The 55,294-nt window shown below is 55.5% G+C and overlaps 3 protein-coding genes across 8 annotated transcripts; 1 reads left to right on the top strand and 2 right to left on the bottom strand.

Moving 5' to 3' along the window:
- Positions 1–1,909: 1,909 nt before the first annotated feature.
- Positions 1,910–19,128, bottom strand: SGTA (small glutamine rich tetratricopeptide repeat co-chaperone alpha). Its single transcript, XM_074978240.1, has 12 exons — positions 19,090–19,128; positions 14,962–15,112; positions 12,016–12,119; positions 11,722–11,806; positions 10,309–10,408; positions 9,183–9,287; positions 8,835–8,973; positions 7,811–7,873; positions 7,387–7,424; positions 5,181–5,270; positions 4,661–4,784; positions 1,910–4,337 (listed from the first exon to the last, which is right to left on the bottom strand). The coding sequence occupies exons 2-11, from the start codon at positions 15,059–15,061 to the stop codon at positions 4,670–4,672; spliced, it is 939 nt and encodes a 312-aa protein (XP_074834341.1). The 5' UTR covers positions 15,062–15,112; positions 19,090–19,128; the 3' UTR covers positions 1,910–4,337; positions 4,661–4,669.
- Positions 19,129–19,757: 629 nt separating this feature from the next.
- Positions 19,758–33,947, top strand: THOP1 (thimet oligopeptidase 1). The gene is made up of 13 exons (XM_074978468.1): positions 19,758–19,996; positions 21,221–21,424; positions 22,942–23,090; positions 23,790–23,897; positions 24,381–24,483; positions 25,080–25,240; positions 26,278–26,413; positions 26,499–26,865; positions 27,532–27,733; positions 28,349–28,535; positions 28,964–29,092; positions 30,029–30,165; positions 30,384–33,947. Exons 1-13 carry the CDS (start codon positions 19,981–19,983, stop codon positions 30,540–30,542), a joined length of 2,058 nt encoding a protein of 685 aa, XP_074834569.1. The 5' UTR covers positions 19,758–19,980; the 3' UTR covers positions 30,543–33,947.
- Positions 33,948–37,813: 3,866 nt separating this feature from the next.
- PLK5 (polo like kinase 5 (inactive)) lies at positions 37,814–52,363 on the bottom strand. 6 transcript variants are annotated; one of them, XM_074978496.1, is made up of 14 exons: positions 52,218–52,363; positions 50,062–50,169; positions 48,611–48,727; positions 45,037–45,166; positions 43,378–43,465; positions 43,198–43,293; positions 42,748–42,946; positions 42,288–42,426; positions 41,950–42,201; positions 41,135–41,206; positions 40,765–40,816; positions 40,202–40,331; positions 39,832–39,942; positions 37,817–39,373 (listed from the first exon to the last, which is right to left on the bottom strand). In XM_074978496.1, the coding sequence occupies exons 1-14, from the start codon at positions 52,329–52,331 to the stop codon at positions 39,188–39,190; spliced, it is 1,794 nt and encodes a 597-aa protein (XP_074834597.1). In that variant the 5' UTR covers positions 52,332–52,363; the 3' UTR covers positions 37,817–39,187. The 6 variants fall into 6 exon arrangements, with proteins under 6 accessions (XP_074834598.1, XP_074834597.1, XP_074834596.1 ...); XM_074978495.1 differs by having other exon boundaries at positions 37,818–39,373; positions 39,832–39,936; positions 40,657–40,816; XM_074978494.1 differs by having other exon boundaries at positions 37,820–39,373; positions 40,657–40,816.
- Between the last annotated feature and the right edge of the window lie 2,931 nt (positions 52,364–55,294).

Here is a 55,294-nt window from a genome sequence, read left to right as displayed (position 1 = left end):
ACTTCACTGGCCTCAGAGGAAGGAGGAGGAGGATTTGGGGGCACTCACCAGTCCAGGAGCTTTTGTATCTTTTCTTCCTCTTTGCTCCATTCTTTGATTGCTGAACTTTAACTGCACGCTCTGAGTGTCTGCGAGCTCCGCTGTGGCTTTGCTGCCAGCCTGCTTTAGGGCCTCTCTGTCCTACCCTGCTGGATCCCATTCCCCCAGGGAGGGGATACAGTGCCAGAGTCCTGCTCTAATTGGAAAGCGAGGGGAGGGGCATTTACAAATTCCCTCTTTTCCCAGCACACACAGGACCCACTTTAAGACTTGGAGTGTACTTGTTGCTCTGCAAATCTCCCCTGTTCTTCTCGGGATTTACCCCCAGAATCTGGGGTCCTCCTTTGGAGCCCCTCCCTGCTTTGTTCAGACTCTTGGTCCACTTTCCCCTTATTGCAGACACATGACCCAGAACCTAATGGAATTAGGGAGGGAAGGCTGGGAGCAAGCTGAGCACAGCTGAGTCAGGAAAAAGCAGGCTCAAGATAGAACACGGTTTTTCAGCATATTTTAGGCTGCTCTGCTATGCTGGAGAGGGGCAGAGGAGCTGACACAGTCCCTGTATTGCAGGTTAAATCAACTGCCCTGTAAACCCCGCTGAAGAGATGGAAAAGGACAGAGAGAAATCCACTGCAACTCCAGTACAGCCAAAATAGGTGAGAGCAACAGAACTGCCGTACACATGCAACCGCCCAGGCAGAGAATCTGACGGCAAGCAGGAGCAAAGGAGGGGGTGGCAAGGAGCCATGACACTGAGCCACTTCTGTGAAACTCCAGCGAGCAGGGGAGCAGCCCAGACGTCCAGAACCACAGGTGACACTCGACTGCAGAAAAGCTGAAGCTTCAAGTGAACCGAGGCGGCATAGGCAGAAGACAAGCAAGACGGCAGAGGAGAAATACTTCAGACCTAGTGCAGGCAAGCCACTGCCACAAGACACTTTCAGGAGCAGGATTATCAATCATCAATCCAGGTTGCAAGCTACAAGACAGCATGTGTGTGACAGAAAGGGGACGGGCATAATGAATGAGAACAATCAAAGGGTAGCCTAAACCAGCTTTGCTGGCAGTACTTTGTATACACTCTGCTCATCCTGCTGCAGGAATGCAATGTTCCTTTGCTATTTCAAAAAACCTTTATATTGGAAGATTTAAAAAAAGACAACCTTCAGCATCTGTGAAACCATCTAAAACTTAACTGAGAGGACACCACTCAGCTTCGCTTTCTAGGCGTTTTAACTTTTGAATCTAGCTGGATATTTTTCTTTAAATAAATGCATTTAAATGCATTAGTTAATTCTAAATGTAGCACTGCAGGCGCGGTGTGTGAACTGCTAGCCACAGAAGATCCCTGGGGACATAAAGTGGAATACCAAAGCACTAAGTTCTCTGCAGGGGGCATATGCAGCCAGAGGATTTGCAGATAGCTTATGAGATGGACTGTAGGTGCAGGTATTCCAAGAGCTAAGCAGGACTGAATATTTCATTTTCCACATGCAACATTGGCTCACCCAATCACAGCCTTTTCCTAGAAAGCTGTCGCGTTGCCGGGAAGCTTGAACAATCCATAATATGAGATGGGATAAAGTGGGTGGGTGCTTTGACAAAACAATCCAAAATCCCCTATGGGTAACCCTCAAAAAGGACATAAGAAAATAAACATGGGGACAGGCCAACCCAGGTAGGAAAGGTGCACATGGAGCCAAAGCAGTACAATTATTCTAAACTAAAAAGCAAATGAAAGCAGAGAGCGTGCCCTTCGCCTCCAGGGGGGTTAGGCTCAAATTGTGATCTAACAGCAGCCTGGCAAAGGGATGAGTGACCATGATTATTGCTCTTGCAAAAAAACGCTGCAACATGTGCTGCATTGCTGTAGTGAGTTTTATTTAAAAATGTAAGAAAGTACCATAACATATTTTGCCCTGGTCAGGACACACGAAAGGGATGCAACAACCCTGAAACCTAGATGCTTAAAAATACTAAATTTAAAGTATTCTCTATCTCCACATTGTCCTCTCAGCTTTACGGCACTACAATCTCGTTTTCCTGATTTTGAAATGGTTTCTTCTCCCATTACTTTGGGAAAGACCCACCCAAACAAAGGATATGGACTATAAAAGGGATAACAAAACAGTCTTTATACAAGACTGTTCAATGCACAAAATGAACAGGAATAAGACATTGTTTGTCTCACTGACCTCTTGCATGTCTAGTAACCGTGGACATTGCCTGTATGTTTTCCAGGAGTTCAAATAATAATCACTTATTGAACATAAAGGAAGTGTAACTGACTATAGCTTATTTTCAGTGGCCCAGCTGAGCCAAATACAGCAATAAATAAGCATCATGAAGAGCAAATTAGGATATTTTGATACATAAATTGTATCAGTCTCAGGTGGGATTGATCACAAAACAAAAACAGATTTCTAAGTAGGTTGCGAGTTGTACCAAGAATCTCTCCCCATTGTACATTTTTAATTTAACTATAAAAAGGTCCAGTCAGGCTCCTCTCAGTCAAACTGATTAGGAACACATAGGAAGAGAGTGTCACACAAAGAAGCAAAACAAGTTGCAAAGAGGGGTAATGGGTGGGGGAAACCACATGTTAAGTTTTGTCCAGTTGTAACTGTTGTGAAGTGGAAGTCAGGCCTCGATCCTGCAACCCTTGGCACCAAAACGGGATTGCTAAAAATCTAGGCAGACCCCCAGTGAAGCAAGCAGAGCTCCGAACAGATGCAGTAATCCACTCCAAAAAAATCAATCCACCCCAGCACCAGAGGCCCAAATCACTTATTCCTAAGAAGAGTCTCAGCAAGCCAGTCACACCGTGTGGCTTATAGGCCTTGTTGTTTTGCTCACCTTTGGTCGAAAGAGATGACAAAGAGCATCGAAGTATTTTATTCTCCACACGTTACAGTGACCACAGTTAGATTATTAAAAGAAATGTTTACAGATGGATATCAAAACAACAAAAGCCCTACTGAGCTGGACACATCCCGACTCAGGCTTTTTAATCTCTTACACCTACTAAGCTTTAAACTGGATGATTTTCTTGCCCCTGGCGATAGGATCCTTCACACAGAACCCCTCCCGACTCTGAGTTTCTGTATTTTGAACCTCAGATTTACAAAGCTCCTCTCAGCTTGACTAGTGAAATCTCCAGTGGGTTGTCTTACACATTCTGAAGTCAGTCTGCTACTGGGCAACTATCAAATCATTCTGCCAATACTAGAGGTCCTGGTAGAGGCAGGATATTTATTGTCATAAATTACAAGGGTCCCTCCTCATCCTGCCCATAATACACCGGGGCACAAGATTGCCTTGCCAGTCCCACAGCTGAATCAGTGACCAGTCAGCATATTATGGAACAAACAGGAGTTTTATTTCACCAGCTCACATTCCCGCATATTTGGCAACTTGGCCCCCTCTGAGACAGGCATCTGCCAACTCCCATCTCTAGCACAGAAGCCTTGATTTCTGTGAGCACCCACATGCAAGAGACATGGAAAAAATATCACCTCTAAACACTTAAAAAGAGTCAAATCTTCTTTCCCTGCCCAGCCCTTGCTGAGAACTGCTGACAAAGATGTAACCGTGATTTTTTTTTAAACACTAGACAAATTGTGTCATTATTGGCAAAAAAGATCTGAAAAAAGTGTATCAAAAACACTCAACTTGAAGAAGTCACAGAAAATGGTCTTACTCCAGGCAGCCCTACCCCCAAAATACACTTACATTCACAAATGCCTTGAGGGATGTCCAGCGCCTTAGCCTCCTGTGTAGAAATGGCATCAGCAATTTTGTTATGTCCCTGAATGAGCAATACAGTGAACATAAGTGAGTTTTACCACCTGGCTGTAGGACGCAAGGGGAGTCAGTGACCTGCAATGGGTTAAGTGCGTTTAAACACTGATGTCTCTTAAACATGATGAAAAGACAGAGGAAAAATGGAGCGGTCCACTCCTTCTAAGGAGCAGGTTAGGAAGATAGAGGCTTCTTATTACGTCCTTGAAGATGAATTAAAATCCCCAACACAGCATGTAACAATGTGGTTGGTTTTCTGAGTTCTAGAAAGACAATTGATGCTGGCTTGTTTACTGCATCTTCCCGAGGGAAAAGAGGGATTTGGAGGTGGGCTCAGGGACTAGGGAACGAAGCTGAGAAACTGCCTTGAACATGCAGGTCATATAAAAGGTTGTTTTGTTTTCCTTTTTCTCTTTCGGACATTTCCAACTGGAGAAATGGCAACACACATGGCTTCCAGTTTGTAGAGTGAAGAATTCCCATGGCAACGATTCCCACTGCAAGACAGGAAGACAGGACATCTTTGTGACTGTCATTTGCTTAACTGCTCCTTTCCTAACTCCTCTGCACATAAGACTTACTTGTTCGACGGCCAGCGAGGGATACGTCAAGAGCAGTCTGAGCTTTTAAAGTATTGTTCAAAGCACTTCACAAATACTAATCTTGAGTCTCTCTCTGAGGTATGGTAACAACATACACATTTTACTAGCACGGAACTAGGCACAGAGAATGTGTGAGGCAAATTGTCCAAAGACACGAGTGGCCCAGCACAGAAGACTCTGCAGCTGACCACAGCCTAACGTAGGATTTACAAACTCACCTGGTATTCTCATTCCTGCTGATCTTCGTTGCTGGCACTGGGAGTTCGACTTCTAATCTGACTTCGCAATTGTTCTATTAGCTCTGGATTCTGCTGCTGCATCTGCTGAGCAAACTGTTGGCCTCTGAAGGAGAGAAAGTGACACCTCTAATCAACTTTTCTCAGCACATCGGGCAGTCCAATCACATGCCCCTATTTACAGGGACAGTCCCCATTATTTTGTGTCTTTGTCTTAGACAAGCACCTTGTATCTCCCCCACCTTCCTTTAGCCAGTGTGAAAGATTGGGACGTCTGATCACCCTAACATCAGGGCATTTTAGAGCGCTGTGACTAATGCTAAATTCTCCATTGCACAAAGCCAGACCTGTTGCGCTGAAGGACAGCAGCTGGGCTGCATTGCTGAAAGGCAAGGGACAAGACTGATGTTTTGTGGAAGAGGCTCAGTCGTGACTTTTGGTCAAGAAGACTGAAAGGCATCTACAGACTAGTCAACGAGGGAACAAGAGCCATCCTACTTACGCTTGGATAAGGCTGGCAAGGTCGTTCGGGGAGGGGCTGGCTCCTGCTGCTCCCATAGGGTTCTGGCCACCTGAAATCATCCCAGACATTCTAAAAATAGAAATATTTATGACTCAGAATAAAACGAGATGGAGATTTCACTGACTGCAAGTTCTTGAGCAGGGACAATCGCTACTGCAGTACAAAGCATGTCACTTTAACGATTATGGAGAAGAGACTGGACTTGCTAGGGATTAAATATAAATTGAGGAGTTCCTACAATAATGCGGCAAGCCAGAGTTTCTCCTGGGATGTAATGTAATCCTACTCCCCTTCCTCAGTCCTTCCACTGACCGCTTGGTCAGCCATTCAGGAAAATCTTGTTTAAACTCCTGCCCCTTGCCTTCTGATCTTTGAAGTCTGGTGACCTTCAAAAAGCTACAGCAGAACCCCTCTAATTCACAATTCATTCATTTCAACAGCTGCAGATTAAATTAAATTTAGGTTACTAACAGCATATTACAAAGTGTGCTGTAGTACAGGAAGGTCCCAGAGTACGCGAGGGTTCTATTCCAGGCATGCTCGCGTAAACCCAGATTTCACACAAGCTGGGGTCTGGCTTTTTCCCTGGCAGAACACGTTCTGTAGACAGCGAAGCAGCAGAAAGGTAAGTCTTGGGATGGGGGTGATAGTTGGGGAGGTTAAGCCTGGCGGTGGGTTGGGGCTGAGGGAGGCAGGTGGGGTGGGGGGAGGGGGGTTTGAGCTAAGCCTGAGGTGGGTTAGGGCTGGAGTTGAGCACGGGTGGTGAGCTGGGCTGAAGGGGTGGACGGGGAGCTGAGCGGGAACCAGAGCAGCGCCTGGGTGATGAGCCAGCAGGGGGGTTACACCAGAGCTGCAGGAGGTGGGCGGGCAGCTTGTGAGCTGGCAGGGGGGATCACACTGGAGCTGCGCTGGGCAGGTGGGCGGGCGGCTTGTGAGCTGGAAACCGGGTCGCACTGGAGCCACGCGGAGTGGGCAGCTTGTGAGCTGGAGGTCGGGGGGGGGGGGGGGGGGTTGCACCAGAGCCACGCACTGGGAGGGTGGCATTGTCGTCTTGTAAGCCAGTGGGGGGTGGGTCATGCTGGAGCCAAGCAGGGCGGGCGGACAGACAGACAGGCAGACAGCTTGTGAGCCAGCAGGGGGGTCGTGTGGGAGCTGTGTGGGGTGGGTGGGCAGGCAGCTTGTGAGCCGGCAGAGGGGTCGTGTGGGTGGGTGGGTTGTGCTGGAGCTGAGCGGGGCGACGGGTGAGGTGGTTTAAACCTGGCCGGGGTGTGGGATCAGGGTCAGGACGCGTAAGAGCAGGGTCGCGCACTGAGACCTTACTGTACAGCTGTTATAAAAGATCTTAGCAATAAAGTGCTAAATATCTGCTACTGTCATCTTGAGAGACGAGATGATTCTACCTTGTGTGTGCATGGCTCATAAAAGTGGTTTTTCTTTCTTAAAAAATACAGCCCTTCCCTGACAGATCTGCTCAGTGTGTCTTGAAGTCAGATCTGGTGACACGGGAAGGCCACAGAAGTTTCTACTTGTGTAAGACAGACTGCTAGAGCCTATCGTGCCTTTCACGCCGGCAACAAAATCATCAGTTGAGTTCCAACCAAGAGCCTCTGAATGACAATGGAAGAGGCAGAAAGGACTGGGTGGAAATGGTGACACCCGATCTTTGGCTAGTGAACCACGCCAATGGGATAAGGCAGTCAGAGTAATTATAGCATACCCAGAATTTCTGCAGTGCCCCATTCCTAACCACAATTTTGCTTTGAAGGGGATACACCGCAGAGCCCTCACTTTGTGCCCTCATAGTATCTGAGCAAACGTTAATGAGTTCATCCCCACAGCACCTCCTTGTGAGGCAGGGAAGCCTTCCCACTTTGCAGATGACTAACGAGAGGTGAAGTGACTCACCAGCAACGCAGGAAGTCTGTGACAGAGCCATGAATGAAACCCTGAGTTCCCTAGCCCTGGCACTGTTTGTTAACCCCAGGCCACCTTTTCTCCCTTACTACACAAGTCTCTAGCGTGTCCATCCATAATGCTCACAACAATGTGCTGCTTGAAATGCCTACATGCATATTTATGAGCCCTGTCACCAAGGCCCTCCCATCAGCCTTACCCCTCCAGCCAACCAATGCACAAAGACAAATGAGTGACCCAAAGAAGAAATAAAAGATGGCATCAAACTTACAGCTGTTGTACTTGTGGGTTGTTCATGAGGTTAGATGCCTATAAAAAAAAGAAAAGAAAAGGATGACACCCTCGTTAGTCGGAACTGCCTGCGTGGATATGTAGGTCTCATGCTATTCAATGCCACAAAGTGACGCAGCTCTAAGCTACATGAATAGGAAAAGCAGCCAGAAAAGAAACACAGTACAACACAAGAGAAGGCTGGTAATACAGAACAGGGAGTCTCTATCACGCCCTCAGTTCTGATGCTGAAAATCCCGTTAAGTAATCAGCTCTTTAGCTTTAATTCGGTCTCCTCAACGCCACTCTCTGACAAACAACATGAAAATGTAGCTGCTAATGAAACGTTTGATACATTTCATTCTGTACATCCAAATACACAGACAAGATGCAAGCTGGTTGGGATCTAATGTGTGCGACTTTACCATGCTCATGAAGCCCGGGTTATTCAGCAATCCGGCTAAATCAAATCCTCCTGTGCCTCCTGTCTGCAAGGAGAAAACCAAATATATGTTTAGTCAAGCACAAGGACAACATCTAACTGCTTCCAATATAGCTGACGGCATGGTGCAATTAACCTAAGGGCATATGTCTAAACAGAACCTCTCTGCAACTGTGATTCTGTACGCGGATGTGTGATTTAAAACCCAAACAAAATTAAGAATGTCTGTTGCTTAAAGCTTGGCATTTACGCTCTTACCATAAGGTTTAATTTTTATTTACACTCATGCCCAGCATAAAGGAATTTTAGTGGAAATGCAGATCAGGCAAGCCCTAAAATACTCACTTGAAAACTGAGTGAGATCAAGGATTTTTCCCCTTTAATTCTGTCCCTTTTAAAAAGGATATCAAGGTAAGAAAACACATTTCACAGAGCTCCTTCCCTCTTACCAGAAGAGCAAATGAACACAAAGACTTTCACAAAGTTCAATAAAAGAGGAAACATTGGGGCAATGAAACAAGCTTTTAGTTGCACTCTTTAAAGGCATTTTCTGGTAAGCCCAGTGCTGCTGTGTTTGGGTTCACAGTACTGCAGTGAAGTTAATGTAACTGTGTTTTAATTTGTTACTTGAAATGGGATCTATAAACTGCCTTTCCCCCTACTCCTCTCTATCATCACTTTATACATTACACCCATATTTTAGACTTAACCCAAGTTGACAACGTCCCTTTCAGATACTGAGACACGTTAGTAGAGCCCTGCCCAGATACAAAATTTGAATCCACATCTGCATCCAAATCTCCAGAAATGAGCTGCGGATATCCACATCCGTGGACGCAGATCTGTACGGATATAAAGCAGATCTCCGTGGATTTGCAGGGCTCTGGATATTGGCGTAGCATTCAAGCTGGTCAGCAACATTTTAAAGGAGCACAATGAAGACTCTCCACACACACACACACCCAGCACAATTCTTGGTTTGGCCCTCTGGGTGGGAAAGAACTTACTGGACTAGGAGTTTCTTTCATTTTCTGTTCGGCTATTTTAAGGTTTGATTTGTAAGTTTCATTGTCTGGATCCAACTCCAGGGCTTTTTTATAGTAAACAACAGCTTCTGAGTGCTTGTTTAAACTGGAAAGGGCTAAGCTATCAAGAGAAAAAATAAAACAAAAGGACTGTTATAGACAGTTACACATCTATTTGTGGATTTTTCAAAGACTCACAGACCATTAAGCAACGGAGATTAACTAATTTAGCATCCTAGGGTAGAAAACCGCTCCCAGCCACACTACTACAGGACTTGCCATTTGTTTAAAAATCAGCACCTTCATAAAAAAGCAGGGGTCAGTACCTACCCCATTCTGCCATAAGCTTTGCTGTAGTTAGGATCGATGCTTATAGCTCTTTCACAGTCTCTGACTGCTCCTGCATAGTTTCCTAATTTACTGTAAGCAGCAGCCCTAGAGAGAACGAAGAAAGCAAGCACAGAAAGTTTATGAGTCTAAATACGCCAAAGCCACCCTTCATGCTCCTTCTTTTCAGCCTCCAGGTGAAGGTTTAAACTTAAAACCTGATTTCAGCTCAGATTCTAATTTGGGTAACATCCTACTGCCATCCGAAGCAGCCCTGTAGTTTCAGGTGAATACACTTTCCTCTGACTTTATTTTCTGTCCCAAACATCATGGAGGATTAGCTCTACCACTGTTCCCTGTAAAATGAGTGCTTGGGTGGCTGCCCACGAGCAATATCAAATTTTGCCCAGCTGATTAGCAGAGCACCCACAGCCAGCAGCCTGTTTCTATGGTGGTGCACATCTTCCTATGCCTTGGTGCACATAAAATTTATTCCACACATGGATGGAAAAAGTTAGCAGGAATACTGGGCTCCACCCACATGCCTTTTCCGAGGTGGCTGATGAGTGACAGATGTGTTCACTAGTTTGTAGATCTGTTTAAACTGGTCTTTTTCAGAGTGGAAGTAGACATTTTATTACAAAATATCACAGTTCTATGCCTTGATTTCTCAGGTCATAATGTTTATGCTTCCCTTGTGTTCACCTCCTCCTTTCCACAACCCTCCCACCAAACACACACGCACAGGTTCAAAAACATAAATACCGGCATGTGTTTGTTCATGCTTCATTCCTGCAATTTCTACTGAAGGTGCTCTGTATCTCTTAGCTCAAGCCCTCAATAGTCACATGATATAGGCAAAATTCAGGAGGGTAAGACAGCTGAGACTTATGAAATAATTTTTCAAACACCTGGCCATGCACTTGCGCTAATAAGTTATTTGCATGGCCATTTGCACACAAAATAACAAGAGACAAAGGACGGTAAATTAAGAACAATCTGATAAAGTTTAAATCACAAGCCTGACCATGCAATGGGCCAATAAGCAGTGAAAAAATGTGGAAAAGCTCAAAATATATAAGAATAGGCATATAAAAACCTGCTGAGAGACAGCGTTAAGTGTCAGTACCTGTTGCAAAAGTACACTGCATTTGATGGATTTAATTCGATTGCTTTTGCGTAGAAAGACACAGCACCTTCAAAATTATCTGCCTTCATTTGTTCATTTCCTAAACAGAAAAACAAAGGTCTCAGTAACCAGTCAGACAGATAAAGTGACCTAAGCAACAGACTGGGAGGGGGCCTGAATTTTTGTGTCCGCTGCTTAAAAAAATAACACTGGAGAACTCTACCTTTTTGCAGATCCCTCAGAATGGTGATGGGCACCCCTGAACGGCGTGTGTGGCCCTACAGCCCCACGGTCTGCTCTCCTGCCCTACCAGGGCACTGGAACCCTGCACTCCTTTGCCCCATCCCCGCCAGCAATTTCGGGGCCATGAGAGAGTACTTTCTGTCACCCAAATACACTGCTGCAGCTTCTGCTGAATGTAGGAGTCTGCCCCTTCTGCTCCAGAGCCTCATGCAGCACTGCTGAGCTCTGCTGAAGAGCTATCACCTTCCCACATGGAGGGTGCTGCTGCTGTTAGATACAGAAACAACTTCCACTTCATACAGCTCAGCAACATTCCAACAGCTTCAGCTTCAACAGCACTCTCGGGGACTGGCGAAACGAAGGCGTGCTCTTTCACCTGAGCATACAAACTGGTGAACTGCCACACGGATGGAGCACTCTCGTACTCCCCATGGGAATACACAAAAATGAACTAGTTCTTAATTACACTTCACAGCTCCTAATAACATCACTCCGCACAATTCGACTCCCTTCTCACTGCATAGACTTTCAGATGCTTGCTGAGATAAGCCTGCCTGCCTCCCTTGTTGTTAGCTGCCTACGCTGTATAACAGTGTTTCTCAACCAGGAGTATGTGTAGCCTTGGGGGTACACTGAGGTCTTCCAAGGGACACAGCAACTCATCTAGATATTGGCCTAGTTTTACAAACAAGCTACATAAAAAACACTAGTAAAGTGAGTACAACCTAAAAAAGTTTACTCGGACAATGACTAGTTTCTACTGCTTTATATGCTTTATGCTGAAATGTAAGTACAATATGTCTGTTCTGACCCATTACTTGATAATATGATGATAGAAAGTCGGGAAATTTTCAGTAGGAGTCTTCTGTGATATTGTTTACATGTTTTCATAAGTAGTTTTTAGGTGAGGCATAACTTGGTGGTATGCAAAACAAATCTGACTCCTGCAAAGGGTACAGTAATCTGGAAAGGTTGAATAGCCCTTGTTTCAAGACCTTAGATTACTGTAGGACCATGTTTCTCAACTGGTGAGACACGTACCCCTAGGAGTACACAAGAGAAGTCTGTGAGTACTTATTTTTTTAAAAGGGGTACTTTATTAAAAAAAAAGGTTGAGAAGCACTGTTGTACAACCCTTCCTGTCGATACATAGGCCCAGTATGTGGTTACCTTCGGTTTTAAGTCTTTCAGCTTCAGCCATGTCGTCTTCTGAGGGGGTGACTGGCTCAGAATTTGTTTTGGCACAGTGAGGCTCCTTCAAAAAAAAATCAAAGGAGAAGAAGAAAGCTAGGCTCTATAATTGATACTTACTATAAACCAATGCTTCAGTTTCCATGAGACTGCATCTTTAGGTGGTAAATCCTCCCAACTTTTGACTCTCCCTGTTTTAGTTGAAGTCTCAGATCTACAATATTATACCATGCATTTAGACAAGCAGATCAGAGGTGTCTGTAGGACACAAACCTTTCCTGTAGCAGCTTCGAAAATTTCAGGAAGAGTCTGAGACACAACCAGATCTCGGTCTTCCATGGATACCCCAAAAGCAGTCTCCAGGCATTGGATTGCAACTGGGTGGGAAGGAAAACAGGCAATTAACATTCCCCACAACCTCGACACACCTGTTTGTGTCATTCCCCCCCTCCAGTGAAGTCTGAATTTATGAAGAAATCATAAATGTAAGTTTATGTGAAAGAGACTATATATTTGAGGGATAGCCTCAAATCTAGCTATGCAATGGTAGTGCCTAGGATTTATGAAGTTTTACTTGGAGATCTGTTATTAGGAGTGAGAGAGACCTAGAGCAAGTCATTTCACCTCTCTGCCTATCCGTAAAACAGGACCATTACATACCTTTCAAGGGGATTGCAAGGATTCATGTTTGCTAATGTGTTTAGGAACGGACCCTTCAACCAAAGGAGCTATGGAAGCAAAAGTATTATATTTAGAAGAGCAAAGTTATTTTAGGATAACATTGTCTCCTCCATCCCCCTGACACTGGAGTTGCTCTGACCACTTTATACACAGACTGAACCTTGTAATGACACTGCAAAGCAGGGGTCAGCAACCTTTCCAAGATGGAGTGACAAAATCTGACCTTTTGACCTCTAGGTATGGCCTGAGTGCCGGTGATACTTTTTAAAGTCACTAATAGTCCTACTTACAACAGCGTCATTCATAAGTAAATGAAGAGGCAGAGCTTTCCCGTTGGGGTGCTGGCTAGGAGCATTTGCTGGACTTTTGTTAATCCACAGGTGACCTGGCTTTGCGCAAGCAACCAGCTGCATGGGGGAGATGTGGTCAGGGGCTGAGCTCCTGCCTCGCGTGTCGATCACAATCGGCTCGCATGCTGCTCTTGGCACCCATGCCAGGGTTGCTGACCCTCTGCTGTAAAGTGTGTTAGTATCCCTACCCCACAGCTGGGGAGAGAGGGGCACATCAAAGCAATCTGCTCAAAGTCACACAGGCAGCAGCAGGAACAGCTTCCATCTCTTCCAGTGCTAGGCATCAACCAGGACATTGCCAATAAACAGAAACGTGGAACCCCAAGAGAAAAATTTCCAGTTGGAAATAAAGAGGATTGCAAAGACTGCAAGCTACATAAGCACAAAAGTAACCCTCAAGGAGTTAGTTATGTTAGCAAAACGCTTCTGTCTCGGTACGTATATGGCTCCAACCTCGTACCAGACACAAATGAGTTTATCATTACAATACCCCTGAAAGGATTTTCAGTTTTATGAATGGAGAAACTGAGGCACAGAGGTTTTTTTTGTTTTTGTTTCTTTTTTTTTTTTAAAAGTAACTTGTCCACAGTCACTTAGAGAGTCTGTGACAGGGCTAAGAATTAACTACAACCCTCCTGGATCCCAGGCCAGTTCCTTAGTCACAAAAGGCCATTTTCCTTACAGCAAGGATAACGCCCCTGTTGATTACAGCACCTGAATCCTCACACCCAAGCCACCTGATGTTGAGCACAACGCAGTTTCTAAATGATCAGAAGACTACCGCAGTCTCCGACTAGTGGCAAGCAGGTGCATGAATGAAGGTTATCACGCTGAAGGTGGAAACATATCTTACATGCCAGTGTTTTCCCAACACATTTCATAGAGCTGTGCAAGCCTCAGCTCCAAAGACAGAGCTTCTGGAATGAGCCACAAGGGCAACCTCCCCATAGTCACAGATGATTTTTTTTAGCGGGGTGGGGGAGAGGGAATCAGTATAGCTGACAGATGGCAAACCTGGGAGCAAGCACAGCATGTGAAGTGCTGAATTATCATTTGCATTTTTTTTAAACTTCAGCGCAACGGGGTTATTACTCCTGATTTGCACCTCCCTGACTACACACTAGCAACACCAGAGAAGCACCAGCATGGGCAATTGTTCTAATTCTGGCTCCTGCCCCTTCTCTGCCACATATTGTTACCAACCAACGTTCCCAGTCCTGGGCCAAGGATGGTGTATTAATGACACACCTAATGGCATGCTGGGAGAGTTATCAACTTAACAGAGTCCCTCTATCTCGTACCTTTGTACACACAGCCCTCTGCACTGGAAATGACTTTTCCATGCTCCAAGCAACCTCCTTTACTTCTCCTTTGCCTACAAAGGTCACTCCCTCTCCTGGCTGTGCATTTGGGTGAAGGACCATATGCTCTCTTTGCTGGCACAGCTTTCCTGTAAGGTCTGTAACACCTGCCAGGGTTCCTCTCTGGGAAGGTTCTTAACAGTGGGGTTGGAAAGCTTCCAACAAGTATAAGATAATCATTTCCAGCGCTGCACTCTATTAGCATCACCTTCCTCACCACTCAGTTTTGTGGAGCTTTTTGAGACTTCAGGCTTGCCTATGCCCTAGCTAATGTGCACCATGGGGTGTGATTTCTAAAGTGCGCTCACATGCTGTGTATTAATCCATGTACACCCTGCTGGTGAGCAAAAGACATGAAAGCACATTAGGAAATGTTGGTGCATGGTGCCAGGTTCTACACAGACCTATTAATGCACAATATTACTGTGCTCTAAAAAAATAATCACACTTCCACAGTACACATGACCCTTATCTCAGGCCCAATGGGGCAACAAGTCTCAGCCCTTGAATCAGTGTATATTTCAATTGCTAGATGTTTTCTTTGCCACAATTAGCCTGTACTTCTCACAGAAAAGGCGAGCAGGAAAGTTATTCATCGGTTTGGCTGCTTAACACTTTGAGGGCCTTCTCTCCAGGCGTTTACATAGGACAAGACTTCACTTCAATAACAAGGCAGGCTTAGGTATTACAGCATGGAGAAAACGCACAGCTGAGCAAGAGGCACGTAATAGGGACTGATCTTCAAGGCTTCCCCAAAAGCCGTGGAGCAGAGGTCCAGCAGCGCTGCTCTAGAAAGCATGAAAAGAGAAGGACTCCCACCCACTTACCTTCCAGGCTCTCCTGGGCATCAGGGGAGAGACCCCCATTCTGTAGCTGGTCGTGTAGGAACTGGATAATGGAGTATACCAGGCGCTTCTTGTCAGCCATTTCGTGCCCCCGTAAGAATTTTTTTTTGCTCTTGTTTCTCTTAATAAAAAACTGCAGGAGAAAACACAAAGGCACAAGTCAACGAGCAACAGGGCAAACTGTGAGAGTCCACGAAGTAAACCCCATCCATAAAGAGGAGGCAGTATTGTCCACCGTGTAGGGTACTAGCCTATAATTCAAGCCTTCAGTTACTGGGCAAGTCACCCAATCTCCTTGACTCAGTTTCCCACCTGTGAAATGGGGACAACAGTACAGTCATGCTTCATAGGGCAGCTGCAAGGGTAAACATTAATGACACCGAACACTCTGATACTACAGTGATGAGTGCTTCGTAAGCACTTTTCATAAAGCCGTCAAGACAGAAGACACTGAGCATGCGACGGTCTTGCACAATTCCCTGCCTGGAACATACACAACCATTTCAGAAGTGGGAAACTTAGGTCAAGAGGCAAAATCATTTGCCCAACAATCTAAGAGCTGGGAAACGAATTGAGGGATACCTCCCTGTAAGTCCTGTGCCAATTGTCTCTCACATGCTTCTTACCATGCTCTGCGTATTTTTGGACCTATGCTACTTGACCAGGTTAACAATAAAAGGCTGTGTCTACACTAGCCCCAAACTTCGAAATGGCCATGTAAATGGCCATTTCGAAGTTCACTAATGAAGCGCTGAAATACATATTCAGCGCCTCATTAGCATGCGGGCGGCCGCAGCACTTCAAAATTGACGCAGTCGCCGCCGCGCAGCTCATCCAGACGGGGCTCCTTTTTGAAAGGACCCCGCCTACTTCGAAGTCCCCTTATTCCCATCTGCTCACAGGAATAAGGGGACTTCGAAGTAGGTGGGGTCCTTTCGAAAAGGAGCCCCGTCTGGGTGAGCCGCGTCAATTTCAAAGTGGCACAGCCGCCCGCACGCTAATGAGGTGATGAATATGTATTTCAGCGCTTCATTAGTAAACTTCGAAATGGCCATTTACATGGCCATTTCGAAGTTTGGGGCTAGTGTAGACATAGCCAAAGAAACAGTGCAGACTTAGAAGAGGGTCTGAACAGATGACTGGGCTTGGTTATAGCCAGACTACTGCTGCATGTGTGATTTTAGTGTTTTTGAGCCCCGGGGACCGAAGTCCCCTATCCATAAAAGATAGGCACAGCACATGCAGCAGCAGGACAACTTTCCCTGTTTGTCCTCTGCCAATGAACCTTAACCCCTATTTATTTTAATTAGAAACCAATGTTACCCAGCCGTAAGGCATTAAGGCATTCAATCAGCTATGTACTTCCACCCAGCAGCAAGCACTCCACGTTCCTCAGCACAGAGAAACTCTCATCAGTCTTGCCCAGAATGGAATTAAATGGAAGTATGACTAGAGACATTAAATAAGTGGGTTTTGTTAAGCCATTTCACTCCTCTGGTTGGGGGGTGGGGAGAAGGGTTCTCAAACTTCACCACATGGCAACCCCCTTCTGACAAACAAATTACTACATGACCCCAGGAGGGACTGAAGTCTGTGCCCACCTGAGCCCTACTGCCACATGTGGAGGAGGGGAAAACTGAAGCCCACAGGCTTCAGGCCTATGGAGGGGGCCTGTAACTTGAACTTTGTCATTCAGTGCTAAATTTCTTAGCCCAGGCTCCAGCACATCTAAGCCAGACCTGAAGGTCCCAGTAAAACAAAGGGACTTGGTTTGAGAACTGCCGCGCTATTGTACAAATGTGAGCAGCAGTAAAATTCCACTTATTAAAGTTTCTGTCTTTCCTCAAACTTAGGCCTCGTCTACAATACCACAGGCCACTGGCCTTAAGTTATGCAACGTCAGCTGCATAAATACCAGCTGAAGTCAACAGTCTTAGGTCTGCTTACCACTGTACCTGCACGGCAACAAGTCGAAAGCTGATGCTCTCCCACTGACTCTGCTTACTCTTCTCATTTGGGTGGAATGTCAGGGTCGATGGGAGAGTGCTGCTAAGCAGTCAATTTATCATTTCTAAATCAACCTCTGTGGAATCAACCACTGTCCTGCAACCTACTCCACAGTGAGGACATGCCTTAGAATAGCATGTCATGGGGCACATAACACAGGAAGAGAGCAAATCATATTTCAAATTTTAGACTGAAAGTGCTCTCACAAGGATGGCTGGATGCTTAGCGTGCTCAACAACAGCATCACCACTCTTTCTGTATCTGCCAGATGAAAACTAGTGAAAACTATCAGATTTTTCTCCACAAGCAAAGAAAAACTCAGAGATACCCCAACCAAAATCTTCAGTATCAATCCTATAAATTCTCCATGGACAGTCCAAGTGAGTAAATATTAACCCACAAATCCTCCCCACTTCCTGAAACTTGGGGCCAGTCTACTAAGTCAGATGTTATTTATTTTACAGAACTGCTCATCCAATTTAGCAACTTCTGTAAGCTGTGTGTTATATGGTGATAGGGTTAATGCAAATCTGGATCCCATGCCCATCAAAGAGGCCATATATGCCACTTATTTCTTTTACTTTGAGATCCTCCCATGGAAAATATTACAAAATGGAAAAGATCATGTTTACTCTTACACAGAACTTACCACAGACCTTCACTAGTTTGCAACAGAGACACAGGAAAAATTCAAAGTTCCAAACCCTATCATCAATACAGGGGGGCCACCCCAGCTTTTACCCAAACTTAAGACTGTATAAGAGCTGAGGAACTCACGCACGATACACTTTTTCCAAAGGCTATGTTTACACTATAGACCTCTACCAGAATAGCAAAGTTAAACTGAGATGTGATCCTTGACTAACTAGTGTACTGGATGAAGCCCCTAAGACCGATACAGTTATATTGGGAAAACTGCAAGGTTACTGGCTTTGTCAGAGTGTGTATGGAATAAGCTAGACCAGTAAAATGTGCTGTGCTGGTACAAACAGCACCACACCAGCAGCAATTTGCTGGTTCCATAGTCACACACCTGGCTTAGGCATGGCTTAAAGCCTGCTCATCATTTTTGTACTAGTATAACTGTGTTGGTTAGGGATGCGATTTTCTGGCAAATAGTCATACTAGTGCTATTCAGAGTGGGTACAAATGTGCTTCTGTTAGTACCACTTAGCCCCCTTGCCACACTCGATTAAGCTACAAAGGTATGGCTAAACCCAGAATAGAGATATTTTACTGATTTAGCCGTATGGGTACGATTAAAGCTGCAAACCTTTGGTGTGCAGATAAGGCCTATGAGTTTTCCAGAGACACTACAGAGACAGCTACCACCCAGACAGAAAACACGCAACACATCAGAGATACACTTTTGCTTTCAAGCAAACGGACCAAGCTGCCAGCCAAAATTTGAACCCACTCAAAAGAACACCCAGGCCAGCAGCACCTTTCTGAAAGAGCACACCCCACCCCCAGCCATGCCCCCACCGTCCTCCTGCCCCAGCCAGCCCCAGTCCTCCAACTGCCCCCAGACCCCACCCCAGCCATGCCCCCACCGTCCTCCTGCCCCAGCCAGCCCCAGTCCTCCAACTGGCCCCAGACCCCACCCCCAGCCATGCCCCCACCGTCCTCCTGCCCCAGCCAGCCCCAGTCCTCCAACTGGCCCCAGACCCCACCCCCAGCCATGCCCCCACCGCCCTCCTGCCCCAGCCAGCCCCAGTCCTCCAACTGCCCCCAGACCCCACCCCAGCCATGCCCCCACCGTCCTCCTGCCCCAGCCAGCCCCAGTCCTCCAACTGCCCCCAGACCCCACCCCCAGCCATGCCCCCACCGCCCTCCTGCCCCAGTCCTCCAACTGCCCCCAGACCCCACCCCCAGCCATGCCCCCACCGCCCTCCTGCCCCAGTCCTCCAACTTCCCCCAGACCCCTCCCCCAGCCATGCCCCCACCGCCCTGCGGCCCCTCTCCCCCAGCCAACTCCCGCCCCCCGCAGTCCCCAGTCACCCCTCGCCCCCCAGGAGCCCCGCCCCCAGCCAGGGACCGAGCAGGGCGCTCCAGAGACGGGCAGGCGAGGGGGCCGCCCACGGAGGACCCTTTCCTACTGACCGAGCACCTCCAACCTGCGCTCACCCCCACCACAGCCAGGCGCACGCTGCGCACGCGCGCCAGGACCCGATCCGTCTCGGTCCCGCCCCCCCACGCAGATGCGCAGGCGCCAAGGCTTCGCCACCGCCTCCCCCCAGCCTCGCGCCACGGCCGCTCGCTGGGGCGCATGCGCAAGGCAGCGGGCCCCCGGCGGCTCCACCCAGAGAGCATGCGCCAACAGGCACGGCTTCTCTCCCCTAACACCCGCCCCCCGCCCGACGCCACCAGGAAGCGGAAAGGCCGAAACCGGAAGTGATCCAACTCCGGAGCTCATCACCCAGCCCGGCCAGACGGATGAGCCAATGCATTGTGGGATAGCGGAGGCTCGCTCATGCTGGCTGTACCATAGAGATGCAGCGCGGGGGCGGGGCTAAACGACACACCGCCCCGCCCCCCACTCCCCCCAGGGCTTTGTGACAGGCGTCTGCCTACAGCTCCGCTACAGCCAGCCCCGCCCCCCGCCGTTGGCGCTGCCCCCCAAGTACTCAGGCACCTCCCGGGGCTAATTCCGAGGGACGCCCCCCCCCGCGCGCTGCTGCCCGCAGGCGCAGACCCCATGGGAGTCAGGGACCTCCCTACGATGCCAGTGAGACCCCCCCACCCCCACCCCGCGGTCGGCGCCCTGGGGTGCGGCGCGAATTGACAACGTGGTCGAGCCGTGAGGCGAGGGGCGGGGGGGGGAGGGGCCCTGGGTCCCTAAGCCACCCCGGGACCCCGCCCTGGGGTTGGCCACGCGCGGTCCTCCGCCCTCCCGGCAGCCTCCACGCTGCCCGCTCCGCCCCCTCTGCGTAGGGGCGCTGAGCACGAGCGGGCGCGAGCGCTGTCAGCCTGGCCGCCGCCTGCTGCCCTGCCATGGCTCCCCCCACAGGTACCCGGCCGGGCCTGCAGGGGACTGAAGGCCGGGGGGGGGGAGAGGGCATCGGGTCGGGGGATGGGGCGGGGGGGCAGCGAGATAAGTGTTGGGTGTGGGTGGGTGGGGAGAGGGGAGGATATGGGGAAGGGCAGCGCGAGTGGGGGAAGGGCAGAGGAGATGCGGGTGGGGGCAGGGGTGGGGGGAGGACATGGGGATGGGAAGCGCGAGTGGGGGAAGGGCAGAGGAGATGCGGGTGGGGACAGGGAAGAGGATCTGGGGATGGGGGGCAGGGGGCAGGGAACGAGGATGAAATTAGGGTGCGGGGTCAGGGTGGCGATTGGGGAATGAGGCTGGAAGTTGCGGGGGCTGGGGGGAAGGGCCCATGGCTGTGGAATGAGGATGGGGGAGCTGGGGTGCAGGGGAATGGGTGCGTAGCTTGGGAATGAGGATGGAAGATAGGACAGGAGGGCAGAGTAAAGGAGCTGGAAGTGGAGGGATTGGGAAGCTGGAGGCACACTTTGCAGACAAGCGGGATGAGGTAATACCTTTTATTGTACCAACTCCAGTTGAATTAAAGGTTTCATCTCATCCACCTTATGTACCTCGTGCTCTGGGCTCATCAGGGCTCTGGCTGTAAACAGATCTGTGGTGCTCACTTGCAAGTCTGAAGCTTTCCAAACAACATTTCTCTCTTTGCCTCAGTTTAATCTGGAACACTGCTCCTGACTCTTTTTAATTTCCCCTGCAAGCCAGGAGAAGCTTCTCCTCATGCTTGTAAAGGGTTGCCTGGCTGGAATGAGTTGAAGCAAGCTGATGTGGTGTTGGCACATGGTGTTGGCAGTTCTACATCTGGGTCAGCTGCAAGCACTTGGCTCCTCATTAAGGCTCCATTAAGGTGCCAAAGTGTGGCCTCCCCATCATCTACCTACCCTTGCTGCACCACTTCTCTGGCATTCTTTGTGCATTACTTTCCCCCAAACCAGTGTTTCAAGGGTTTGCTGCAAATCTCTGCTAGCTCTCCTGCTGTCTGATCCAGGGCAGGATAATTAAGGATTCAAGTTTATGTTAGATGGGAGGCGTCTTTACTCTTTGTTTCAAACAGATCAGGTTCTTTCTTGAGGCTCATGCAGACTATGTACATTGCTGTCTGTTGACCTCTGCCTTATTAATCTGCAGGTGAGTTCTCCACACTGTTTTAGGGCAATATCTGATACACAGGTCTCTTTCCTAACTCTTCAGGTGACTTTGGGGACGGTGAGTCTCACAGACCCCCAGTGAACCGGCTAAGATGGGACCTGACAGCAGAACAAATAGAAAACATGACCACAGAGCTCCTAGAGAGGACCAAGCAAGTGTATGACTGTGTGGGCTCCCAAGAGCAGGGGGAAGTCTCCTATGAAAATACCCTCAAAGTTCTTGCTGACGTGGAGGTAGAGTATACAGGTATGTGGCCAACCAGGATTCGTCTGTTTTCTGGAGCCCTTCTGGCGCTTGTGAGTAACTGAGTGGGTTTTAGGTCTTGTGCTTCTCTGATGTGCTGCGTCATTGGCTTTTCCTCGCCTAACTCCACTAGTCTCTCTCTCTCTCTGTCTCTCTCTCTCTCACATTTCCACCCACGTAATGCTTATATGCTAGTAGAACTAAGAGAAGTGGGATGAAATTGGATGAGAAGCATGAACAGAATGTCAGGGCAGATCTGCCACATGGTGAGTTGGGCAGTGGGTTGGTTTCTGAGCAGCACTGCTGGAGGCCATGCCAGTGAATTTTTTTTTATTGAACTTAGGACTTTGAAGTTGCCTATTGCATCAGTATCTGGACAAAAGGCTAAACAATGTGCTGTCTGAAGCAATTGGGCATGAATAGACAGATGAGTGGGTGGCCAGGCAGGGCTTTTGCATCTCCAACTTCTATGGTCAGATGCGGAAGGAGCAGACGTGATCCTGAGCTTCTCTCCAGGTGTAAACAATTTGTCTGCTCTGAAAAAGGTAACATTGTATTTGTACATGAAGCTGGCATCAGCGTAGCCGATGTTTATTCTCTATGGCTATGTCTACGCTTAGTAAAAACTTCGAAAAGGCCGTGCTAATGGCCAGATCGAAGAATACTAATGAGGCACTGCATATTCAGTGCCTCATTAGCACGCTGCTGGTTGCGGGACTTCGGTGGTTGCGGCGTTTCGCTGTCACGCAACTTGCCTACACCAGGGTCCTTTTCGAAAGGACCCCACCAGCTTCGAAATCCCCTTATTCCTATGAGTTTGTAGAAGAATACTAATGAGGTGCCACAACACTGGTGTTCTCCCTACCAGTTCTGCACTGGTAGCTGGGTGCATCCTTTTTAGCCCTTGCTACTCAGAGGGGAGAATCTCGGGGCCCAGTCCTGAACCCCTGCATACTAGGACAGGCAAACTGGATGCAGAGCTATTTCCTGACTAACCAGGGGTCTGGTGAGTAATCCGTCTCTCTGGTTACGTGGACAGTAGTTGTATGTGGGACAGGATCTTTTCATGGGAACGCATTGTCAGGCCTCCACAGCGTCGTAGGATTTCACCTATGACTGTGGCTTGAATTCATGAAAACTGGGAGCCTGTCAGCAGTCAGAGCGAGGCATTAAATGGGCGAGTGCAGCACAAGCTTCCCTTGCACCACGCTGCCTCAGGTCCTTTCGAGAGAGATAGCAATGGCAGTGCTAAAGACAGCCATGGCATTGTGTGGGGCTTGCCGGAGCAGTGAGAAGCCGAGACCGTTGCCTCAAGAACTTGCCCTGTAGTGCTGGCATATCTAGTGTGGGGCGTGCTGGTGGGAGTAGCCGGCCTTGCCCCTGATTGGGCCATGTATCAGGCTCCGGGCTGTGAAACTGGCACCTTCTTCCTACGCTAACCCTGCGGTGCTCCAGTGCATTTGCGGGTTGCGGGGCTGGCGCCTGCTGCTTTTTCTGCAGCCCTGGCTTTGTCGTTGCAGTTCAGAGGAACATGCTGGACTTCCCCCAGCACGTCTCCCCGCACAAAGACGTCCGCGTGGCGAGCACGGAGGCGGACAAGAAGCTCTCGGAGTTCGACGTGGAGATGAGCATGAGGCAGGACGTGTACCGGCAGATCGTCTGGCTCCAGGTTCAGCAGGGGAGGGGTAACCTGAGGGCTCAGTGCTGGGAAGATGACAGGTCGAGCGTCTCAGCAGGGAGTGCACAGGGATCTCCCTATAATTTCCAGGAGTGCCTCTCCCTGCCACCTCGCCTATTCCATTTAGACCTAACAGCAGTGTGAGGGCAAGGTTGTCTAGTAATTAGCACAAGGAACAGGAGAATCAGGACTTCTGGGAGCTAGTTTCAGCTCTGGCTCGTGGCATGACCTTGAGCAAGTCCTATCCTGCTGTGTCTCAGTTTCCCCACCTTTAAAAGGAGGCTGGAGTTGTTGCCCTGCGTCCCAGGGAGGCCCGGCCTATGTTAACGATTTGTGACGGGTTTTGAGAACCTTGTGGAAAATAGTCTAGTGGAGAGACCAGCCTCCTGAATCTAACTCTTTGGGGTTTGGAGAGGGTGTTTTCATCTAGTTCAGGGTCTGCAGACATAACCCTCTGTCTGCAGGACCCACGCAGAGGACTTGACAAAACCTGGCTGGGATGGTTTAGCTGGGTTGCTCCTGCTTTGAGCAGGGGATTGGACTTGATGGTCTCCTGAGGTCTCTTCCGCTCCTAGGATTCTGTGAGTCTCACTTGCTGTGGCTGGGTAGCGGCTGTAGATGAGCAAAACCCGCTCCCTTCAATGTTGCCCCATCGGTCCAGCTCCGGACACTGCCCCTTTTGTTTGACAGGAGAAGGTGGACAGCTCTTCCCTGAGGCCTGAAGCCAAGCGGTACCTGGAAAGGCTGATTAAACTAGGGAAACGAAATGGCCTTCACCTCCCGGAGGAGACGCAGGAGGTGAGAGTGGCAGTAATATCCTAAATAGCTGGAGAGTGTGTGATTTCACTCTGTATGGCTATTTAGGCTGTCAGCCAGGGTTCCTGGGTTCTTCTCCTGGCTTTGTGACCTGTCAGACTGGGGAGCTCATCTTTGTCTCTTTTGTGATTCTGGGCTGAAGAGATTCAGGATAGGGCATAGCTGCCTAGGAATGAAACCAGCCTATGAGCGATAGGACCGTGAAGGTTGCGTGCACTGGGCCAAGGAGAGACAGGCCCTTGGCATGATGGCTAGGCTTCCACCATGTGTGAGCAGAGATCATCTGTCCTGCATTGACATCTGTGTCTCTGCCCAGCTAGCTCTGTTTGGAGAGATGCCAGTAAGAAGCCCTAGGGAGCAGTGCTTGCGCAGAACTGCCTAAGCACAGCAAGTGGCTTTGTTCAACTTCCTCTCACCCGAGTGGGTTTTGACCAATTGCGTGTACGTGTGTGTATGTCTTTAAAGAAAATCAAAGCCATTAAGAAAAGACTGAGCCTCCTCTGCATTGACTTCAACAAGAACCTGAACGAAGACACCACCAGCCTGCCGTTCTCCAAGGAGGAACTCGGTAAGGGCTCTTCGGAGTCAGGGGAATCAGGTCTCCAGCAGGGTTCCCTCTAATTTTTTCCGGTCATGCGCAGAATAAGTTTTATGTGCACCAAGGCACAGGTGGGTGTGCACCAGCCGGAGAAACACACTGCTAGCTGTGGGTGCTCTACTGATCGGCTGGGGAGCACCTGACTCTCCTGGGCGACCGCCCAAGAGCTCAGCTTACAGGGAACAAGGCCTACTGGGGCCTCCAGGAAGCTTTGCTTCTCTTGATGCTAAGTCTCCAGGGACTGGTTTATCTCCCTTCTGTGGTGATGACCCTTCTCTGAGCTCGCTGCCTAACTTCCAGATCAGGTGGAAATCTACCAGTAGAAATAACTGGCAGCTGCTGCTGGCCGGGGCCTCCGGCTCGCGTCAGTCCAGGTGAAGCAGCAGATGAGTTGCCATTTAAACCCAGTTCCAAAGCACTGGCCGGCTAGCAGGGAAGGTGTGTGTTCCCCCTGCTTCCTGATTGATCTGTCCTAGAGCACCCGGTGTGGGGAGCGGCGTGGCCAAGGGCAGGGTGGGTCTGCTGCTGTCCTCAAAGCCAGTTTGTCATCTCTACCTCTCCTTCAGCGGGGCTCCCTGACGACTTCCTGAATTCCTTGGAGAAGACGGAGGACGGCAAGCTGAGAGTCACTCTGAAGTACCCGCACTATTTCCCCCTCCTGAAGAAATGCTGCGTGCCGGAGACCAGGCGGAAGATGGAGGAAATGTTCAACTCCAGGTGCAAGGAGGTAGGCGGCTGAAGGTCTGGAGCCAGGACGCCTGAGCGTGCAAACCTGCTAGGCTGGAGCACAGCTCCTGCCCCCCACCTAGGCCACGGGCACTGGGACCAGGTGTCAGTGTTGCTCTTCATGGTTCCAGCTGTTGCCTGGGGCGCCGGAGAAGTGCCCCACCAGCCAGCCCAGATCAGTGGCCTCTGCAAGCCACCACCCTTTGAGGACTGTTCAGTGGGCCTGAGGTGAGGGGCCTGTGTCTCCCAACCCCCCAGCCCAGTGAGCACTGCTGGCAGAGAAGCCCAGGGTTCCCATGGGTGACGGAGGCTGGGGCTGAGCAGTCTCTGATTTGGGGGTGGGGGTATGTCTAGGCTTTAGGGAAGGGGTGTCAGACTCAGTTTACCTTCAGCCTAGTGCCTGTCCTCAAATCCCCCTAGCAGGCCCCCCTCTGGCAGTGGCTTAGGGATGGGTGGGGGAGATCCCTTGCTCCGCATGCTGCCCTCGGGAGCCCAGCGTGCTGGGGCTGGGCACTCCACTGCCCACCGCCATGGTGAAACCAAGCAGCCGGGCTGGCCTGGAGATGACAGTGGAGCAGCGCAAACAGCTGCAGCGCTCCACTTCCCCTCAGCCCCAACCACCACAGCGAGGGACCAGATCCCTGCTGCAGCCCCTTGCTGGGCTTCCTGCTAGTGCCTGAGGCCAAGTCCCTAGGGCAGGAGGCTTGAGGGAGAGGGAGAAGCAGGTTCAGGCAGGGGCAGGGGCAGGGCTTGTGGGGAGAAGGTGTGGACGCACCTCCCTCCCCACCCCCCCTCAGCTGCGGTGCCTGGAGCTGGATTGCAGAACAGTTCAGGTTGTAGATGGCCCATGGGCCACGAGTTTGAGCCCTGCTTTAAAGGGAAGGAGTCGCAAAATCCTCTGAGCGCGAGGGAACGAATTGGCTGCTGCTCTTCCAGGACAGCTGCTCCGTTCCCTCTCAAGCTTCATGCCTCCGTCCTGCAGAAACAGAGGTGGCGCTTCCAGCTCCGGGCTCAGCTCTCGCTTTTGCTCTGTTGCAGGAGAACAGCTTGATCCTCAAGGAGCTGGTGGACCTGCGGGCTCAGAAATCCAACCTCCTGGGCTTTGACACGCACGCGGATTTTGTGCTGGAAATGAATATGGCAAAAACCAGCAAGACCGTGGCTTCCTTCTTAGGTACAGCCCCTGGCTTTTTGTGGGGGCGGGGCTGGGGTCTGCCTGTACACCCTGCTCTCACGCTGCCCCCTCTTTGTCCATCCAGACAGGCTGGCCCAGAAGCTGAAGCCCCTGGGGGAGCAGGAACGGGCCGTGATCCTGGACCTGAAGGAGAAAGAGTGCAAGAAACGGGGTTTGGAATTCGACGGCTGCATCCACGCCTGGGACATGCGCTACTACATGAACCAGGTGGAGGAAACCAGGTACAGCGTGGACCAGAACCTGCTGAAGGAGTATTTCCCCATGGAAGTGGTCACCGCTGGCCTGCTGGACATCTACCAGGAGCTGCTGGGCCTGAGCTTCCACCTGGAGGAACACGCCCAGGTCTGGCATGAGGACGTGCAGCTGTACACGGTGAAGGACATCGCTTCAGGCAAGACCATTGGGAAGTTCTACCTGGATTTGTACCCCCGGTGAGTCCTCCCGGCGGTGAGGGAGACGGGTTATGCTGGGGACGGGGGGGTCTGCAGCACGACTGGGAGTCTGCCTGCGGCCAGGGTACATGGTCCCGCTCCCTTCCCAGTGTGAATAGGAAACTGTTTGCCACTGGCTGGCCGGACAGGGTACGTTACAGCCCCTGGAGGGGTGTGTGCTGCCCCACTGGCAACGCATCAGCAGGGCCTGGCTACCGGTGTATAGTGCTGAGCTGGGTCTTCCTGCTGTCACTCAGCAGCTCTCCATTGCGCCTGGTTCTGGGGTGTGTTCTTGGCCGGCACCAACCCTGGGGAGCTCTCCTGCAGCTGGCCCCTTCTGTCTGGTGCGTGTCTGACGGCTAAAGCAGCACCACCAGCCCTGCACGCCCAGTCTCCTATAGAACTCATCCTGGGGGGTGACAGCTGCAAGGGGCAAGGGGAGTTTGCTATCCCAAACCACTCGCTAGGGTTGCTTTGAGATCTTGGTGCTGCAGTGGGGCCCATGTGCTCCTGCCCTGGCCGGTTCCATACCTTCCTAGATCCCGATGAGGAGGGCATAGGCATGTGGTTTGTCCAGCTGAGCCCCGTGAGCGCTTGGCCTGCATGTCGCTGAGGGGGCAGGGCTGGGGCTGGCCGTGCTACAGTCTCCTCCTCCTCTGGCCCCAGGGAGGGGAAGTACGGGCACGCGGCCTGCTTCGGCCTGCAGCCGGGCTGCCTGCTGCCAGACTGCAGCCGTCAGATCGCTGTCGCAGCCATGGTGGCCAACTTCACCAAGCCCACGCCGGACACGCCCTCGCTGCTGCAGCATGACGAGGTGGAGACCTACTTCCACGAGTTTGGCCACGTCATGCACCAGCTCTGCTCACAGGTACAGCCAGGGTCCAGGGGGGCTTGGCGGGGGCGCCGGCTCCTTCTCCCCACACACAGCGCCGCAAGGAGGGAAGGCTGGAGCGCTGACCAGAGCCACACGGCATGCGAGGGGGGCAGATAATCTCGATCCCGCTGGGAACGCCTGCCCCCAGCTAGCCCAGGCTTGGGGTCTCTACACACAGATCAGCCACTCCTCTGCTGTCCCAGCCCTGCACCTCCCACCTGCCCAGGTCGGCTGATGCCCCTGGATCCCATCCTGCTGCCTCCTACCTGCTACCCCATCCCTGGGCTATCCGCCCCCTGGCTCTGCCCGTGAGTCACAGACATCCCCCACTTGGCCAGTCCCAGTAGCTGGGGCAAACGAACATTCCCACGCACAAGACTGCGAGCAGCAAACGCTGCTCACTGACAGCGAGGGAGGCACTGAACTCCCCTCTCCGTGCATGATCGTTCAATGGTGGGCTGTTTGGGTGAGCTGGAGGCTCTTCAGTCTGGCTGGGTTATACCTCTGCCCCGGGTCAGCATTGGTTGGGGCAGGGGAGCTGGGGCTCGGCACTCTGTGTGCCCACCCGACGGGCTGGTTCTGCGTCGTAACAGTGTGTGTGTCTCCTAGGCAGAGTTCGCCATGTTCAGCGGGACTCACGTGGAGCGGGACTTTGTCGAGGCACCCTCTCAGATGCTGGAGAACTGGGTGTGGGAGAAGGAGCCCCTGGTGCGTATGTCTAAACACTACAAAACCGGCAGCCCCATGCCCGAGGACCTGCAGGAGAAGCTCATCAAATCCAGGCAGGCAAACACAGGTAGGAGCCACAGCCACCCTTCACCCCCTTTGGTACTGGGCTGCGCCCATGGTGCCTGGGCAGGGCAGGGCAGGGCAGTGCCTGGCTGGGTCCTCCTGAGCTGGGAGCTTTGGGGGGATGCAACCCATGGGGTGGGGGTCGGGGGGAATAGCCTGTACCTGTGGGAGACAAGTGGGGCAGGAACCTGGGCATGATCATTACCAGTCATCGCTCCTGGAAGTGACAGGCAGACTGGGCTGGAACAGTGCGAGTTGCAGGACAGGCTTCCAGGGGCTTGGCAGAGCTGGGGGTGTGGGGAACTGGCACTCCCAGCCGCACTCTGCTGGATGTTACACACACACACACACACACTCCCCCCCCCCCCCACGGGCCCCCTTCGGAGGTGCTGTCTGATTCACCGGTTGCCTCCCATTCTCCTCCTGGAACAGGGTTGTTCAACTTGCGTCAGATCGTGCTGGCAAAGGTGGACCAGACCCTCCACACCCAGCTGAAGGCAGACCCCATGGAGGAGTACGCCCGGCTGTGCGAGGAGGTGCTGGGCATCCCCGCCACCCCAGGTACCACCCGGCACGGAGGGCCCTGCTGGTCTCCTTTGGTACAGGGAAAAGGCTGTGGCTGCTCTGTCCTGGCCCGTGCTCAGATCTGGGCTCTGAAGAAGAGCATGTTAAGGGGAAGGAGTTTTCCTCTCTTCTTGGCCTCCTGCCTCAGCGCCTTCCGGGGCAAAATCTCAACGCGCCCAGTGCCAGCTGAGCAGAAATCTCCCCCGCTGGGCCCCAAAACAGAGCAACTGGAGTCTGCGCGTATTCCAGCCGTAGGCCTGACGCCCAGCCCAGCTGTGCCTCATTCTGCTTCCCTACTCACCTTGGGCACGTCAGCTGAGGTTAGGTCCAGAGGCGACTGGGGCAGGGATCCCGGGGGGCGGGGGGGCACCGACCATGTGCCTGTGCCCCACCCACCCCTGCTCAGCCCCTGCCTGCCTCTTCCTGCAGAATGCAGCACCACTTCCAGTGGGTGCGGGGCAGTCCCCACCCCCTCTCCCCTGGAGTGGCCTGGCCTGAGAGTCGTGCCAGCTGCTAATCTCCTGCTGCTCTTGGGCTGCACCTCACCGAGGGAGGGTAAGGGCTGTCCTATTCCCCCCACCTACAGGTCCCTCTCATTTTTTCTGTCCTGAGTGGAATAAATTTTATGTGCACCGAGGCATGTCCAGATGTGCACCACCCATAGAAACACAGGCTGCCGGTTGTAGGCTCTCTGCCAGTCAGGTGGGTGGCACCTGAATCTCTCCTGGTCGGCGAACGCTGCCCACACGCCTAGATTGTTCCCCATGTGATCACAGGGCAGTTGATCCTCTGCCTGTGCAGGTAAATTTCTCCATGTCGGGGTTTTATGGCTCAGATCTAGGATGTTTTCCACCTGCTCCTCAAGCAGCTGTCTGTGTGCGTAGCTCCTGCAGTGCAGCTCAGCAGCAGGCCACCTGTGTCTTAATTCCCCAGGCACGAACATGCTGGCCACCTTTGGCCACCTGGCAGGAGGCTACGACGCCCAGTACTACGGCTACCTCTGGAGTGAAGTCTACTCCATGGACATGTTCCACACGCGCTTCAAGCAGGAGGGGATCATGAACCCAAAGGTACTGGCAGCTCCTGTCTGTCTCCCCAGTGCGTCCTGGAAACGCTGCCTGCGGTGGCACTGTCCACCCAGCAGCAGCAGGAGGGACGAGGCGATCTGCTGGGAGGCCCACGCTGGCTGTGATCAGCCTAGAGAGTGAGGTGGGGGAGAGCACGGACATCAGCTGCCTCACTGCTCTCCCATGCCTGTTCCCTCCACCCCCTCTGTCTTCCCCTGCAGGTGGGCATGGATTACAGGAGCTACATCCTGCAGCCCGGAGGGTCAGTGGATGCCATTGACATGTTGAGGCAGTTCCTGGGCCGAGACCCCAAGGAAGATGCCTTCCTGGCGAGTAAAGGTCTGGCAGTTGAGTCCAGCCCACTGCCTTCTGCCTGTTGAAAGGCCGCCCGCCGCCTTGTGAGTAGAGCCAGCTCCCTTCTCTGCGTCCCCGTCCTCCTGAGCCAAAGAACCCGGCAGCACCTGACTCCTCTGCTGTCGGCACGCCAGCCAGGCAGCTGCTTTTCCTCCGTAGAGCTGCCGTTGGGCCTCCAGGCAGAGAGGTGTAGGTCCGGCGCCGCCGTGTTCCCTCTCAGTGGGGACAGCCGCGGTCCGTCACCCCTTGGGCGGCAGCTGTGTGCATAAGTAGCCCAACCAAATTGGCTTGAAGCTGCAACTTTGCAGGCTGAGTGTCTGCGCCAGGACACCGCCTGGGAGTGGGGGGTATTTCAAAATTGGATTTCCTGGTTTGGAATCAGCGCCGTTGTTTGAGCGGAGATTTTGCCAGCCTGTCAGCTGGTTTTGCGCCCGGCCGTAAAAAATCACAGCTCGGATGGGAAAGCAAATGAATAGGGGAACAGGAGGCCAGGGCTGACCTGTGCTCGGTCAGACTGGAAGCCTCCAAAGAAACCCGGCTGCAAGGCTGAGGTGTGAAAAGTCACCTGGTGCTCCTGCGCTAATTTGGGAGCCCCGCTAACCCCCGGGAGTGGTAGTCATCTCCCCAGCCTGCCCAGGAGTTGCAGGGTGTTTAGTCTCCTGCTCCAGCATCTCACCTGAGGTGTGGGGACTGTGCTCAGAACTCCTCACTTTTACTTTGATCAAAGCAAACCAAATTCCAGCCCAAGTCAGAAGCGGGGTTGTCCCATCTCTTCCTTCCTAGGGGCTCCTTAACATCAAGTTGTGAGGAGCTAGTGAAAGTCAGTCTGTTCAAGGCCCTGTCTTAACAGCAGTGGAGCCCACGTGAGCCGTGACTCTGTCCTCCTCTGAATACTGCCTACCACCAGCCCTAGTGCAGGGAGGGCCCTAAAGCCATCGGGGCATTAGTCTGTGGAGCCTTTGAATTGCTTAGAGCCTTGACTGACTGGCACGTCCATTTTGATGCTCCGTCTCGATGGAAGCTGTGGCTGCGAATCGATCCCTGCGCCACTCGGGAAGTCCCAGTCCCGGAGGAGAAATAGCTAACCACGGTCTTCGCTCATTTCAGCGGAGTCCCTTTTGGTCTAGTGCTTGGCTCTGCTGCGTAAAACCATGAGGCGATGCGATTCAGCTGCTTCTTGTACAGGGATCATCTCTCACTGTGTCATCTCTTCTCGCTCCTTCTTTTCCTCAAGCACAGTTTGGGCAAAACCTTGTCTTCATTTCCCCAGATCTGGAAGTTCAGGCCAGGCCTTTTCTGTGCTGCTTGATTCCTACTTTGTACAGTGCAGTCCTACGTGGAGGACAGGGAGACATGGGAAATATTTATCAGCTTATTAAGGTCAATTGCTGCTGCTGGAGCAAGTGTTACAGAAAAGTCCTCTGAACTCAAGTTGGGAATCTCACCTTCACGTTTACAGCGCCTGGCTCTGGGACTCATCCCCAGCCTGCGCTCCAAGAAACCACGATTGCCCCTGCACTGCTGTTTGCCAGCTGGGGGCAGCTCTGTCTTTACAGGGAAGGTTTGGGGCAGTAGGGAAGGATAGAAACCAAACTCAGGGAGCGAAGCGTCTTGCAGGAGATCTGGCAGCTGCAGCCATCCCTGGCAACTCCTGGCTTTCTGTCATCCCTGCTCTCTAAAGGGCCAGGGGCCAAGACTGTTGGTTTCTGGGGGTTCTGTTGCTGTGGCAGCTGCTGCAAGCAACAGGAGTGATCTGTAGTCCCTGGACAGAACCCCAGTGGAGAGACTACACCCTCCCTCCGTCCAGCCCTTCTCTTTGAATTGCAAATCAAGCCCACCCTTAAGCAGGGATGTTAATGGTCAGCCGGGAAGCCTCACCCTCAGTGAGTGAGGCGTACTGGTTCCAGTAAACCAGTGGGCGCTGCTCCAGACCCACGGGACCTGATGTGGGGATGGGGTGAAGGGGGTGCGGGGGTTGCGCCAGACCTGATGCGGTGAGCAGCCTCCCTCTTCCCCCCACCTTTAAGTGCTCAACCAATTTAACTTAATATTTAACCAATTCACTAATCAAGCAGGATTTCACGTCCCTGCTCTTAACCACCGCTGCACTAGACAGAGCAGAAGTGACACCTGCCAGTCACCCGAACTCACCCCCGCCCCGGCTGTCAGTTCCTTGGGATTCTAATTTCCTTCCCCGGCCGTGACCGTCACGAGCTCAGTTACGGTTCCACGGTGGGCCCGGTGGTGCTGTCACCTGGCACCCGCTGCCCTCTGGAAACGGCCGTGCCAAGTGCTCTGGCCTGTGGGACGAGGGTTGGAACGTAATCCGCGTGTAGCATCCCGTGCTGAGGGGGGGTTCTGCTGGCGCTCTTTGTTTGATCGTAGGAACAAAGCGTTTTCCCGCCTGCATTCAGATTTCCCTTCGGGGCTGGTTTGTCCCCCTGGTTTCCACCCCGACCCCTTTGCCTCAGTCTAGGAGTTCAGTGCAAACGCCCTTCTGCTGTATAGTTCTATGGATCTGTACGTATTTGTATAGCAGAATTGGGGCTTTCTCCCGCCTCCACCCCTGGCTCAGTCGTATTCACTGTGGGAAAATCCAAACACAGAAAAGGATCAGCACAAATTGCTCCGTGCAGGTGAAATCACCTGTGCAGCTCTTTTTCCCCCTGCCCCTTCTGGTGCCCAGCGACGGCATTCGCTCATGGGGTCCTTCCTCCTGGGCTGCCTCCAGGCAGGTTCTCTTGCTGGCCCTTCCCTGGGCTGGGCGTCAGAAGCGATGTGGCTCTTGGGCACGTGTTCTGTCTCTTGGTGGTGGCGAGGCTCTTTGCTGTTGGGATTCAGTTGGAGTTTTTTCTGCGTTTTAAGCTTCCGGGGGGGATGGGATTTGTCTTCTGACCTCCTCCCCCATGTCGTGTTTTTACTAAATAAGCTGGAATGGAATTAAACTGTCCACTTCCCCCTCTCCCAGCCTGGCCCCCTGGGCTGCTTCTCTGTGCTCAGGCCGATGCTGGAATTCCCAACTTCTCCGGGTCATTGGATTGGTGGGTGGGGAAGCACCTTTGCTTGTGGGCCTTCCTACCTCTCTTACAAGCCACACCTTCCTTTGGCAGCCTGGGCCTGTGGCAGGCTTGGACCGGCAGCAGCTGTAAGCTGTAGCCTGGATGGTGCCCCTCTCTCCGCCGCAGGGGCTGTGCACACCCTTGATTTCACTTGTGTGCCCTCGGGCACCTGTGAAACTGCACCAGGTGTCTTGGCTGTGAGGCATGACCCCTTTCCCGCCCCGTTCTGCCGATCTGGCCTGGGAGAGGTTCCGTTTTCCTCCCGCAAAGCCAGGCTGGGGCAGGGGGAGTTTTGCGAAGGTCGCGTCCAGCCCTGCTTGTTCCCACGGTTGGGTTTTAGCTGGTTCCTAGCACTAATAAAGAGTTTTTGTAAAGTGATGTGATGTCACTGGTGCTGTGCCAGGGCCCCGTCCCCCTGGCCCCTGCAAGGCAGCGTGTGGGGGAAAGAGAAGGGGCCAGCCTGTCTGCCAGGAGAGAGGCCAGAGGCCTGAGCCCCAACTCTAGATGGCCATGTATTGATCTTCTCAGCCTGGGGGCAGTGCAGGGCAGGGCTCTGCTGCCAGGGTGCAGGTGGAGGCAGAGGCCAGGTCGACAGTAGGCTCTAAAGTCGATCGTAGATGGGCAATTCCAGCTATGGAATCGACTTATCGACACTTGACTCACCTGGTCGTCCTCGCTGCGAGGGGAGAAACTCAACCCCCCCTTACTCCTCACGAGAATGAGGAGCGCCAGGGTCGTCTCTAGAGCCCTGAGGGTTTGATTTCACGCCCCACGCCCCGTTAGGTGTGCGAAATCGAATCCTGGCAGCTGGCCCCTCACCGGCTCAAGCTACATATACCCTCAGTGCCATGGAGCCTGGCAGACCAGGAATCGTACCTCCGTCTCCGCCCTCCCTTCCTGTTCCACTCTCACCCTGCCTTCACTGACGGGCTAGAGCGGGAGTTGGTTGAGTTGCTCCTAGCAGGCCCAGACCCCCACGTGCTAGGGGCCCTGCAAATCCAATGGGGGCCCTGCCCCCCGAGAACTGAGAGCAATCAGGAGCTTTTCCCCCAGCCCCCTTCCTGAGCTGCCTCAGGGATGCGCCTTTCCCCACCCTGCTGTTGGGCTCTGTGTTTCCGTCTGCGCTTTGTACAGGCCAAGACCGAGAGGTGCTCGGCTCTGGAGACTGGTGCAGGGTCACTTGAGTGCGGCGGTCAGGGCTGCAAAAGCCCTTCTTGCCTGCAGGGGGCAGTGGGCAGCTGCTTTCTGCCCCATGCAGCGCTCGGGCGTGGCCTTTGTCTCCAGGAATCGGAGGTGGGGGCCAGCTGGGGCTGCAGAGCAGCGTAAGGGGCCTGGCCTAGGTTTTGGCGCAGTTTGGGAGGGCGGCTGCTGCAGGGAGAGGATCAGGTTTTCCCCTCAAGGCGATGAGCCTTCCCGCCCCAGCCATGGGGGAAAGGGGCCCCGTCCGGCCAGCTGGGGCTAGACGTGATGGATTCCAGAGCTTGCCGCCAGGCCCCAAACCAGGCGGGGTGGTGGGCAGCTGGGGCTGCAGATGGTATCGCCTGGACCACCCCCCAGCACAGCCTGCCACTTTAAAAGCAGCCCTGCCTGCTTGGCCCGTGCTGGGGCATTGGCCTCAGGCTGGGAGCTGAAGCTGAGGCTCTGATGTCACCCCAGTGGCCTCCCAGGGAGCTGGAGCCTGGCGGGGTCTGTACCTCCTGCCGGCCCCTTGCTGGTTCTTCCCCGCAGCAGGAGCTGATGCGCCTGCACCTCATTCCTCACGCTGGCGGGCTGTGCCAGGCAGGCCTGTGCCGGGGTGCAGCTGGGCAGCGCCTAGCACTGGGGGCAGTTTTGCCTCTACCCGCTTGCTCTGCCGGGGCAGCTCTCACGCTGGGCTCCTGCTGGTGCCTCCTGCAGCCTTGGAGCACAAAGGATGGCAGCTGTAGGGACTCATGAGCAGCTCTCCCCTGCAGCGACTCTGGGCCTTGTACAGCCCCTCGTGCAATGGGGCCTTTGCCCCTGCAGGACCAGCTATGCCAGTCACTGTGTTTTGTGGCTTCCTCCCTGCTTGCCTGCAGCCCTTATGCCGCAGCAGGGGCGTTGGCTTCTGGCTACTCAAAGCCCCTCTCCTGTGAGATTTCAGCTGGGGCCCAGCCCGTCTCGACACCGTTTGCATGACTGGCACATGCTGTTTATCCTGCTTCGAACGAGACACCAGGCTGGCTGCCCCCAGGAGCCTGGGCAGTGGGGCAACATCTGTGGGACAGCTCTAATGGGGGAACACCCTGTCCCCAGGGCACCAGCTGCTCCTTGCTTGCCCCACTCCCTCACTGTGTGCCCCCTGTGGGAAAGAGCACAGCGCTGGGCCTATGGTGCGCCCGTGACCATGAGCCTGGCAGTGCTACCAAGGGCAGGGATGGCCTCTTCCTCTCTGGGGGGGTATCCAGCACCATGGGGGCCTGGTTCTGCTGGGGAAGGTTGGGCCCTACCATGAGCAATAGCAGCCTGGGGCAGGGCAGGGGAGGTTAATGCAAACTCACACTGGGGGAGAGGGGAGCAGGGCAGCCCCAGGGAGGGGGTAATTGACACACACCAGGTGGGTGATTAGCCCAGAGCTCAGGCCGGCCCTGGCCTGGTTGGTCCCGTCTCCTCTTTTCATGCATGGCTGGGATTTAAATAGCGGAGCCCGAATTAGCCCTACCAGCCGCTCAGACGTCGCTGCCGGCCTGAGCTGGGTGGCTACAAACCGGCTGCTCCCCTCCCTGGGCCCAGGCCCCCCACTTAATTTCTCAAGCTGATCTCACCAGCCTGGGGGGTCTGCACCAATCCAGAGCCTGGGGAGAGATGGAGGCACAGCCAGGGACGAGGCTGTCCCAGCCATGCAGGAGGCGGGGCTGGAGCTGTGCATGTGAATGCAGCCCCCTGGGAAAAGACCCCTCGCTTCCCTCCCGCCAGCATCCCCATGCCAGAGAGCTGCTGGGCCAGGGTGAGCCCGGTACTGCCAGGCTCCTCTCACTGTCCAGGGCTGCCACGCAGTGGAGACGGCCATGTTGCCAGGGTCTGTCCCTGAGGCACCAAGCACCCAGCCAGGACCCTGCCCTTTTGGTGCTTCTGTGGGAAGGGAAGTGGGATTTGCTGCTGCCGTGGCCCTTGGTGTGGTCTCTTGGGGACCCAGCAGGGAGATGGTCCCTGGGAAGCAGTGGCACAAGCCGTGGGCGTGGGGGGGGAACAGGGCACATTCCTCGCCGTGTATGGCTGAAAGGGCCCGACAGGCTCGTCTCTGGGACCTTGTCGCACTCGAGGGGCTAATCTCTGAACACGGGGCATGTGAGCTGGGCTTGGCATTCTTGGCAGGCGCCCGCCGCGGGGTCGGGCACAGGACTCCCTGAAGGGCAAGGGGCAGGGGATGCCTGCCCTGCCCTGCCCAGCCCAGCCCAGCCCAGCCCAGCCTGCACCAGGAGCCATTAGCACCTTCAGCTCCCTGCAGGGCAGGGGAGTCCCCAGCCTGTAATCACTGAGCACCACTGCCTTCCCCACCTTTTGGCTGCACACCCTTGCTCCTACTCCACTACGTCCATGGCCAAAAGCCAGCGTCACAGGGCTTGGTAGTTGAGGTGCTTGGGGCAGGGCCTTCCAGCATTTTAACTTTCCCCAGCTGTGGTGGAAGAAATTTTATGTCCACCAGGCATGTGTGGATGTGCACCACCCATGGACGTGCTGCTGGCTGCAGGCACTCTGCGACTCAGCTAGGCAGCACCCAAATATCTCCCGGGCAGCCGCTTACAGGGAACACTGGATGTGGCTCCCCCAGCCACATGCCCCTGGCTTACCCTGAATGGAGACCGCTGCGGGGAGGGGAGATCTGGCTCAGGCTCTCAGTCCTAGGCAAAGGGGGCCACTTAGTGCCCCTTGGGTAGTGGGCTGGGCAACAGGCGTGCAGAGCCACGCCAAATCCAGCCCCATTCTGGGCACCAGCTGCCGGCTGTACTGGCTACTAATAACGGTGCTGTACAAGGGAGGGCAGCATTGCTGTCCCATGTTACAGAGGGGCAAACTGAGGCACAGTAGGGAATTGACTTGCCCAAGGTCACCCAGCAGGCCGGTGGCAGAGCCAGGAATAGCACCCAGGTGTCCCAGGGCTCTTGCCACTAGGCCTACTGATCGGCGGCAGGTTTGCCGAGCACACCGCGGGGCTGGAGCCCCCTGGCTTAGCCCCGGAGCCCCCCGACTCAGACACAGCTACGCGCTGCACGGCCTCAGGCATTTAATTAGAACAACATTTCTTTGACCCCCCCCCGCCCCCAAGCCCAGGTGCTGCTCTGTCCAGGGCAACCCACTGGCGCCTGGGGCCAGACACTGGAGAGCTCACAAACTATCTGCTGCTCCCTCCTCCCCCCCTGGGTCCAGGGCTCACCTCACAGCTCTGCCAGTGCCCCTCTTCCTGCCCCACAGCCTCCCAGCCTGGGGATCCCTTCCTGCCCCACAGCTCTACCAGTGCCCCTCCTCCTGCCCCCCGGCCCAGGGATTCCCCTCCTGCCTCACAGCCCCTCAGCCTGGGCCTCGCCTCACAGCTCTGCCAGTGCCCCTCTTCCTGCCCTCCAGCCTGGGGATCTCTTCCTGCCCCACAGCCTTCTGGCCCAGGGATCCCCTCCTGCCCCCCAGACCCCCAGCCTGGGAATCTCTTCCTGCCCCACAGCCTTCTGGCCCAGGGATCCCCTCCTGCCCCACAGCCTGGGGATCGCCCCACAGCTCTACCAGTGCCCCTTCTCCTGCCACACAGCTCTGCCCCAGCCCCTCGCTCTCCATCTGCAGCCCCCACGTTCCCATCATGCTTTGCCCTGTGCCATTTCTGCCCCCCTTGGCGCTGGCGTGTGTGTGCTCCAACGGCCCCTCTCTTCTCCTGCCCCTCCCAGCCACAGCGCCAACCTGCCTCTGAGCCCCTCTCCCCACAGCCCCCATGCGGCTCTAACCCCTGGCCTGGGTTCCTGCTTCAGACTCGGGGGGCCTGGAATGAACCAGACACCGCTGCCCCCTCCTCACCTCTCCGGCTCCTTCGCCTTCCTCCCCTCCCCTTCCCTGCCTCCCACACTTGGACTCCTGGGTTCTCTGGCCCCCCAAGCTGCCGGCCTGCTCAGAGCGCCCCCCCCCCCATCACATCGCCTTGGCATCCCATGCACCCTCGCACCCCCAGAGCCCAGAGGCTGGGCCCAGCCCTGCACCTTGCAGGCAATGCCCCAGTTTGTCTGGCCACCCTCTCCAGCCATTTTGGGGTGCCCTGGGCAGTCCAGCGGCCCCTCCCCTGCAGCCGCTGCTCCAGCTCCCCTTTGGGAGCCACCCACGCAGACCCAGGCCCAATGGAAATGCCCCAGATGGAGGGAATGCCAGGGGCGGAGCTGGTACCAGACAAGTGGGCACCTCTTGGCCCCACTGATCCAGGGGAACCAGGGGCAGAGTGGAAAGGCCCCACATCCCCCCCCCAGCTGGGAAATGGGGTTTGATTATCAAATGGGGTCCCATGAGAGCACCTCAGGGCCTGCCCCGGGCCTAGACATCACCTCAGCCGCCCTGTGTCCGTGTCTGTGCCAGGCCTGGCTCTGGGCAGCGCCCAGCTCCTGGGGGCGTCACGGACGTGGCTACAGGCAGTGGGCCATGCTGAGGGCGTATTGCAGGCACTCCCGCAGGGCTGGGGTGCAGCCCCCCGCAGCCAGGGCGCCCAGCGGGAAGGTGGCACTGACCCGCTGCCGGTCGATGAGGGTCAGGAGGTGCCCACCGCCTGGGCAGCTCAGCACCAGCTTGGTGCGGTCGTGATAGAAATTGACCTGTGGAGCAGAGGGAGCAGAGTGAGTGGCACAGAGCTGGAGCTGGGAGAGGGTTAATCACCCGCAGAACACCCCCCATCTCAGCCCCCCAGCCCTGCTTCAAGGAGGGGGCCTCAGGGGGGTGCGGGTCAGCCTGTGGGGGAGCAGTGGTGGGGCCCCTCCCTCCTGGCCTGTCTCCCCAGCCCAGGCTGTGCTGCAGCCCCTGGGGAGGGTGGAACACAGCTGAGGCTGTCAAATTCATTTCACTTGTGACTCCGGGTCTTCAGAGGCCCTGTGTGGGGCTGGAGGAGCCAGAGAATGGGGGTGCGGAGGTGGCTGCAGGGGAGGGGTGCCAGGGTGGTGGTGGGGACAGGAGGTGCGGCTCAGAGGGCTGGCACCTGGCCAAACACCTCAGGGGCAGCACATCAGGGGCGCCCTGCAGGGGAGCAGCTCTGGGGCGCGCCGGGGGCGTTCGTTACCTGCAGCGTCCCGTTGCTGAAGAGCATCAGCAGCGCCCGGTCCGACTTGGCGCAGCACAGGAGACAGGGGGCATCGGGGGGGCTGCTGGGACCCCCTGGCTCATCCTGCCCCTGCCAGCAGGAGCAGAGTCAGGCAGCTGGCTGGGCTGGGGGCACGGAGCATGGCTCCCCCTTATACCCCCCACTGGCTCAGCCCAGAGGGGCTGGGAAATTGCCCTGAGGCTCTGCCCCTGGATTCCTCTAGCCCCTGCTGGAGTGGAGACCAAGGGCAACACAGGCTGGATGGCGCAGCGCTGCCCATGGGCCTCCCCCAGCTGCCGCTGCCACCAGCACAGCCCCCGCAGCCGGGCCGGTGACGCCCAGAGCTCACCTCCAGCAGCTTCTGCTGCATGTACTGAGCGAAGAAGTGCAGGGTGCCCAGCTTCGGGGCCAGGGCGGCGGGCACCTGGCCCTGGGGGAAGGACATGGCCTCTCCGGCTGCCGGGCAGTAGCAGATGCGCCTGCAGGAGGAGGGGAGAAGTTGTGGGGCTGGGGCAGCACCCAGGGCTGGGAGGGGGCAGCAGGTGCCAGGCCAGGGCTAGGGGGCAGTGTGTGGAGCTACCGACTGCTGCCTGGGCAGAGGAGTGGTGGAGCCCAGGAGGCGGCGGGGCCGACAGTGCAGAGGCTCAGGTGGCGGGGAGGGAGCAGGGCTGGGGGGCAAAGGATGGGGCAGGTGTGGGGAAGGCGGAGGGCCAGGTGGGTGCCCAGCGGGGGTTGGAGGGCCAGGCGGGTGCCCCGGGGAGGGTGGGGGGGATGGAGAGCCAGAGGGCGCCCTGGGATACCTACGGCGGCCACGGGCAGAGGGCCAGGTGGGTGCCGTCGGCGAGCAGGGTGCCAGTGCAGCCATCTGATAGCAGGTAGCCGAAGCCGTACTTGTTGGAATAATCTACCCACCTGGTGACCCAGGGCCCAGGCGGTGCCGGGCACGGCTGTGGGTTGTGCTCGGCTGCAGGAGGAGACAAGGAGCCTGAGGCCCAGTGGAGAGACCCCAGTGCTGCCTCCCCCAGCTAGGGACCAGCCACCCAGGTGGAAGCAGGGGGCAGCTTGTGCCTCCACCCCGGACCACCCCTGGCCCTACACAGCGAGCCAACCCCTCCTCCAGCCCCTGGGACCCCGAGTCAGAGCCCATACCAGGGTAGCCCCGGGGAACCCAGCCTGCCCACCCCATATGCGGCCAGGTTCCCCTGGGGCCTTGGTGCGAGGCTGAGGACGGCCCGGGGTGATGGAGCAAGGCCTGGGTCTCCAGCGCCAGGATCCCCCTTACCCAAGGGCATGTTCTCCAGGCAGCGGCTCAGCACCCTGGTGACCGACTCCACCGCACTCACCACACTCCAGCCTGCAGAGATGGGTCAGGATCAGGGCACTGCTCTGCCCCTGGACATCCAGCCCACCCCCAGCCCAGAGCCAGGGAGAGACCCCAGGAGTCCTGGTGCCCAGCTCCATCTAACCACTAGACCATGCTTCCCTCAGTGAGCACAGCGGGGGCTGGAGTCTGTTCTCTGCCCAGCCAGCCCCACAATGACTGACGGCCCAGCCAGTCAAGGGGCAGCCGGGAGGGGATCCTGGGGGTGAGGTGCTCATTCAGTGCAGGGGGGACCCCCACAGCTGGCTCCCAGGGCTCAGCTGGGGCTGCTCTGAGCCCCTTGCCATGCAGGCCCTGGCCGGTTCCCGGAGGGTGGAGGGCAAGAAAGGGATCTGGTTTGGGGGCCCAATGGGAGCCTCCCCGGGCCTGATCCCCAGGAGGGGCTCAGCACACACTGCTCCCAGCTGGCCCCAGATGTCTTCCGCCAAGAACCACCCACCAGATTCCAGACCCCGCAGCTGGAGGCCAGGCTGGGAGGGGTGGCCCTTTCTGCACCCCAGGGGCTCTGCTCCGCATTGCTCCCCACCCTGCTCTCCCCTCGCCCAGCCCTGCAACAAGCCGATGCACCCGGGGGACAGGACCTGAGCCCCTCCAGCTCCCCCTGCTCTCCAAGAGCTGGGGCAACTCTCGGGCCAACCCGAGGAGCTGCCCCACCATGGGCTGCAGAGCCCCCAAGACGCCTGCCTGGCACGGGGCTTCTGGCCATTTCCACTTACCGCTGGCACCAGAGCGGCTGGGCCGGAGAGCTCTGCTCATGAGCAGGTGGACGGAGGACGGGCTGGGAGCCTGGGGCAGGGGTGCGTCCTGGGCACTGCCTCTCTCTGCCTGGCAGGAAGATGGGGAGAGCGGAGGCGTGGGGGCAGAGCTGGGGTGTGCGTCCCCTCCTACCTCGCTGCTCTGCTCCACAGCGGGCCAGTTCCCAGCCTGCCGGGATGGGCTCACTCGCTCCTGGCCAGACACTGGGCTCTCTGGAGGGAGACAGCAGGGCTGTGACAGGGGCACTGGTGGGCCCAGCCCAGAGCATGCGTGAGGGGGACGCAGCGGCTTCACCCACCTGCCCGCGGCTCCTGGCACGGCGACCCCCTGAACAGCACCTTGGCCGCCTTCTGCAGGAGCTTGCTGAGTGGGTTGGGCAGGGTGAAGATGGGCACCGAGTGGCAGGCGCGGGACGGCAGCTTGTCCGGAGTGAAGCCCTGTGAGACGAGACCACATCTCTGCATCCCCAGGCAGACCGGCTGCGGGTGGGCAGGGACCCCAAGGGACTGAGGCTAGACGGGGCCACGGTGCCAGGGACGGTGGAGGTAACCCTGGGGCGGGCAGGAGAGCTTGGAGCACCAGCCCCAGGGCTTGGGGGGCTGGGTGCAGGGACATCTCCATGCTGGGGGCCTGGACGGCACTCCTGCGGGCACACATGCCCAGCCGAGTGAACGGCACAGTGACCGGGCGCGTGGGGTCCCAGCACCGCTCAGGATTGGTGCCTGCCCTCTGTAGCACTGGGAGCCATTCGCCCGCACCTGGGTGAAGAATTCATGCTGCAGCACCTCGTCCAGGCTGGGCCGCTCGGCAGGGCTGGGTGCCAGCAGGCGGCCGATCAGTTCCCTGGCGCTGGGCGAGAGAATGGGGGGGACGGGGTACCGGCCCTCCCGGATGCACTGGTACATCTCCTGCTTGTGGGTCAGCTCGAAGGGGGAGCAGCCTGTCAGCGCTGTGTACCTGGGCCGAGGGAAGGCAGCCAATCAGAGCCGGCCCGGCGCACCAAGGTGGGCACAGGCAGCCAATCAGAGCATTCCTCGGATGAGACAGGCCCCAGTTCCCACCCCACTGACCCAGCCAGTCCCCCACCCAGGGCTGGTCGGAGCCAGTGCCCCACAGAGGCTGAATTCTCCGCATCCCGTTCTCTCCCCACTGACCCAGCCCTGCCTACCCGTTGGCGTCCGCCCGCCACAGCCTGGCACGGCACTCACATGATGCAGCCCAGGGCCCAGACGTCAGACTGGAAGCAGTGCCCCTTCTTGGCGATCACCTCGGGGGCCAGGTAGTTGGGCGTCCCACACACCACGCTGGAGGGGTAAAGGAAACTGGTGAGTGGGTGCATCCACACAGCACCCGGCCACGGTCGCAGGCTGTGTGGGGCCAGCACTCACCCCCGTCTCCGGCCAGCCCGCTCCTCCCTCGTCGCCAGCCCCAGATCCCCGACCTTCACCTGCATGTTCTTCGTGAGGAAGAAGTTACCTGTGCAGGTAAGAGAGCTCAGTCGCCGACCGTACCCGGGGCAGCCTGCCTGTCATGGTGCCACAGCATCACCCCCTGCTTTACAGCTGGGGAAACTGAGGCACAGAGCAGGGGCGGGAAAGGACTGGCCCAGCTCACCCACGAAATCAATAGCAGGGCTGGGAAGGGGACCCCAGCTGGCCTGGCTCCCAGCTTCCAGCAATTAGCCCAAGTTGCAGAGGGGAAGGGACCCTGAACTTGAGCAACCAGGGAGGCTGTAGCAGGGGCTGGCGTATGTCTAGACAGCAGCTTAAGTGGCTCTGGAGACGGGGATAGCCCCTTAGTCGGGGACGGCTCTGAACTGGGCTTCCTCAGCAGCCCTGGCGGCTTCATATGAGCCCCTTGGGAGCAATAAATCATAGGCGCGAGGCCCTCCCAGCCCAGCGGACAGAGGCTGCCGTGTGCATGGCAGGGAGAGGCAGCATCTGGGGGTCCCCCCTGGATCTCCCCTCCAGGGGGAGGCCCCGCTGGCAGCCCCTACATGGAGAGCTGGCTCCAGGCACTGGTTCAGAGCATGAAGTCACACTGCTGGCATTTACTCCCAAGGCTGAGAGCAGCCAGGCAGGGGGTGCTCCTAGACAGCCAGACGCGTGGCGGGAGTATTTATAACCCCCCTCTCCGGCCCCCAGCCCCCCTCGGGTGGGGCCGCAGAGACCAAGGCCAAGGACTCCTTAAGGACAAGGGGCAATTAACTCCTTCACTGCTGCTCTGGGCTTAAGAGATTCAAAGGGTCCCCAGGCAGCTGGGTTTGGGGAGCCCTGGCACGGCACTGCCCTGCTGTGGTGCAGAGACCAATCCAGCCAAGGGGCTGAGCCACGTGGGAGCTCAGTCCCATGGGCCTCCTTGCGCAGTTGACAAGCTGAGAGGAAGGGGAAGGAAGGGACCTGCTCCAAGTACAGCTGGAAAAAGGACCCAGGAGTTCTGACTCCCAGCCCCCACTATTCCTCCATCCCCCCATCTATTGGAGCCCAGACCTAGGACTCCTGGCACCCAGCAACCTGCTCCTCTCTCCTCACAGCTGGAAAGCAGACCCAGGACCAGGGCCCCCTCTAATTTTCTCCACTCAGGGGCAGAATAAAGTTTGTTCTGTGCACCCAGGTGTGTGCTGATGTGTACCACCCATAGGAACACAGGCTGCCAGCTGTGGGCACTCTGCTGATCAGCCGGGCGGCCCCTGAATCTCTCCTGGATGGCTTACAGGGAACCCTGCCCAGGACTTCCAGACTCCCCACATGCCAGGCCACTGCTCCCCACTCTTCCCTCAAGTCCCAGGAGCCCTGCTTCCTAGGCACTGGCTGTAAATACTAGACACTACAACCCTCCAATCCCACTGCAGCCAAGACCCATAGCATGGCTATTCATTAAACGCAGACTTGGGGGGCAGGAGGAAGCAATGGGGGGCAATCCAGGTCCTTCTGTCAGCGGCTCTCTCACGGAGAGGTGTGAGCTCACTCTGGTTCCAAACGCAACGCTCACAAGGCCCCTGCCCCTTTGGGGACCCCCCAGTGCCCCTGCCGGCCTGAGCCACATACTCAGCTTGAGGTCTCGGTGGATGATGCCTCGCTGGTGGAGGTAGCGCAGCCCCGCAATGATCTGCCGCAGGTAGTATCGCACCTCCGGCTCCGTCAGACGTTTCCTGGCCTTCAGGACATGGGCAAGGGACTGGAGAGGGACACAGATCAGGTTCAGTGCCCCCCAGGGGCCTCCCTTGCAGGGGCTGTAGTGGGGGCACGGCCCGGGGCACTTGTATCCCCCACCCAAGCTTTTGGGGACCGAATGGCTGGGTGGTGCCAATCAGACCCCTCCCGTCCTCTCTCGGGCTCTTGGGCACCCCACAGCTGGGCCTGGAACTCACAATTCCAGCCCATCTCTGGTTAGTTACTCTCGTATTGCTTCTGAGAGCTCCCCCGCCCTCCCTTTGGCTGGCTAAACTCAGCCCTGGCAGATAAAACAGAGCTCACTTTCGGTCGGAAGGGAGCAGCAATATATACAGCTGTGCTTGAGTCCTCTGCTGCCCCCAGGAAATCTTCCACTGCCCCAGCATCACTTAGAGCAGCCTAAAGACTGCTCTAAGTGACAACAACCTGCACAGCCAATGCTGCAGGCAGGTGGCCGAGCCCTGCATCCTCCAGACACACTCCGAGGGCATGCAGCGGGTGGCAGAGAGCCAGCCTGATGGGCTGAAATGAGAGCTGGGCAGCCAGTTTGTAACCAACGATTCACTGGAACAGTTTCATTGTATTTTCACTCACACCTTGTCAGACAGACATTCTCACTCTTTGCCCTCTGAAAACACCCACGAGTTTTTCCGGCAGATCATTCTCGCCCTTCTTTACAAAGCAACCACCAACACATTCAGCCCCGGATCATATCTGAAGAAGTCAGCAGCATCTTTTACGCCTTCTCTGGGCTCCCTTTCTCCTCCTGGCTCTCTCCTGGGCTGCAGTTGGGTCAAGAATCAGGGTTGGGAGGTCGGGGGGAGGGGACATCAGATGTTTTCCCTGTTATGAAGTTTGGATGAAATTTCAAAATTTGATAAAAGGGAAACGTTTCTGCTTGGTCGGGTCAGAAGTGCTGGGTGGGTGGTGGATTTCTCAGCCAGGCCATGTGGCTGTTTTGGTCCCCAGCTGGGAGTTATGTCCAATTAACCAACAAGGGCAGGAGTTTCAGACGACCTCTTTGACATGCCAGGAAGATCCGAACACACTCCCCTAGGAAATGATCTGTTTAGATGCATGGGTGCTAGGCCAGTGGTTCCCAACCTCAGCACCAGCGCAGACCCCCAAAGCATGTCCCTCAATCAACCCCAATGCCAGCTGCTACATGCGCTTCATTCAATGACAAAGGAAACCCCGACATTGATTTCTGGGCAGCGATTCGTAACACGCCTGGACGAGACTTCATTTAAAAATAATACTGGGTTGTCACTTTGCAATTTATTTCAAACTGTTTTCTAGGAGCCTTTTTAGGGAGCTTCTGTTGTTTTCCACAGACCCACTGCAAAACCCTTGGGGCCCCCAGGGGTCCGCAGACCCCTGGTTGGGAAGCACAGTGCTAGGTAAAGTCACCCCTGTGCTAGGCTTTGAGCAAAAGTGCCAGCTTGGCACTCACTCAGATGACTAACTGCAGAATTTTAGCAGCCTTGCCTGCCAGCTCCCTGTTCAGCTTCTCCGATGCCTCTGGCTGCTCAGAAGCCCCAGAAGCACAACCAGTTGAACCTCTCTAGGCTGGCAACTTCTGTAATCCAGCCTGATTTGCGTGAGCCGGATGACCACTTCTCATGGGTGTGGCCAAGATCCCCTTGGCCCTGTAAAGTTTGTTTCCAGCCCCCCCATGTCCTGGCTCTCAGTGCTCTGTGCTGTTATTTAGCTGTAATTTACCCCAAATGCCATCTCAGAGCCCAGGAAGTGGTGGACATGGTGATACCGTGTGGGGCAGGGTGGGGCTAGGGGAGGAAAGAGAGTAAAAACAGGGCAGTTTTGGAGCTGACAATCACAGTGGAGCAGCTGAGGAGTAACTGCATTAGCGCCAGCTGAGCTCACTCGGGGCTGCTGTTATAAACCCTTTCCCAAATAGCAAGGGGGAGGGGGAAAGAAGTGATTAAGGAGAGTTTAGGTGAAGGAAGGTGACTTGGAGGGCTGGCAGAGACTAGAGGAAAAGGGGAAGAGCCTCAGTAACTGGGGGCTGAGCTGCCCCCCGTCCAGGGGCCCCAGAGGCTCAACCAGAGATGCTGGAGAACTGGTCAGCTGGTGGAACTGGGAAAGGAGGGGAACTTGCTGCTGCTACCTGAAGGAGGTAGCGGGGGGGGGTCATCTGGGGAAGTGGCCCAGGGAGAACCACAAGGCAAAGGGAGTCAGCCCTCACCAGTAGCAGCTGTCTAGGGTCCCTGGGCCAGAACCTGGAACAAGTGGTTGGGGGCCATGTTCCCCCCAGACCACCCCTCTGCCCCAGTGATGGGGTTCCTATGGTGGGTCTAGTGGACTGAACAGAGGGCCTGGGCCCAGGAACAAGACTGACCCTGCCACATGTGCTCGATGATACTGACCTCCCATTGTCCGACAAAGTCTCTCATCCAGCGCCGGGCGGGTCCTGAGGGTGCTGGACAGGAGCAGTTCAGCCTCTACTAGACTAGTCACACGTGGCTCTTGGTAGCTCTCAGGGCTGTGCTGTCCCCTACCCTCAGCAAAGCTTTACTTGCTCAACGCGGTGCCCCTCCTCCTCTGTGGGTGGCCCTGGCTGCTTCCCCACCACAGGCACCTGTCTCCCCTGTTTGTATTACAGTACTGCCCATGAGTCCAGGCTGAGGTCAGACCCCTCCTTAGGCTAGCTGTGGCGCACACACCCTGACCCCACCCCACATTGCCCTAAGCCTTAAGGGATGGAGGGCAGGAGGGGAACATGACTCCCCAAGCTCGTGTGCAAAATGGGGGGCAGGCCTCCGGAGGGGTGAAATTTCATAAGGGGGGGCGCAGAGCGTGAGCAGCTGCTGCGTCTCAGGCTCCTCCAGCTCATTGCAAATGTTGAACTAGGTTACTGGTTTTGCCCGTCTGTCTTACATTTCTGCACCCCATCGAAGCTCCTGTATCCTACAGCCTGTCTGACAGGCGCCGAGAAGGTTTTTAGAGTCATATGACCGGAAGTGACATTCGTGTTGGTTTGGATTATATTAGACAGGTTGGGGGGAGGCAGGGGGAGGCTGCTGATTGCAGGGATAAAATGAGGGACCCACAGTAAAAAGTTTGCTCACCCCAGCAGGAGTTCATGGGCAGCGAGCGCCCAGGTCTCTGATGTGCTACTGCTTCATCTGTTCTACATCACACTGCCTCCCCCAAGCACTAGTCAAACAGGCTTCTCTGGAAGTGTTCCAAGGCAAAAAAAAAAATTGGCTAATCTCATGTCTGCAACCAGATTTGCAGACTCCAGAAGACTGGAAAAGCTTCCAGAGACCCCTCCAAGGGCGTTGGCTTGTAACTCGCCTGGGTGTTAATGGAAGTTACTGGTGCAACCAGCAAGAAGGCCTGAGTCTTGGTGGTATTTATCTGCACAGGATTTAGCTCCCTTCCCCAGTGAGAGCCCAGGGCCAGTGCCCGGCACAGCTCGGCTCACCTTGCAGCTGCAGTACTCCAAGATCATGTAGATATTGTCCTGGTCAGCAAAGTGCCGGTGGAAGCCCACCACATGGGGGTGGCACAGGTGGCGGTGCAGCTCGATTTCCCTCTCGACCTGCAGGAGGAGAATTGCAGACAGGCACACAACAGGCAAGAGAGGAGTCATGAGCCAGAAGTGCTGGAGTCAGCTCGAATCACAGGGCAGCGGAAAACACACGCTGACAATGTCACCATGCACCCTAGGGCCTCTTGTCCAGCTAGGAGTTTAACACCTGTTGACATTGGGACCTCTACAGCAGCAGTAGGGAAAGAACTTAGAGTGTCTTTTTCTCACAACTACTGGAGTGACAGGAGAATCCTCTTAATGGCTAGCAGTATAGGGCCTATGACACAGCCATGCGGCTTAAATCCCAGCTTATAGAGGGAAACTGTGCATACCCATCCACCCACCCACCATTGGCCATTCTGTTACAGTCTACTCACAGCATTCATGTGAGCATCAACCCAAAAGCATAAGCTGGTAAAACTGACAACCAGGATGAGAGGTTAACAAGATCTGACATGGCTTTTGGGCAAGTGGGCCTGAGGGATGCCAAAGCTGTGGGCAGACTATGTGTGCAGGGGAAATCACACCTGCCACCAAAATGCAGCTGGTTCTGCAATGGAACATAATGTAAACAGCCGAGTTGAACAGCAAAGGGGGAATTTCTGGACCCTGACTGATGCCTGTGGGGGAATGCAGACTGGCTGCCCAAGGCTGCCTGCAGGGTGAGACATGGCTGGGACACCAGAGCGGATGCTTTCTGCGTTCAGTGCTCAGAGACAGTTGTGTCTCGCCGGGTAGGAATGAGACATGGTCTCTCCCTGCCCTGACATTGAGGCAGCTGCTCAGCTCAACGTGGCGAGTGGTTTGCTCTGGTCTGCTCGGGGAAAGCATCTCACCAGAGGGCTGGGCGACCCTCCAGGGAATGGGGAGAGTGGGTACAAGGGGGAGTTCTCCTACCCTGTGATTTATCCCCCAAGACCCCGAGGAAAGGGAGCGGACTGCAGCACGGGGTGTAAAGAAGGGAATGGGGCTTGAGTGGGGAAAGGGGGTATAACTTCTCCCAGGGGCTGGCTGGGGTCCCTCTAGTTTTTCCATCTGGTGCAGAATAAATTTTGTTAGTGCACTGAGGCATGTGCGGATGTGCACCACCAATAGACATCCGGGCAGCAGGTGCTCTGCTAACCAGCTGGGAGGCACCTGAATCTCTCCTGAGTGCTCTGCTTCCAGAGAATACGGGTGCTGGCCAGGAGAGGGTTAACCTCTGCCCTGGGGGTTCACAGGTGCCCGCCCCAGCCCAGCAGAACAGGGCCCGGCTGCTGGTAGTTGCTTCTGCAGGATGATGATGGGGGTCAGGTGACTTTAGGCTTGTCTGGCCAGACCCCTCCTCTCTCCCCCTGGCTCACCTTGCCCCTGCCATCCAGCCGGGCGACGCGGGACAGTGAGACGACCTTGACTGCGTAGACTTTGCCGGTGGAGGTGTCTGTGAACTTGTAGCACCGGCCAAAAGCTCCCTGTGTGCAAGCAGGCACGGTGAGGCTTCTGGTTCCGGGGAGCTGGGTCCTGCTTCCCAGCCTGGGGGGGACTCCCCTGGGGGGACCTGCCCTTGGAGGCAGGTGAGTAGGGCTGGGCAGCAGAAGAGGCTCATTCCCACCATGGACACTTGGCCCTTTCCAACCAAGGACTCAGGCTCACCCCAGGGGCTGATCCTTGTCTTACAGAGAGAGAGAGAGAGAGAAAACACAGCCAGCAAGGGACAGAAGCAGGACTAGACCCCAGGGGTCCTGGGCTGGGCTCTCTGCCCAGGAACAGGAAGAACTGACCAATCCTGGTTCCTTGAGCCCTCTCTAACTCTGAGATTCTGCAGTACCAGGATGGTGGGGTGCTGAGCAATGCTCCCTCTAAACATTTCCATCCATGTCCTGTTTTTTTCCCCAACTGGGGCAGATTTTTTGATGTCCATATGCAGAATAAATTTTGTTATGTGCACCACCAGGAGAAAAACACCCACGCTCTTGGCATTCTGCTCCTCAGCTGGGGCGGATTGGAATCTCCTGAGTGGCTGCTTACAGGGAACGCTGGTCCTGGGTCCCCATTACTGGCTCTAACCACTACCCAGCAGTGCCTGGGCTGAGCCCCACATGCGGCACCAGCCTTTCCTGCAGGGATAGTATGTGCTGTGGGCAGCTTTGCATGGCAGATGGGGCGCTCCTGAATCCGGCCAGCCAGCACAACATTCTTGAAAGAGACAAAGTCACCCTCCTGCAGGTGCAGCAGCAGCTGACAGCCGAGCTGCCTTGTCTCTGTGCCTCGATTTCCCCAAGGAGCACTCTGCAGTTTGCATGGCCAATTGCCTGTTAGACTCCAGGCTCAGCTTCCCCTCTGTGCGAGGCCAGAATGCGAAGCCGCTTAACGTAGTCCTGGTCCGAGAGCCTTTTCTCTCTACTCTGCAACAAGAATTTCCCACCCGCCTCTCTCCCAACGACAGCTGCCGGGGACTGCACAGGCTGCTGGGGAGAGCTGTGAGGTCTGCACGGGATGTTACCACTAACAGCAGAGTGGGGGAATGAGACAGACAGGCCTCTGGGGGCTGGACTGTGGGGCGCTGTCTCCCCCCAGTGTGAAGACAAAGACCTGGTTCCCCCTTCTCTAAGAACTCTCCCAGCAGCACTGGGCAGGTCCGGCACCGGCCAGGGCAGGACTAGGGCCTAACCAGAGCATTAGGCTCCTCTGTCCAGGGTAACTTTAAATGCTCGGGGGCTCCCTTTGCTTGAACTGGCCACAGGAAATCCTTGGGCCGAGCGTCACGGATCCCGCCCCTCGTGGGTTCACCGGCCTCAGGGCTAAATGGTCATAAACAAACACCCTGGATCAGGCTGTACTTGGTACCGCTGCGAGTCACGGCACAGTGCAATGGAGGACCAGGCCTGGGGCATTAGCGAGGAGCAGGGCAGCTCCGAGTTGCCTTTGCACCCAGGGAAGAGCCGGCAGCCTCGTTCCTGCCTTCTAACCGCTCCCTGGTGAACGGCTGCCAGCCAGGCGGGGAGAAGCCAGGGCAGGTCTGGCAGCCCCCGGCTGGGAGCGGTGCCTGCTGCAGCCTTTGCAGCGGGTGCCCCCCAGGCTCGGGCAAACAGGGAGCAGCTGGGTCCCTAGAATCAGCAGTTCTGTGGTGGGAGCAGCCGAGAGGGCCTGGCAGTGCAGAGACTTGGGGGTTCCTCCCAGCTCTGAGAAGGGAGGGGGCCGGGTGTCAGGACGCATGGGCTCTTGTCCCAGCTCGGCCACTGATTAGCTGACCTTGGGCAAACTGCCCTGCCCCACCTCGTGCCTCAGTTTCCCCAGCTACACCAGAGGCAGCCAGGACTTACCTGCCTCAGCAGGGGCAGGGGATCGGATGTGTCTTGTCAGTGACAGGTGCGAGAGAGCAGCTGAAGTAGCACTGTCCCCTTCTGAGAGGCGCAGGCAGCACCTGTCCACCTCTGCCCCGACAGCGGGCAGGTGGGGGGGTTGGGAGCAGGGGGGCTATTAGCTTGCTAGAATTGCTGGAAAGCAAAGGAAAAAGTACCTTGCCCAAGAGCTGGCCCCTGCGGTACAGCGTCCCCGTCCCAGGATCCTCCACAAAGTAGCTCAGGCTGGGCCCCTGGGCCCTCCTGCTGGTGGGCTGCTCCATCCTCCCCATGCCCCACCACTTCTCCACCCCCTAGCACTGCCTTCCTGCTCCACTCAGCACTGACTGCAGAGCACTTGCCCACCTCTTATAATGCAGGCAGGGGGCCTGCTCTAGCCATCGCCTGCCGATTGGATACCCAAGATGTGGGCTCAAGGCTCCACAAGCCAGGGGCGGGCAGAGAGGAGGGGCCGGCCCCGCTCATTAAAGGGAAATCCAGGCTGGGCAGAGCAGCTGCGCCTCCTGTCTTGGCTTTAGCTGCAGCTGGGCTGGGGAGAGGGGATGGCTGCTTGTCTTGCCCCCACCTGGAGCCCTCCGAGTGGTGGCGGTTGTGATATTGGACAGGACTGGGGAGGGATATGGTGAGAGGCGAAATAGTCCAATGTCCCCCCACCAGGGAGCCATCTAATTTTTTTCCACTCTTGGGTGGAATAAATTTTGTTCTGCGCGCCAAGGCATGTGTGGATGTGCACCACCCATATGAACATGTCCTGCTGGCTGAGCTCAGTCAGGCAGCTCCTGAATCTCTCCAGGCCGGCCGCCCAAGCGCTCAGCTCACAGGGAGAGCTGGCCAGGACTCCAGGTTGCCGACTAACACAGGGACCCTCCGATTCTATTCTGGGGTATTTATGCCACTTTGGAATTTCCCCCTGTGGACAAACCCTCCCGCCTGCCCCTCCTTCCACCCTCCAGCGCCTCCCTTTCCCGGCTGGGCATCCTGGGGAAGGCTGGCAGCAGACAGGCCAAGATTCCAGCCCTAAGCCCCGGGCCAGCGAAGACTCCCTGGCACGCTCCCGCTGGTGTGGCTCCCTCTGGCGTCCGGCTGCTGATCTGAGCCATTGTTTGTCATGTTGCAGCTCCCTGCAGCATCTGCCTCTGGGCCTGAAACTTCCCTATTGCTTCCCAGCTGGGCTTCAGTTCAGCTAAAAGAAGGTAAAACCCTTTGTCCCCACCCCACCTCTGCAGTCCCAAGGGGAGGGAAGGACACGACTGCCACCCCCAGCAGGGTTCCCTGTGAGCTGAGCCCTTGGGCGGCGGCCCAGAGAGATTCAGGTGCTGCCCAGCTGATTAGCAGAGCACCCACAGCCGGCAGCCTGTCTGTTTTGATGGGCAGTGCACATCTGCACCAGCCTTGGTGCATATAACAAAATTTATTCTGCCCATGGAGGGAAAAATTAGAGGGAGCCCTGCTCAGGGGTAAGGAGCTGTCAGCTTCCACCTGCACAACACACCCCCACCCCCGGTGCTTCACCCCAGCATTTATACTAGGGTTAAATACAGGAGAATCTTTTCAATGAATGGAGGGGTGGGAGCGCGTCACATGCGGAGGGCTGCTCTGGGAAAGGCCTCACCGGGAGAAAAGTTTGAGCGCCCCTGGAGCAAAAGAACCCAGCCCAGAGCGGGGACGGGACCACCGGACCACTCAGAGGTGGCCGAGTGGTCCGGACACCAGGTTTGCAGCGCCTCTGGCTGGTGCTGGAGCAGGACGGGGCGGTTTCAGGAGGGGAAAAGCTCTGCAGATCCCACCTGCCCTGTGCTGAGAAAAGCTGAACTGAAGTGGGGCTGATCTCCTGGCTGGCCCAGCTGCATGCTCAGGTCCGCAGGAGCCAGGGAGAGCAGCTGGGGGCAGCATTCGGCAAGAGTGGGAAGGCAGCCCCCCCAACTTCAGCCCGGCTGGTATGTGAGCTCTGTTCTGGTGCAAACCGGGCAGCAGAGTGCACGGGGCTGTGCGAAAGCGTGAACACACGTGCACACACAGTCTAGTGAGATACCAGCCACAGGGCCTGGAGCGTCCTCTCTGTTCAACGGGCACGTGGCGCATTCGTGCAAATCTGCCTGGCCCTGGCTGGCAAAGCACCGGGAACTCAGTGTGTGGCAGGGACAGGCCCGAGGGCTCCTTCCGGGCAGGAGAAGGGCAGCTTGAAGAGTGGGGATCAGACCTGCTAAATAGAAGCAGGAGGCAGCAGGGCACTCAGTAGCCGCTGGGAGGGAGCAGCCTCGGGCAGACTGGGGCAGCTGATGCCACTGCTGTTGATGAAGGCCTTTAAAAGCCTCCACCGGGGGGCACTTCTGGGAGTGCTGGGGGAAGGTCACCAGGTCTGCCAGGGCCCTGCCATGCTGCTGAGAGCTGGGCTGCGGCTGGCCGCACTGTGCACTCCTACTTGGTTTAGGGCTCAGCTGGCTGAACCCCCGACTCATCGGCCTGGTGCGATTAGAAGAGTAGCCCCCCACCCCCGGCCTCCGTGTTGCTGTAACCGTCTCTTGCTCTGTGTGTACAGCGCCGAGCGTCCCAGGGACCTGCTCTGCGTCGCCGCAAGGCAGGTGGCTCATCACTGTCCACTGATGCTGTGCCTAGGGAAACTGAGGCACCCATCTCGGGTCGCTGCAGGACCGTAGGAAACACACGCCACCTAATGGGGGGCATAAGAGCTCTATACACCCCACTGGTCAGAAGACTAAATCCCTGTCCTGTGCCCAGCCGGGCTGGCAGGGGTGGTGCTGAGTGCTGGCAAAGTAGGGAATGCAGAGGGCAAGGGGCACAGGTGTGGGGAAGGGGATGGAAGGGGTGAAAGGCAAGGTCATCCGCAGGGGGGCAGGGCAGCAGGGTGGTGGGGGGCTGTCCCTGCAGTTAAGCCTCTCTCTGTGCTCCCCCCAAGCCGGGTTCCCTGGAAGCCGAGCACTTGGGCAGCTGCCCAGCAGAGTTTCAGGTGCTGCCCGGCTGATTAGCAGAGTGTCCACAGCTGGTAGTGTGTGTTTCTATGGGTGGTGCACATCTGGACATGCCCCGGTGCACAGAAAAAAATTTATTCTGCACACGGATGGGAAAAATTAGCAGGAACCCTGTTCCCAGCTGGTCTCCAGCATCTGTTTTCACTGGCTCAGCTCTGTGAGCAGGGGAATGGGCCTTCCTGCCCCACAACTGATCTACTGTGTTTGCTCTACCCTGTGCAGCTGTTCCTGCCAGAAAGCTCTGC

Source organism: Carettochelys insculpta, chromosome 27, assembly GCF_033958435.1.
Source record: "Carettochelys insculpta isolate YL-2023 chromosome 27, ASM3395843v1, whole genome shotgun sequence".
NCBI lineage: Eukaryota > Metazoa > Chordata > Testudines > Carettochelyidae > Carettochelys > Carettochelys insculpta.
Note: the sequence above shows the minus strand (reverse complement) of the source record. Positions and strands in the feature narration are given on the sequence as shown.

Bases quoted from the DNA above. Each gene is read 5' to 3' on its own strand.
- THOP1 (XM_074978468.1), top strand. The intron at 28,536-28,963 runs GTAGGAGCCACA...CTCCTGGAACAG, and splicing joins ATCCAGGCAGGCAAACACAG to GGTTGTTCAACTTGCGTCAG. The intron at 30,166-30,383 runs GTACTGGCAGCT...CTTCCCCTGCAG, and splicing joins AGGGGATCATGAACCCAAAG to GTGGGCATGGATTACAGGAG.
- SGTA (XM_074978240.1), bottom strand. From the start codon at position 15,061: ATGGCTGACAAGAAGCGCCTGGTATACTCCATTATCCAGTTCCTACAC. The intron at 7,874-8,834 runs GTAAGTTCTTTC...TTCTCCTTGCAG, and splicing joins TGAAAGAAACTCCTAGTCCA to ACAGGAGGCACAGGAGGATT. The intron at 4,785-5,180 runs GTAAGTAGGATG...TCTCTCCTTCAG, and splicing joins CTTGCCAGCCTTATCCAAGC to AGGCCAACAGTTTGCTCAGC.
- PLK5 (XM_074978494.1), bottom strand. From the start codon at position 52,331: ATGGGGAGGATGGAGCAGCCCACCAGCAGGAGGGCCCAGGGGCCCAGC. The intron at 50,170-52,217 runs GTACTTTTTCCT...GCTTGCACACAG, and splicing joins GGGGCCAGCTCTTGGGCAAG to GGAGCTTTTGGCCGGTGCTA. The intron at 48,728-50,061 runs GTGAGCCAGGGG...CTCCTCCTGCAG, and splicing joins GGCTGGATGGCAGGGGCAAG to GTCGAGAGGGAAATCGAGCT.